Below are 72,089 nucleotides of genomic sequence, written 5' to 3' on the forward strand. Positions count from 1 at the left end.
TAAGGGTTCACGCCCTAGGAGCCCACGCCAAAAAAAATGAATTTAATTTTTATGTGAAGTCCGATTCACGACGTGAACCATTTCTGCAACTTCACGACCTAAGGGTTCACGCCCTAGGAGCCTGCGCCAAAAAAAAAAAGCGAATTTAATTTTTTCGTGAAGTTCGGTTCACGGCATAAGACCCTTCGTTCACGTGACCACAAAAAAAAATCGAATTTATTTTTTTCATGAAGCGGATCCGGTTCACAGCGTGAATCGTCAACTGTTCACGGTGTGAGACCCTTCGTTCACGCAGACAAAAAATTTGAATTTAATTTTTTCGTAAAGGCCGGTTCACGGTGTGAACTGTTAACGATTCACGGCATGAGACCCCTCGTTCACGCAAACCAAAAAAGAAATCAAATTTAACTTTTTCGTGAAGTTAAACGTTCACAGCATGAGACCCTTCGTTCACGAGACGACCAAAAAGTAATAATTATTATTATAAAATTCATCAATTCTGCTTCACGGCGTGAACTGCACCCTACTAGTTCACGACGTGAAAGGGATCCATCGCCCCCCAAAAAAAAAGACTCTGGAGGAAAACACCCATGTTTTGGAGACGCGTATCTCCTAAACCATATATCCGATGAAGGCACTCTAGGGCTCATCGGAAAGCTCACATCGAGTTCTTCAACTTTGGAACTAGTCATCCGAAGTCAAAATCGATCATTTTGGCCTTCGACCAGTAGCCTCAAAATTCGACCCGGAAATCAAGGCAAAAAAACAGCCCAAAAACCACAAAAAATCACAAAAAACAGCGCAAAAACGATGACGAGCCATATTCGGGCTACTTTTTGAGGGTCCAAATGACAAAACCACGGACGACTCAGGGAAACAAAGTTGTAGTACTCCAAAATTACTGCATCTCTCTCATACTGAGTTTTTCAAAATTCCTTTTGGAATACCCTCAAAAACCTCTACGAAAGAAGGAAAAAAATTTCAGAAATTTTTTGTCTTGATGAGAGGAATGGAAAATAGGTTTTAGGACCTTCTCTTCCATCTAGGAAGCTACTAGTATACGCTTTTCCGAAAAATTATCTCTAAGAAGTCGTTCACGTGCATATAGCACCTAAGCTATTTAGGGCGAACGGACACCTGTTTGACCCAACGAAGAGTACACTAGGCCTCTTAAGACTATAACGGGCTGTGAGAAAATATAAAAAGTAAAAAAAAAACACACGTGTGCTTGCTCATTAAGGAGTAATTACGAAATCAGACATGGCAATGATAGAGGGATCACCAGGGATCACACAAGGACTGAACCCAACGGCTGACACCTTCGAGCCATTGAGATCTATGCCACAAATGCACCTCCCAATGCCATTGTCCATGCCTATAATAAATGTGTCATCGAGTTTTACACCCCCGTTACTTCGATCCCACTGGGATTTGGTCCCTTACCTAACAACTCCAAAAGTCCTATAGGTGCCAACCCTTTCCTACATGCCCACACCTTGGACATACTGACTAGTCTAGGAAGGGGGGTAGCCCAAGGACTCAATGAGTCTCTCCCAATAAGAGCACTCACATACGACCTTAGTGACTCATACAAAAATATGGCCGTACAAATTTCAAAAATGATGAGCAAATACGACGGAACAACAAATCATGTTCAATTCATACAACTATTTGAACATCAATGTAAAGCCTTTGGAAATCCCAACTGTCCCACCAAGATACATACGTTGAACCTATGCTTAGAGGGAAAGCTAGTCGATGGTTCATCACATTGATGTTGCCTGTTGCAATCAAGACTAACTTCAGAATCTTAAAGTTAGCCTTTATCCATGGCTTTTCAAGACAAGGTGATCAGTGGAGTACAACAAAAGAACTCTATTCAATTGAGCGTTAACCAAATGAATCCATTACGATGTGAGTCATGGGAAAGATTAAACGATATTCAATTGAAGAGATGTTTCATGATGGGCTTAAAGAATAACAGCTTACACAACTTGATCATTGTATTCAATCCGGAAACATTCGATCAATGTTGTAACGAAGCAATACATTTAGATAACATGCTAGAAGATGATCATGCCATGAGGTGTTCCTTATCTAAACCAAGTGAAGCAATGGCAAAAGAAAGATTGATCTCGGAATTGTCATTCCCTAAATTCTATGCAGCCTTGCTGCTTAAAAGCTTACAACCAACATCTCTAAGAGAGGATGAGATCCTTCAAAACCAAACATCTACAAGTGAGGAACGAAATGTCTTGTGTTGAATGCAATCATTACGACCATCCCAATCTCCATTGTGCATACAAGGTACCTATTTTTCTATACTACATATATTGTAAAACCTTTGACCATGATACTAAAAAGTGTCCCATTTCATCCATAATTGACTCAAAACATCCATCTCCGGTGCACCAAATAGAAACAGTCCAAAGGGTAGAAACTGCTCAAGAAGCAGTTAATCAAACACTTCAGTGTTTGATTAACTGCTCAAGAAGCAGTTAATCAAACACTTCAGTGTTTCTATTGTCATGGACCTCACAAGGTAGCAAACTACACAGTTTGGAATACTTCCATGCCCATAGACACTGACACTTTGCGACCCATGTGTGAACGATGTGGCATTGATCACATGTTCCAAGATTTCCCAAGACGGGTTGCTTCAATGCAACTTGTCTCACAAAATATAACTCTTAACATCTTAAGTGTACAAAACGGGCAATTGCCCACAGTACCCTTGAACGTGCTTACACACATACAAGCCAAGGCACGAGAAACAGTCAAAAACAATACAAAAGACAATACCTCAACATGGGTAGAAGAACATGCTTTAAAACAGAACCCAAAATAGAAAACGAAACCTTCTAAACCCAAGAAATACAAGGGACTGTAAACTATTGAAACCAAGGCTGAATAAAAGACAGGGAAAAGAAGCCTTTGGAGGACATAGAACCAAAAGGGGACATAAACCCAAAAGAGCCAAAAGCTACACATGATGCAGAAACATCCATCGCAAAAGCTACCACACAAACCACAAAACCCATATGTGCGACACATGGTACAAAAACCCAAAAGAAAATTCGATCTCGTCGCATAGGCAAACATAATGAAAAACTGACAATCCAAAGAAAGTCAGAAAATGAAACAAGTTCTAGTACGTCACTAAGTGAGGATGAAACAAGTTTTAACTCTTCACTCAGCGCACCACATAGACCAATCAAGAAACTAGAACCCACCCAACCACCCAAAATTGATAATAATGATCATATGATATATGTAGAACACAAAAATCAAGCTCAGGAGAGCCAATTTCACAAAATTCCATCTCATGCAATTACCCTTCACGGAATTACCTCTCATGGAATTCTAGTTCACGGCCTACATTTTCACAAAATTCCATCTTACGGAATGATCTCTCACGGAATTCCTTTTCAAAGAATTACCTCTCACGGAATTCCAGTTCACGGTCTGCACTTTCACGGAATTCCATCTCACGAAATTACCTCTCACGAAATTACCTCTCACGAAATTCCAATTCACGGCCTGCACTTTCACACAAACACCATTTCATGGGATTAACTTTCACAAATTTAGGCCATTTCACGGAATATCCCTTCACGGGCCAAAAACCTGCAATCTCACGGGATTAGACCATTTCATGGAATATCCCTTCACGGCCAAAAACCTGCAATCTCACGAGATTAGACCATTTCACGGAATATCCCTTCATGGCCAAAAAACCTGCAATCTCACGAGTTCAGGTTTCTCACAAATTACAGTCTCACGGCTTAAGAACCTGCACTTTCACGATTTAATCCACATCACGAATTAAGCCATATCACGCACTAACACTTTCCCAACGATCTTCAATAGCCATTATATATTTGTTAAGCTTATTGTTTACTATTCTTATGACTAAATTAATGTAGCGGCTGCTCCATGAGTAAATATCCATACTCATGCACTGGAGAACATTTGCACCAAAACCTCACCATTGACAACTTCCAGGTACATCTCTGGATGGGGGGCCATGGTGGAAAAAAGCCTGGTCAATGGTACAAACCATCACTTGGAATTTTTCTTCAAATTACAAACCTCTCCAAACGACGCCACCATCTTCACAAATCAATGATCTTCAATCCTTAGTGAAGATATCTATTTAACCTCGCAAGTCGACGTAATTCTTTCAATCCTCACTAACAAGTGGCTACTTCAACACAGAGCAGTTCAATAAGAGTCTATATGACTCAATTCTTGTACTCCATGTATATCTGCTTCATAAGAGCACTTAAATATACATTAAAAAATAAAAATCACATGGGAAAAAGAAAGCAGGAACAGGTCCTACTTGACAATATTTGACAAGAATTCTACCACACAAAGGGACATCATCGAAGGCCGATTTCTTCAAATAATGAATGCCGCTTCAATGAATCAAATGAGGAATTGAGAATCACCATCTCGTTCCGATGATTAAGTCTATGTTCCTCCGGATCCTTCCCTCTCTTCTCTCCCATTATTAACATCTCTTAGCATCCACACACTAATACAAATAACATGTAGTATTGCTTATGATTGCCAAAAACAAAGTGAGCAAAAAGCAAAAAACAAAAAAAAACATGCTTACACAAATATGCAATCATTTACAAAAAACCCCACCCCCCACCCTGTTAGGAATTACCAATAAACCACTAACCTTTTCATTCATCAACTAGCTTTTCTTATTCCTTCTGAAGGGACAAAGACCATTGAGCGTTAATCAACTTCAAAGCCATCGACAAAGCTTGTCCATTCTCCCCACACAAAGGTCTTCAACGCGATCAACGAGGATGCGATTACCATTAGGAAGGGGGGATGTTACCAAATTCTAGGGTTAACAAGATCTACCACCATTATCTTACATCAAAGAGTCACGATAGATACACCAAAGGGTCATGCATTCAAGATCTGAAGCAATAGTGTCCAAAGCTACAACTTGAACATGCGTCCGTAATGGTGTGACGGAGTATTTATGGCGATTCTCGCTTCAAGTGCGTGTGGTAGCAAGTAAGGGTGAAGTACTAAGTAATGTACTTCATGGATATATTATGAGAGTAGTCATTGTAATAGCATTAGGCCTCTAGTACCCGGTCGGCCATAGTTTAAGTGAGTGTGAACACTTATGGCCATGTATATAAGTGAATATCACTCATAATACAACATACTCTCCCATTGTACAATTGACTCTTGCTCTTGCCAATCCTCTTGCTAATCTCTCTCCCTAATGTGTGCTAGTGACTATGTGTGAGTGAAGTGAGGTGAAAGGAGAGACAAGTACCCGTATTGCAACGCGGCGGTGTGACAATGCTTGCGGGAGGCAGTGGAATTGCTTCTCAAGGAGTTGTAGAGCTTGGAGACCTCAAGGGTTACAAGCTAAGCCATTGGAAAGATCCTCATGACAGTTCACCAGGTAATCTCTTTTTGGATGTGTTTCAAGGAGGGTTAGGGTGAGCCATAACACCTTCTCATGCTACACCTAAGGGTAAAGCACCAACCCATTCAAATCCTCCTAAGTCCAAAGAGGAGAAAATTGAAAAGAAAAAGAGATGCAACTATTGTCGGAAACCTGGTCATGTCATTGAGGAATGCAAACAAAATGAGCAGAAGAAGAAGCATCAAGATCTTGTTGCCCCCCACAGCTAATAATGCAGAGGAAGCAAATTTTGCACATGCTAGCTATGCTTTAACAATCCCATGCAGTGCTTTGCCTACTTCTTCTTTGTCATTATCAGATGTTGATTGGTACTCTGAATTAGGATTGTTAGTTGGTGCTATGCTTGACATTGATCCTAGTGATGATCCGTTATCAGCTAATTATGCTTTATAGCACTTGTCACCTGAGTTGTCTCTACGTGGCTGTTGTATTTGAGGGGAGACACATACTCTGTATTGCTATTGGTGATGTTCTGGCCACTTCAGCATTTGACCTCTTAATTGTGCTATGTCTTAGAGACATACATTTATGCAATGATGTTTACTTGCTAAGATGTATTACTTTCTTTCCTAGCTTTGTGTCCGAATTACCTCCCCCCTTTGCAACTCATTTACATGGATGCGAATGGAGTCAAACTATTGCATTGTCTTCAACTTGGTTGCCTTGTCTCTATGCATAATTCAGGAATTTCTTTACATCAATATGTCTAGGATTACACCTCTTTTATTTTGCCTTAGTGAGAGGTTGCCTTATACTCTCATAGTATTGGGTGGATGTATGCCTTGCTACCCCCACTTGACAGATTTGTTATATCAGCTCATATCCATTGTTGATTTTTACCTTGTTGGTTAGACATTTAGCTACATCTGTCAACTTAACCATTTAGCTACATCTGTCAACTTAACCATTGACTAAGGTTCCTTTACTAATGTATTGGCATTCATTGGCCATTGATAGATTATACCTTGTTGTTGGCATTTGCTCACATCCTCATACCATTAATTGGTACTACCGGTGTTGAATCTGTTGAGCCTCCTTTGGCTCCAAATCAATCTTTTGTTGCTTCTACATATTTAGTAGCCCCACTTTCCCATATTGCTCCAGATCAGCCAACCTTTGATCAGGATGCCATGGGTGATGCATTAATTGAAGAGGATGTAGTCATTGAAGTTCTCTGCATGTCAAATGATCGAACATGCGCTGCCTCTCAGACATGCATCTTATTTTGCTGAATTTTTCCTTATTGCTTCCACATTAAATGAGGACCCAATTTCTCCTTTTGAAACATTGGATGATAATTGGGTTACAGCCATGCGTTCAACCTTCTACTGCTGCTTAGAATCAGCAGATTCAATCAAAATTGGCCCTAATGATTTGCTTGTGATGTATAGCATGCATTTGATGTTACAGACATGGGGCTTTTATTTACATTACTATTTGGGTATCCAGTTTATACCACTTTTGAGGGGGGCATCATGCTATCTCAGAGAAGCTTTTGATGCTTCCCCTTATTAACAAAGTGTCGAATGCTTTTTATATCTATGCACTATCCATCTTGCTATTCAGTATGTAGTGTCATAGTTGAGCATATTTATACATTACCTTGGCACTCGGCATTGGCAAGCAGTGATGCAGCAATGCACTTTCTTTATGCTTGTCCGCCTATACTGATAGCCACTAGGAATGATGTTATGACACGGGTGTCGAACCAGTGGTGGTTACTATTTTCTTCTTAGCAGTTCCTACATCAGCAAGAAGTAGCCAAGAGTAGCCACTTATAATTGTGAGCCTGAGTACAGGGGAGCATTCATCACAGCTATACTGAGCAATGTGTATGGCTCCGCCATCTATTGGTAGATCTTGGTATTAGACAGCCGTCTTCTACCGCCATTTTTGCTGGAAATCACAAAAGGCATTAGTAGTTGTGCGGAATGAGTCATTTTTTCATGTGCAGACATAACACATTCAAGTGCATTAGCATTATGTCAGGAAGAGGCTCCATGCAGGAGAGATGCCCTTGACTTACGTGCCTACATAGGCCAATGTGACAGATGGGTTTATGAAGTTTTCCACAAAGCTTTAAATTTATTACCTCCTACACCCTGTACACATTCACACCATTCACTTCAGGGGGGTTTTTTAGCCTTAGAAGTCCCTAGTGTGAACAGCCCTACACACGAGCACTTTTTACCCTATGTTGGGGTTTTTTTACCTATGTGAACACGCTCTTGTGTGTTAGCCACATCAACCCTAGGGTATTAGAGGCTATCATGAAATGAGAATGTAACATTTTGACCTATCCTCCTTTCGTATACTTGCATTATCTCTATACACACTTACACTCCTCAAACATCTTCCTCTCTTCATCACTAGCTATGGAGGCTCCTATCGATAATCCCCCATAGCTCCACAAGAATTCTTGAGCAAGCTCTACCATGATTTATAACATGGTATCAGAGCTAGGGGCGTGCACTTTAGCACCACACCTCCACATTTGGCCACTTCTCTAGATCTAGTGTTGATAACTTTCCTCACAACCACCAACTAGAAAAAGGGTATGTTCTTGCATCACACAGAATATATTTCCAAACTACTTCTTCCCAACATCAAGGTGCCCCCAAATCAACCAGAGGAATCAGCCAGATTCAAGCTTTACAACATGGCATTACCCTCAAAGAAAATTGTGCCTCAAATTGGGGGAAAATGTTAATTCGTGGTCTGTGCACCATCAGCTCCTAATTCCTTTTAGAAGGAGGTCAATGTCATCAAGGCAAAGTGCCTTGTAAGTTTTTAGCCTTCAAGATCGTATATTCTATGTGTGTGACCATTAACAATCCAAAGACCGGCGCATATTTTGGAGCTCTTGTTGCTAGTGCTAAAGATCTACAAACAAGGCGTTTCACTTCCTATCGCTTGGTAAAAAGCATCTCCTCATTGAGTACATTGAGACCCTAGAAGGCTCAAGAAACCCCTATGGGAGCTGGTTATACTCAAGCCTCAAATTCAACAATCATTTAAGGTATTTTTCAAGTCTCACAAGTTCAAAATTTGAGGTGTTTATGATTTTTTGGTAAGGAAGGGGATTTCAAATCTCATATGTACTTGTGATAAAGGCTCTATGTACTCCCAACCTGTTCTATTTAGATCCAAGATTTCAATGCCTATGCTGCCCAAGTCAAAGCCCCTTGTACACATGTCAATGTATGTGAAGGAGCTTGTGTTTGTCAAGTTCAAAACACGTATCCATGCCAAACTAAGTAAAGCCCATTAATGTTATATTCAATTAAGCAAATGTCAAGAGATAGACACTACCCACCATGAGTTGGAATCCCATGTGATAAGACCTCTCAAAGTGATTACCAATTCGGAGGTGTCTATATGCATGGTATCTATGTGTGCCATAGAGTTTTATGCTACATATGATGCTCATGAGATTCAAAGTCTTCAATGTCATGCTGTTGTATTCATTTTCAATGTCTATAAAGTCTATGGAAGCTGCCTCAACAATGGTGATGTCATGAAGACCAATGAAGATGGAGACTACAATGATAATGAAGACCCAATGTTCTACACCAACAGATGATGTCCATCATTATGGTATGCTTACCTTATGGATGTTATGCCCCTCAATTTCATGCTATGTTCAATGGATGCTTTCCAATGAAGCCATCGATGAAGAGGCTATGCAATGCTTATATGGTTTAAAGATGATGGTTCCCTATGTTATGGAAGTAATGTATGCAATGCTCCAATGTATGTTTCCATGAAAGCCTATGTCAAGATGTAGGACATGTCTATGCCTATGTAGATGATGTTATGATGGTATTACCATGATATGGTAGTGTCACAAATGGATGTTAATGCCATGATGATACTATGATGGATGCCACCAATGTTTATGTCAATGTATGATCAACCTTGTGATTGGGAAACCCTTGGTCAATATGTGCCCATATGTATGTGGACGTGATGCTATCTATGTTCATGTCCATGATGTCATGTCATATTGATCTAATCACCTCTAGCCACACTGACGATGTAGGCTAAGTGATGTATGTGTGTCTCTCCATTAAGGGTGGGGGGAAAATGTCATGTATATGTATGTCACATCATGTAGATGTGTGAGGTCTATGTATGTGATGAAACATGGATGTGTGAGACCCATGTTATGTTTCCACCTCTGAGCACCAATAATGTAGCTCATGCGGAATGATGACCATGTATGAATGTATGTGAATGCTTTTGCCACTTATCCCCTAGTATGTATGGCCAACTTGGCACCAAGGGGGGGTGTTGGAATATGTGGTGCCCCTCATGTACCAATGTAGAAGAACCATGTGAATGGGTGCTATGATGGAGAAGATAAGGATAATTGTTATGTGGAAGATAAGGATGATGATGTGGCATATGGATTCACCAACCATAATGTAACCAAAACCACCTTTGGAAATCACTTTAGGGTCGCCTATTTGTCTCAGTAGATTATCATACCATTTGACAAGTTCTTGAAGCGGGCCCTTACCTCAACCTATCGGCCTCACAGCCTTTCACAACAAATCATCATGGGGCCTAGATCTCCCTCTCACCTTGCACATCATTGAGTCCTACCACAACACAAACAATTTAGGAAAGGTTAAGATGCCGACTAGGTCACATCCCAGATCCCTCTCATGAAGGATCTCGTTTAGAAGAGCCCTACACCCCCATCAAAACCACACAAGGCGAGAAGGGAGCCATGGCAGAGGTTCAGATGATCGCCAACAAAGACGTTCTCAATTCCAATGGGGCTCTAAATGTGAAGACATCACAGTCCTCGGGCCAAAAGGCTAGGGATCAGCACAATTGTGTGGCATCACCACTCACCATCCTTGCCAAGCTACTTGCCAAATTAGGTCAAAGCCTTTAGTAGTGAACTCCAAGGCTTACCTAAGGAAGGTACACACTGTATCCACATGCTTACAAAGATCCCTTGTCACGCCATTATAAAGATCTCCAACCCCCTGTGCCTTGCCTAGCCCTTTAACAGGTTATGAAGCAATGTCTCTTGACTACCCGAAGCCTCAACTTCTCCCGAAGAGGTAAAATCGGAGACAACCTCATGAAGCCCCTCGATTTCCTCACCAAGGCCAACCATGGAGGAACCTTCACCCATGCATCTCTTGCTAAAGAATAAGAGACCACAATAATCACCTTTAAAATACCCATTCCCCAATCCACTTAAGCAGGAAGATCATATCACCTTTGTAACCGATATTTTTAAGCCATAGGACTTTGCAGAGGACCCACATTAGGGAGGAGAGGTGCTTAGATCCCAAGATGATGAAGATGCGGCCATCAAGAAATTTACTAGGTAACCTACGAGAACACTCCCTCCACCCTCCAAAAACCTATCACCCACTCCCACATCATCCCAACCTCTATAGAATCCACTATGATCGGTCTTTCCCCATCGAGACCATCCCATACCCACCTTTGCAAAACTTTGAAGGATGCCATAGATTAGTCTCTCATGGACCATATTATCCCTCAAGACCCAACCCATAATGACCTTCTAGCTCTCCCAAGCACCTCAAAAGTTGACACTCACCGGTGGGTCGAGCTTATCAGCCATGTGGCCAAGAATTCTAAGTGTGGCACATCCTCCAAAAAAACATGAGCTCAAGTGATAGGAAGAGTATCAAAACCACCACTCCCACCAACAACTACTTCAGGATGCTGATGAAAAGAATGCCAAGCTAGAAGCTGAGATTAAGAAAGAAAAAATATAAATACATAGGCTTTAGAATGAGCTCGTTTTGTGAGGCCACCCAAGAGAAGATAGCCCTCACTCATAAGCATGACATGGATGCCCTCAACCTATAATACCAAGCACTAGAAACAGCCAAGATTGTTGTAGCTTAGTCACATGAAGCCCAAAGAGACCATCTCTTAGATGAGATCAAGCAAAGCTAAAGTTGAAGAAGCCCAAACCATCCTTTTGTGGATAACCAGTTTGTAGGAGTGTGAAGATACCCTTACATAGCAACCAAAGAGGCAACCAAAGCCCTCATTATTTTCCACGAGGAGTATAACCAAGCCATGGCTAAAGGGGAAACAAATCAAGAAGTAACCTACCAAGAACTCCTCCACTATAAAGAATCCCTCAACACCCAAGTAAATATTGAAATCGATAAGCTAATAACCATTTCCTTTGGATGATACCCCTTTGAAACACACGACCAAAAGAAGTTGGGCATGCTTCTCTCATGGGCTATGACCTCGACACCTTGCCAATCATGACTCACTCCGTTATGCATACCCTTACTCACATCAACCATACCCTAGTCCTTTACTGGCTTTAATCAATATCTTTTTATCAGACCCTATCTATTCAAATCGGTGTTGGTTTCTTCGATGACATTTTAATTCATAGCAAGAGTGAAGAAGACATGTGAAGCATGTGCATAGAATTTTTGAGGAATTGAGGGCCAATCAATTATATGCTAAAGAGAAAAATGCACATTTATGGGGCAGAAGAGGTGGAGTAGCTTGGGCATATTATTAGCAAGGATGGTATTAGGGTAGATCCTAAGAAAGTGGAGTGCATCAAGTATTGGCCAATACCATCTAACATCACACAAGTGAGAGGTTTCTAGGATCTCTCATCCTTCTATCAAAGATTTATTAAGAGGTATTCACAAACTATAGCCCCATTAATGGATAATTTAAAGAGGGAGTCATTCTTTTGGGATGAAATGGCTAACAAGAGTTGTTAAGAGCTCAAAAGAATGCTCTTCAACCCCTATTCTTGTATGCCTGAATTCTTCCAAGCCTTTTACCACATAAGGGTGGATGCATGTGGGGGAAGAGGGATCGGGGCTATTTTATATCAAGATCATGGGGTATTTACTTTTGAGAGCTAAAACCTAAGTGACAAGGACATGGAGATGCAGGTATATGATCAAGAAATGATAGTCATTCTGTATGCAATTAAAAAATGGCATCATCATTGTTATGGGAGTAAGGCCTATGTGTGATTCATCGACAGGTGCTCAAGTATTTCTTGTCACAACCCACAGTCTCAGCCAAGCAAAGGAGATATGGTTGGTTACGCTCCAAAGCTATGACTTTGAGATCACGTATACAAAGGGGCAAGACAATGTGGTTGCCAAATATTCAATATCAAGGATGTGGGCATTTTAGTTAGCAACAACCATATTAGAAGTGCATAAAGATTGGGTTAGGAATATACAAGAGGATTATTTTTTGGATATAAGATTGGATATACAAGAATTACGTACAAGATTGGATAAACAAGAAGAGTATTTTTTGGATGAAGATTCTATGCTCATATAATGCAAAAATTACAGCATGGCACATGTGAAGAATTTCCCCATTTTTATATGAGAAATGGTCTCGTTATACTTGAAGGACAAAGCCTATCTTGTTCCCACTTTGGTATTCAAATAAAAGGTGTTGGATGAAATATACTCTTCTTTGGGACTTTACAAAACATATGATGCCATGAGAAAAGAGTTTCCATTGGAAAGATGTGCACGCCTATGTGTCCAAGTGTTTACCATGAACAAAGCTCCTACTCATAAAGTGCGTGAATTTCTTATTCCAAAAGGCAAATAGGCACTATGGATTTCATCACCAGTGTTCCTATCACCAAGAAGGGATGGGATAGTACTTTGTGGTGTTGGATAGGTTGACAAAGGCAGCCCACTTTAAACATGGTATGAATCCAAATGAGATGAAGTGGAAAAGATGCAAGCCATACTCCAACAATGTAAGGAAAACCTCAAAAAGTCTTAAGAGAGAACAATGAAGATGCTCGTAAAAGGCCTTTATCTCAAAGAAAGGGATTTGGTGTTTTTGAGAATTGGTTCACTCAAAGAAACCACATGCAAACGAAGTTTGCCCATCGTTATATATGGACCATTCAAAGTGTTAAGGAAAGTTGAGGGTTGTTGCTTCCTCCTACCACTAGGATACATGATGTTTTCCATGTATCACATTTGAAGGCTTACTACTGGATATGCAAGTGGTGGATGAGCCACCTCTCCCATGGATGAGGAGAGCATGATTGAATATGTGCCAAAGAGTATAGTGGGCAAGCGAGAAACAATGCTTTCTCTAATGGAATACTATAGTGAAATGGAAAGGTTTACTCCTTTGAGGAGGCTTCATGGTAGCCCACTTCCATGTTGAAAGGGTTTGAAAGGCTTATGGATGCATGGGTGGTGGGTAATTAAGGCAAATGTGGATTATATGCTTGCTGGAATTTTTTGTAATTTAAGTTTTAGAGGCCTTATGAGTATCGGATTAAAGTTTTAGAGGCCTTGTGAGGCCTTATGCTTGCTGTAATTTTTTGTAATTTAAGTTTTGGAGGCCTTATGAGTATCGGATTTATATGATGGCATTGGGATTTATGGAAGGCTGATTTGAGAGCATTACATGCAATTTTAATCATATAGATGAGATTATGCTCTCATGGATAGATTTTATAGTCATATCATTTTGGTCATTTCATAACACACGGCTTACACGGTGTGGTGATGATGAATACCATCTCTTGAGCTGAATGCTAATGGTGTCGGGGACGAAACCTATCGGAAGGGAAGGTTTGTAACAATGGTGGGCCCATGGACATGAGAAGTGGCCATGTACATATTAATATGACTATCGACTATGGCCTATATGCTTGTAAACTTGGGCATGGACATAGTTAAATAAGTGTGAAAGGAAGGCCAAGTATATAAGATAATTATTGGACTTAATCCTACACCAATCAATGCTAATCATTTTTCACTAATACACTTTCTCAAAGAGCTCAACCTTCCATGGAAGCCTTGGCTATGTAAAAGTAGACTTTCTTCTATCTTGTGTCCATTCAAGCTCTAATGGGACCTCCCTTCCTTGTGGGATCCCACTTCTTCTCTCTTTTTTTCACTTTTAAAAAACTCCTCTATCTCTGGTTCATCTCTATTTTTTTTATATCTTTCTTTGTTTCTTTTTAAATTATTTATTTCCTCTCTCTCTCTCTCTCTCTCTCTCTCTCTCTCCCCTGAGCCCTCCCTTGATCGGTTTCGGATAAAGAGTGTGAGAATCGTAGACCTTTCATGACTCCCCTAAGGTCAAGGAAGTTTATCGTGATGGCCCAAGTGAAGAACTAAGCCAAAGACCTCACCCCAAAATAGAAAGAAAATTTGATAACTCTTCCCAAGAAGTATGAAACATTTTTTCCTAAAAATACAGACATGCTAGGAATTTCTCCGGAAGTAGTGAAACAACCATTACTATCATAGAAGGCACAAAATCCTCAAAGTACAAAGCTTACAATATGAATCCCAAGTGTAAACAATTGGTCAAAGATGAGATGGCCACGCTCGTCAACATGGGGGATTCGTGACTGAGTGGGTATCACCGATTGAGATCATTCCAAAACAAAACAGAAAGCTTAAGAGCTTGTTGTAACCTTAAAATGTAAATGCCACATCTTGCAATCACGACTTGCTCCCATACACTCACCATAGCTTACAACTTCTTGGATGGCTTCTTAAAGAGAATTGTCAGAGAAGAAACTTATAGCTTCTTGGATGACTTCTCAAGCTATAAGCAAGTCATGAATGATCCAACCAATCAACACAAGATTTGGTTTACTAAGGAATATGGAATCCGCACGTATTGAGGAATGCTATTCGGCTTCGCCAATGTCCCCACCACTTTCCAGTGCGTGATATGTAATACCTTCGAGGATCTCCTTTGAAAGATCATGGATATATTCATCAATGATCTTCATGTACACTTGAATTGAAAAGAGCATCTCACTTGTCTTTTTAAGGTACTTGAAAGATCACACTTCACCACATCTCATTGAATCCACTAAAATGCCAAATTTGGGTCCAAGCAATGTATTTCCCTTGGGAATGAAGCAAGAGATGCTCTAGTCATACTAGTCATAGCCATGTACCCAACAAGGAGGTATGTTGTTAGGCATAACACAAGTTGAAAGTAGAGAATCTCTCTCCAATTGCACTTCTTGGAGATGTCACAGTGTGACATGAGATTTTGACCCCATAAACCACTAACGGAATTTCAAAGTCCTTACCACTCTACTACACGAGGAGATTCAAAACGATTACCACGGGGATGCAATAGCAATGCTATTTTTGCAGAGGGGCAGCTTCTTAGTGGCACGTGTAAGGACTTGCAACTAGCAAATATCCATTCTACATTAACACCACCACCTAGAGCAGCACACACAAGGTTGAAGTGAGCCCATTAGTAACCACTAAACTTGCGGTATTGCACAGACTGCACTACAGTAGTTTACTCCTCTACTTTTAAACAATTGTTCTGCACAAGGCATACTAGTTCTGAATATAACAAAGTAATTGTTACCATAAATTTGAAGCCATTAGATCTCGAAATCTAAGATTAATTGGAAGAATTACTACTTCAAGTTTGAATCTTGCTCTTCTTTTTCATGAGATTTGTAAGCAGCTTTCTCTGGTTTAGGTCAATAACAGAAACTACTTCACAATAAGTGCATCCACATAGCTGCTATTCTAACGGTGGTGCACTGAGAACAGTCAAAAGGACAACCCTTCTTGCAATGTAAAAAGAAAGCATACCAAAGAATTTACAATATCACCTCTTTTTTCCAGAGAAGTGAAATTTGAAATATCTTTTCTTGAAGAGTGCAGTAAATTATACATATTCCCCACCTATCACTTTTAGTTGGAACACCTGATGTAGCTGATGAATGGGCAATTACCCCCATACAGAACCCATCCGTCCAAAATAAATAGGGTACATGTAATCCCTCAAGCACGAACCTCTCAAGGCCCAACCTTGTTTGTTGGAGCGGTCTGCATTCACTATGTATCTTCATGTTTTGTGACCAGTTAACTACAATGATTTTTTTGGTCTACATTTAATCCCAGTGGACCACAGCTACACCACGCACATCAGGTCGTCATCTTACATACTTTAATATGCATGTACTGCATTTAATTCAATATATATAAAAATGAGCATCCAAGACACTGGATGATGCATCTGCAACCTTGTATCAAGGCTAACAAGTAGTCACACTAGACCACCTTGAGATCTCAGATGAGGATGTGTCCTCAACAAGCTTGACATGATGATGATGTCACATACTCCACTGCTACAATTAGCGCTTCACAGGTACATCCATCCCAAGCTTCTGAGCTCGAGAAGCAAAAGAGCTTGAGGTTGTTAAGCACTCCGAAATGCCAGCACACTCAGCTGGTGGCAAAACACATTCCTTAACATCATCTGCATCATCAGCCTTGTCTTTAGGATCAATGGTGTGAGGAGAGAATAGATTTCCACGTGTTTGACAGGCAAGCATGGTTTTGCAATGCTCCCCTTCGTCTTCTCGAATGTTCACAAAAACATCGTACAAGTTGTCTGTTACATGCAAAAACAGATGTAAAGAGCGCCGCATGGAAGGTATTGTATCCAAATCCATGAAACCGTCAAAAATCCTTTTCTTAATAAGGTTGAAAATATACCAACTTTAGGCCTTCGGGACTCGGGAACGCGGTTTGTTTGGAATTCATCTGCCAAAAAAAGCAGAAAAACATAGGATCTCAAAAACATTGTGGTGAGCACTAGTATTTGCATGAACAAACTATCTCAAATAATAGAGTTTACAACAGAGGAGTTGTAAAAAAAACAGCCAATTACACCATATACTTACATACATACATTTATACCTACCTACCTCAATACATACATATTATATGTTTCAAAACTAAAATGGACTTACCAAACATGTAGAGATCACCTTCTGTGTAGTATTTTACAGCAACCTCTGGAGCCGGCAGTTTTTTCAATTCCTCTGAATAACATCAAGGCAATTACTATGAAGGCAAATACGATACAAGGCTTGCAATAAGGAATGGTTGAAATATGAAATAAGTCTACAGGTGTAGCCTCACCCCCATGCTGCATGATGAACTTATCATAAGTAGAATAAGCATGCCTTTCCACACATTCCGAAAAATGATCTACAAATCATAACAGCAGGTCAAGAGGTTAAGACCAATTCAACAGATCTACACAAACCTTCTAGAATGCTTATGAAAAAGATTGAAAACATTTTGAAGAGAGGAAGCTAGTATTGAGACTTTCCCTTAGCATCGAGCTAAATTCGCTATTTGTTCACTTTAATTTTCATGTGTGTGTGTGTACTTTGTATGTATGTTCGTATGTATGTACATATGTATGCATGTGTGTATGCCGTACGTACGTATGTATGTCTCTGTCAGTGTCTGTCTGTGCATGTGCATGCACGTGTGTTATGTGTATGTAAATGAGCACAAATTGAAACCCACACGAGCATTATAATGCCACAGTGTGTAAGCATTGGCTTACATTTCATTACAGAAATCACGCCACTCGACTACTTTAAAAACTTTAAAATACTGAATCTCTAGAAAAAGAGCCATAAAATATCAACATCAAAGAATCATATCAAAACATGGGTCACCTAATACTGACATGCCATACGGGGGCTGGGTGGCCAGCCCACAATCAAGGGCCATGCAAAAGGGACCAAAAGGACACCAGAAATGGGCAGAAACTGGGGATCAATGTGCTAACACCCCCTCTCAGCACCAGATGCTGAACATACTCCGAAAAGCCGAAGAAGTCGTCCTCTGTCAAAGACAAAAGAATGCAGCAGCAACAAGTACCACGAAAGCTCCACAAGCAATCTCCACAGCAACTCAACTACAAAAGCAAGAGAACAAGCTGCCAGGTACACTGCTCCTCTAGAAGAAAACAACCATGTAGGCTGCGTCGTGCTGCTCCAAATATCGGTGCCAAACCCAAATGTAAACACAGTGCCACAGAAATCCCTAGAAGCCTGTAGCTCCAAGAAGATAATGCCCTCAAAAGAAAGAGTCCATCTGCTCCAACTCTGTACCAAGAGTAGCCAAATGCTGTACAATAGCATCCTCCTCGAAGGTCGGCATCGCCAAATGTAAGAACTAAACTGCCCCCTCTGAAAATTGATGCCGGGACTCCACAAGCCCAACCAACTCCAAATCCCAATCCTTCAAGCCCTGGAAGTACCACTGTGCCCCAGGCACGATCACGGACACACCTAACCACAATCCAAAATCCTCACAGAGCAAGGAAAATAGGAACATTCACAGTAGTGGTAACTAAAGTAGCAGTAGCCTCCTCAATAGCATCACACAGCATAGAAGCAAGCTCCTCCATAGAAGGCAAAGGGACCAACAACCGCAGAGGTTAAGGGGCTGTAAATAGGGCTGAATCTGAGGCAGTAGAGGAAATCGCTGAACCGGGAGCAATGATACCATGAAAGAGTGCATAGAGTGGAAGCAAAGAGGCACGAGAGTGTGCTGAATAGAGAGTGCAAGAGAGAGAGAGATATGGAGCAACTTGTAGGCATATGCTCACTTATGGTAGTGCTATGTGTGAACAGGGCTTAACCAAGGGCACTTTTTCCCATGTGGTTTTTCCCCTTGGATATCAAGTGTGAAAGGACACTCTACATATAATATTTTGTACTTCTATATTATATGGATGTGACACACATGCAAGGGTTGACTTGCGTTTTGTGGCTACCACACTTTTGGCTCTCTCTGCGCCCCCGTATCCCCACCCGCCCCCTCTCTCTCTCTTCGCCTCTCTCTGCGCCCCCGTACACCACCCGCCCTCTCTCTCTCTCTCTCTCTCTCTCTCTCTCTCTGCGCCTCCCTGTCCCCACCCGCCCCCTCTCTCTCTCTTCGCCTCACTGTCCCACCCGCCCTTACTCACCTTCCCAAGGCAGCAACATAACTCTCCCTCTCTCTCTCTCTTTCCCGTTGCCCATCTCTCCTACTACTCACATGCGCACCTGTGCACCTATTGCCCACCTGCGCACCTTAGTTGTAGGGTAGGGTTGTAACCCACCTCCAAGCAGGTAAGGGCTTGCACCTCATGGGGGTGGGGTTCGTGAAGAGCAACCTCTCAAACAGTCCAGCAGTTTGACATGGCCAGCAAGAAAACCTTCTCCGAAACCCTTATCTCCCCTCCTACCAAACCTAATGAAAAACCATCACCATGGGAGCGGTACCTCCTGAGCATGATTCAACATCTTTAGCAAACAAATTCAGCCTTGCAAAATGAACTACATCAGACAAAACAACATCTTTCAACCCTGGAGAAACAGATTAAGGAACAACAACACGAAAAAGAAAACAGGAAGGAAATCACATAGGTAAATTTACTTGATCCACAGCCTAAAGAAATTCTCATTAAAGAAGTAATATCACAGATTAATGAAGAGAACGAGCAGCAATGGATTGCAAAAGAAATTAGGGTGGGTGGTTTGTCAGAGGGTTGGGAACAGGTGGAGGTATTGGAGGACGAGGAGATTGCGAATGATACTTATGTCCCGGAATGCGAGATTCTACAAAGAAAGCTGTGCAGAGCTATCCCTTTCATCGACATTGGAGATCCCTCAGTGGCAATCAAAGGAAAACATGTGGTTTTGAGGTACGTAGATATGAAAGACAATTAAAGTCATGAAGAAAACAAGGTCACTTAAGGGAACGAAGGTGTGGATGGCGGATGAACTCACAGCCACACAACTAAAAAACAGGAAACAAGAACTCAATAAAGTATACGAAGCAAGGAAACAAGGAAAATGGGCAGTCTACCGTAGAGGTAGAGCTGTTATTGCAGATTTCAGGACAACCAAACATGGTAGTAATGAAGAGTAGCTGTAGGGAATTTGAACTATTTTTAGTTTTATCTCTATTTTCATTTTGTTGCCCTCGAAGTGGAATGTAATCACATGGATGTATCTGATTAGTCCTATAGGTCAGATGTGGCCTCTAAAGGACAATAATATAGTTCTCTCTCTCTCTCTCTCTCTCTCTCTCTCTCTCTTCTGTGTGAGCTTCTCCATCCTGCACCTAACCCTAATGTGCAAGTTTGTGTGTGTGTGAGTGTGTGAGTCCAACACCAACAATTGGTATCAGAGCTGGGGCAACTGCATCTGGATTTCCGTCAACAGCAAACAGTCTGTCCGTCGCCTGCGACATTCCGTCAACGTAGTCCGTCCGTCGATCGCCTGCCAAATTCCGTTGGCACACCACGTGCTTTAGACAATGATATGTCTTGCATTGCATCTGACAGACAAGATGTATCATGGTATTTTGATAGTGGTGCTTCAAGCCACATCACTTCATGCAAAGATGTATTTCAGCACTTGGTTTATGCTTCAAATGGCCGCACTGTATCATGTGCAGATCATACCACATATCCAGTAAAGGGAATTGGCAATGTCATACTTATTGCAGCCAATGGTGCCAATATATGTAGGAAAAATGTATTGTATGTTCCAGGCATAAAGAAAAATCTGCTCTCCGTCTCAGCCATAAACGACCAAGGTTTAAAGGTTGAATTTGAAGATGGGAAGTGTTTGGTGAAAGACCCATCAAAGGGTTATGAAATAGTCACTTCTGGAACACGATACAAAGGCTTGTATAATCTGGACAGCTATGACAAGCGTACTTATGATGAAAATACAGTGGCTGCCCACACTCCTGCTATGCATGATGCAGAGCTATAGCATGCTCGTTTTGAGCATGTAAATTTTCGGAGTTTGATGCTTTTGCAAAAGCATCATATGGTTGATAATACGCCGCCTCTTGAGTCTCCACCAAGACATGTATGTGAGGGGTGTATTTTGGGAAAGATGCAACGAAAACCATTCCCCAAAGATGGAGCTGTTAGAGCTGAAAGTAAATTACAGCTCATACATAGTGATGTATGTGGTCCAATGTGGACACCATCCATAGAGGGGCATCTTTACTTCATCACATTCATTGATGACTACTCCAGGTTTGCTTGGGTTTACCCTTTGAAAGCGAAAGCAAAGGTGTTTGCATGCTTTCAACACTTTGTAGCAATGGCTGAAAATACTTGTGGATGTAAAGTCCAAACACTCCGCTCAGATAGAGGTGCAGAATACATGTCAAATGCATTCAAGGATTATATGCTTCAAAAGGGCATCAAACACCAATGTACTGTGCCTTATACACCGCAACAGAATGGTGTAACTGAAAGGAAAAATAGATCTCTCATGGAGATGGCAAGATGCATGGTGAAAGCACAAAAGTTGCCTCACAATTTTTGGATGGAAGCTATAATGTGTGCAACTCATGTGTTGAACAGGTGTCCAACAAAAGCTTTGAAAACCATAACACCATTTGAGGCTTGGTATAGCCGAAAGCCAACAGTGGATTATATGCGTACATTTGGGTGTTTGGCATATGCACATGTGCCAGAACAACTCCGAACAAAGCTAGATGACAAAGCAATGAAATGCATTTTTGTGGGCTACAACAATGAGAGCAAAGGATACCGTCTTTATAATCCAACAACACGAAGGATTTTTGTCAGTAGAGATGTGGTATTTGCTGAAAATTCAGAACATCCCATGTACAACATGTATAAAAGTAATGATACAGGCATACATGACATGTTTGATGGACTATAACCCATTGCAATTAAGGGGGATCAGCCAGCCCCTACACAAGAAAATCCTCATGTAGAACATGTAGAACAGCCAGCCATTCAGGCCCCTTCTATGGAAGACCCCTTCTATGGAAGAAATGGAAGATCTTGTCAGGGAAGAGCAAAACAACCATAGACACAGCCAAGTCAGTGCCAAGATGGTTGCTGAAAACTTTGCAAGAAAGCAAACTTGCAACTCCACTCACAGGTAGAACAAGGGCTAGTTCCAGCCATGCATTGAATATACATCGTGGGGAGTCTGCATTAGCCATAGGTGGTCTCTTTGATTTAGAAGAGCCTTCTTCTTATGAAGAAGCCCATGAGAATGAGCATTGGGTGCAAGCTATGCAAGCTAAAATCTCTTCTATCATGAAGAACAATACTTGGGATCTTGTGGAATTGCCTAAAGGCAAGCATGTCATTGGAACAAAGTGGGTGTACAAAGTCAAAAGGAAGTCTGATGGTACTATTGACAAGTACAAAGCAAGACTTGTTGCTAAAGGCTACTCCCAGAAAAAGGGAAGATTATGAGGAGACTTTTGCTCCTACTTCAAGAATGACCACAATAAGATCAGTGATTGCATTGGCTGCACATAAAGGATGGAAAGTGCATCAATTGGACATCAAAACTGCATTCTTAAATGGGGATTTACAAGAGGAAGTATATGTAAATCAACCCATTGGTTTTGTAGTTCCTAGTGAGGAACATAAAGTATGCAGGTTACACAAAGCATTGTATGGGTTAAAGCAAGCTCCAGCTTGATATGATAAAATACATGCTCATCTAACCAACCAAGGTTATTTGAATAGTCCAGCTGAAGAAAACCGGTGCCGATATTCTCATAGTCATCTTGTATGTAGATGATATGCTCATTACAGATACTAGCAAAGCACAAGTTTGAGATTTCAAAGCTGATTTGAAAGCTGAATTTGATATGTCAGATTTGGGACCTTTACACTACTATCTCGGCATACAGTTTATGCATTCAGATGATGGCATTGTTATGCAACAAACTAAGTACATAAAAAGTTTGCTAAAAAGGTTTCACATGGATGAATGTAAGGGGGAGGGCGTGCAGGCAGTAGCGCGAGCAGGGGGGGGGGGGGGGGGAGCGGAAGCTTCAGCGAGCGACTCTCGGTGACATGGTTCAGAAGCATGAATCTTTCCCTCTCTCTCTATATCTTTCTCTCTTGGACACATGGTTGAATGTGTCACAGCATGCCCTACTGGGCTTACATGGGTCCTCTTCCCACCTCTACAACGCTTGAAAAAAAAAACCCTACTTAGCCTTCACATATCTCCACCGGTTGTCACCATTTGGTCCCTTCACCAGTCTTGACCACTGTTTCACACACTGATTGGAGCCAAGGTGTGAACGGGGATATTCCTCATAAGAAAGCTGAAGCATTTACCGGCAAAGTTTGGCTTGAAAGATGGCTTCCAAGAAAAAGTAGCATGGAATTTTATTCATTAAAGTGGCTTACAGGGTTTATAAGTCACTAAGTTCACACATCATTAAAGACAGGCAGGACATATTACCATTTTCAGCATGGACAGGTGGACAAAAGGAGGCGCCTACATGAAACTTGGGAAGCAAGCTTGGGAAAAGCATGAAGTTGATATTTTTGGGCAAGTTCACCTATTTTGGGCAAAAAGGGAAAAGCACTTCATATACAACTAGTCGACTTCATTAAAAAAGGGGTGGGGCTTCTCTTTTGAGACATGAGCTCCCATCCTGAAGGAAGGCAATCTCCCTCCCTCTCTTTTGCGCAGCCGTACAGTCGCTCTCTCTCTCTCTCTCTCTCTCTCTCTCTCTCTCTTGCCCAGCCATACAGTCTCTCTCCTTGCACTGGCCGTACAGATGCTGAGGGTGGCTGTGTGCAGGCTGTACAGCAGATTGGTGGTGTTTTCTTGTGCTGTCCGTACAAACAGCAGGTACAGCAGTTGGGCTGCCTTATGCTGGCTGTACAGAGCTTCAGTACAGCAGCGTTTGACTTCAGCAGACACACGACAGTTGTCCAGACATACAGGCCCACACGTGTTGTGTCAAAAGACCTCTTTTCTCTTGCAGATCTGGCTGATCTTGGGGCTGAAATTGGGGCTTGTTTGTGGACTGTTTTGGAGCAATCTGGGACAGTTTTGAGAGCTCTTCTGGGGCTGATTTGAGGCTCCGTTTTGGGGCAGTTTTGGCACAGAGTTCGGGGCTGTTTTTGGCTCCATACCGGGCTGTTTCATGCACTGTTTATGAGCTGATTCTGTTGACATTATTCATCTCCTGGTAGTATGCCCAAGTTGTGTATCAGAGGTGCCCAGATTTATCCCGGGCGGCACCATATTTTTCCCTCATATTCAGGGCCCTTGGTTGTAGGGTTGGCCACCCATTTTCCACATGTTTATTTTTAGCTAGTCGTGAGTCTCTTTAAGAGCAAGTCAGCCAGCTCCTGTAGGGGCTATATAAAGCCAGGCTCTTATTCATTTGTACTCACCTTGGCAGGGGCTTCCAGGCCCGGGTCCTCCCTTATGGGAGTAGTTGTTCATCATGCCCTCACCTACAAGGACCACCCCTTGCACAGGGCTGTTTGTATCGTTGCTTCTTCATCATTATGCAGATTCTTTTCTTTCTCTCTCTCTGCCTATGTCTCACGCTTTCCGCTGCGCGCTCTGACATGGTATCAGAGCACCAGGTTGAGGCTCTTCTACAGAAGGTGTTTTGGCGTTTTATCTGAGAGAGAAGGATTTCTGCGTTTTTTTTTTTGATACTGCTGGCTGCAGAGGAGGGAGCGTTTTGGCCTTGTCTGGGGCAGCATGGCTGCGTTTCTTTCCTGAAGGAGGTGCTGGGCAGCATGGCTGCGTTTTTCTCCAAAGGAGGTGCTGAAGGTGCTGTGTTTTCCTCTTCCCTCTCTTCTTCTTGGTACACGTGCTGCCAGCTGGTTATAGTAGCGTTTTTTTGCATTATCTCATCTGCGTTTATGGAGGCAATGGAGGTAGTGTTCTTTTCAAGAATGGTGCCTTCCCACATGGCCTTGAGCCCTTGCTCGGCTAATCTTTGCTTTGTCAGAGTTTTCAGACTCATGGGTGCACACTTGGATTCACATCCTCGAGGTGTGTGTGGAAGACAGTTAGTCCTTTCTCGATAGCAGAGGGGGTCTATGAGTTTGTGCCAGTTCAACATAGTTTTGCTGGTGTACAGGTGTTTCCTTCAGGTTTTCAGGGTGTTCACCTTGAGAGGGGGATGTGGTTACTTGGCAAGATGAGCCACTCCTACTCCCCAGGCAGATGGCCTTCTGGATTACAAGGTACAAGCACAAGAGTCTTCATCCCTAGGATGAGCATTGATTTGGGAGCTTGGTGTACATGTTGATATCGGCATTCATGCAGAGGCAAGCTAGGTCATTTGGTGACGAGAGTTGTTGTCGAGGTTCACAGGTACTTGCTCAGTTGTAGGATGAGAACAGGATGCCTGGCAGGTGTATAGGTTCAGTGGAGCAGCAGTTTGGAGCAGATGATTGACATCAGATTGTGCTTTGGGATGATGAGATGTGGATGGCTGGTTCCACATGGACACGTGACTAGTTGGTTGGGAGCTTGCCAGCTGGGGGTGTCAGGTTTTGGCAAGAGAGCTTTCTTGAGCTCAATGCCATAGTTAACACCAAAGAGCTTAGGGGGTGTTGCCATGTGACTGGGTGACTCATAGGGGGGTGTGAGTAATAGTGCCATCACGCGACGGCGAGTTATGGATACAGGTTTTAAAGGTCAAGTGCCAACAGGATTGTCAGCTACAGTGCTGGAGGTATGTTTCTTCCACTTGGAGTGTTAGCAAGACAGAGAGGCATTCTTGGACCGAGAGATACATGGAGATCCGGAAACCTAGTAACTGGTGATTGGTGCTCAACAAGCTCAGAGTTGGAGGCTTGAGTACCAGGGCTGATGTAGACATTGTGGGCCTCTGGGGTGTCTAGAGGGGGTGCCAACAGGGAGACAGTTTGACAGTGTTCTCTAAGGAGCAGATTTTTTCTTGGAGGTAGAGGGTCAGACGACATCCTTTCTTCGGCTGAAGGGGGAGCACATTGTGTGGACTGGTGTGATACAAATTGGGTTGGAGATATGGACATCTAGTGGTTCATTTTTTGGATTTTGCTTGACTTCTGGATCGGGAGCAGTTTCTTGGAGTAAGTGGCAAAGACAGGGGCAGATCGACTTCTCGACTTGCTTTGGAGGTTTCCTTTTCCAGCTCCTTGGACCAGTTTCCCTCCCAAGATCTGAGAAGGGGTGTTAGCATTATTCATCTCCTGGTAGTGTGCCCAAGTTGTGTATCAAGGGTGCCCAGATTTATCCCGGGCAGCACCATATTTTTCCCTCATGTTCAGGGCCCTTGGTTGTAGGGTTGGCCACCCATTTTCCACATGTTTATTTTTAGCTAGTCGTGAGTCTCTTTAAGAGCAAGTCGGCCAACTCCTGTAGGGGCTATATAAAGCCAAGCTCTTATTCATTTGTAATCACCTTGACAGGGGCTTCCAGGCCCGGGTCCTCCCTTATGGGAGTAGTTGTTCATCATGCCCTCACCTACGGGGACCACCCCTTGCTCTATCTGGTATTTGAAGTGTTGGTCTATTATTGTTCCGGGTCCCCTATTTGTGACACCGGCCCCTCGTACATGAGGAAAAAAGCTAACCTTGCCCCGATTCTCCCTTGCTTGAAGAGAAAACAAATTTGCTTCCTTGAAGAAAAACAGAGATTTTCTCCCCAAAAAGACAGAAAAAACTGGGGTAGGATGTTGAATAACTTGGGTAGGTTCCTAGGTTGGCACCAACGACAAGAAGCATCACAGCATGTTTTCATTGTGGTCACCACTTGAGCCAAAGTCACAGGCTGTTTTGGGGTCTATGATGATGAAGATGCTTCCACCAATGTAGTCTATTCCATCACCTCCTAGTGCTAGTGGGAGGCTCTACAGTCTTTCTAAAAAGTCTTTCGAGAGCGCAATAAAACCATCCATTGAAGAAATAGTGTGCACTCCCAGTCTCCTTGTCATCGCAAAGCGCTCAATACACCATCCACTCTTTTTTGTTTTAATATGGCTCTTCTATGCACTACTTCAACCACCTAAAGCTCGGATACCTATGTGGCATGCGGGCAGAAGCTAATCGTGTGCTATACACATATAGAGAGTAACACTATTCAATTCTGCACATACACAATAGACAAGGCTGAAGTGACCTATACTACTATATATTGCCAGAACATGATTATATATAATGATCTCACAAATCTATACTTTATTCAGAGTCATGTATGATGTGCAACCCTAGCTACACTTAATTGGGAGTCATACATGATGTGAGACCCTAGCTACATGCATACAAAAGGTTTTTGAGGTTGGTTCCACTGTTCTTCACGTGAGCATCCACTAACGCTCATGAGAGTTGTCTTTTGGAGGTGGCCAATGTTGATGTCTTCATATGCTCCTTGATGGGGAGAAACCTGAATTAGGGTTTAGAGTTCATTGATGGGAGACATACACAGAGAAGCAAGGGAGAGAGAGAGAGAGAGTTGTGGGGATAAGTCAACTCATGAAAAGCATGAGTGTGTGACTCCCCTATCACACATGTATATTGCACTAGTACACATAGTGCACTTAGTACATTAAAAGTACTAAGTGTACTATGTACTATAACTTATGGGCTTGTACACACTATAAGGGTGGGCATAACGCCTTTACCCCAACAACCTCCCACTTAAAGGCAAAGTGCCCTTAAGTAAAGGAAAAGAAAAATCAGCATGTACATGATAATATACAAGGCCATATCAAGGCTGAAAATGGCCTCATCCAATGCCCATCAAGTGTCTGCAATGAGCAAACCGCTCCGAAGGCAAACTCTTTGTCAACAGATCAGCCGGGTTGTCATCCGTGTGAATTTTAACAAGCTGAATTTGCTTGTTCTCTATCACCTCTCTGATGAAGTGATACTTCACATCCACATGCTTCGTCTTTGCATGGAAAACAGGGTTCTTTGCCAACTGAATGGCACTCTGACTGTCACAATGCAACAATGGAATATCACCTGTATAGCCCAAATCAACCACTAACCGAGATAGCCATAATGCCTCCTTGCAAGCCTCTGTGGCTGCAATATACTCGGCCTCTGTAGTAGATAAGGCTGTGCACTTCTGCATCCTGGATATCCATGACACAGCACCTCCTGTGAATGTAAATACATAACCGGTAGTAGACTTCCGGTTATCTGGATGACCGGCATAATCCGAATCCGTGTAACCATGCACTAATGCATCCTGTTTGCCAAAGCAAATGCACAAATCCTGTGTGCCCTTCAGGTATCTCATGACACCTTTCACTGCTTCCCAATGCTTCTTGCCAGGGTTGGCCATGTATCTAGAAACCACTCCCACTGCAAATGCAATGTCCGGCCTAGTAGCAACCATGGCATACATGAGACTGCCACAAGCTGAAGCATACGGAATCTTGGCCATATCAGCCCTGTCACTATCCGACTGTGGGCTGTCCATAGCACTGAGTTTCACATATGGAGGCAAAGGAGTACTAGCTTTCTTCCCCCCGTCCATATTTTTCCTCTGCAAAACTTTGCCAATGTATTCCTTCTGAGACAAATACAACACATGCTGATTTCTGTCCCGAAGTATCCGCATACCCAAGATGTGATTAGCATCACCCAAATCCTTCATATCAAAGGTTTGATGCAGCCTCTGCTTCAAAGCATCCATCTCTTTACGAGATTTCCCGGCAATCAACATATCATCAACATACAAAATGAGAATCAATAGACTGCCATCCAAAGCTTTCTTGGTGTACAAGCAGTGATCTATGTCACTTCTCCTGAATTTCTGAGATTTCATGAATGTATCAAATTTATGATACCATTCTCTTGGTGCCTGTTTGAGCCCATAAAGACTCTTTTTCAGCTTGCATACAAGCTTCTCCTTTCCACTCACTGCATAACCCTCTGGCTGCTGCATATATATCTCCTCATGGAGATCACCGTGAAGAAAAGCAGTCTTCACATCCATCTGAATCAAGTCCAGATCATCATGCGCAACCAAAGCCAACACAGCTCTAAGTGTGGTCATTTTGACCACTGGAGAGAAGATCTCATCAAAGTCCACACCATATTCCTGCTTAAAGCCCTTAGCCACTAACCTGGCTTTGTATCTTGGCTTTGCATCTGGTGCAACTTTGAGCCTGTATACCCACTTGCATGGTAAAACCTTCTTGCCTGCAGGCAAAGGCACCAACTTCCAAGTTCCATTTTTATGCAGAGAATCCATCTCTGACTTCATGGCACGCTCCCAAAGAGCCTTGTCTGCCCTCTGTAAAGCCTCTTTATAACATGAGGGCTCCCCACAGTCAGTAAGCATCAAGTAGTCAACCCCTGGAACAAACCTGTCAGGGGCTCTGGAGGGTCTAGTGGACCTCCGTACCCAATGACCATCATTTGCAGGTTGCTGTCCAGCCTGCATATCACCCATTGGTGGCTCCTGTTCCATGCCATAAGGCTGAAAAATCATGCCCGGTATATCCTCTAACTGTGGTATATCCATAGGGATATCTTCTGCCATCTCTGGCTGTCCATTTGGACCATTTTCAGCACCATTTAAGAGCTGGTTTTCCTGCTGTAATGGCTGATTTACAGCCCTTTGTTGTTGTCCATGATGTCCATCATCATCAAAGATGACTCTGCCAGGCTCCTGTTGCCTTGCAGGCTCCTTATACATGCATGTTTCATCAAAAATGACATCATTGCTGCGTATGATCTTTCTATTCATGGGATCCCAAAGTCTATACCCCATTTCACCTCTGTCACCATATCCTAGGAATATGCATTTGTGAGACTTAGGATCAAGTTTGGTGCGCATTTCCCTGCGTATGTGCACGTACGCAACGCAACCAAACACTCTCAAGTGCTTGTATGACGGAGGCTTCCCTGTCCATACTTCTTCTGGCACTTTCCCACCAAGCCTCGTGTTAGGTGACCTGTTTATAAGGTGAACGGCTGTCATAACAGCTTCAGCCCAAAAACCATGAGGTAATGCAGCATGTGACAACATAGAACGGACCTTCTCCTGTATGGTCCTGTTCATCCTCTCTGCTGTCCCGTTTTGTGGAGGATCATAAGGAGTAGAGAGCTCCCTCTTGATGCCTTTAGCATCACAAAAGTCCTGAAACTGTTTGGACATATACTCTCCACCATTGTCGGAACGCAAAGCCTTCAGTGTTTTGCCAGTTTGATTCTCAACATGAGCAACAAACTTCTGGAACACTGAGAATGTATCACTCTTCAAACGAAGAGGATAAACCCACACCTTGCGTGTGGCATCATCTATAAAAGACACAAAATATTTTGCCCCTCCCAAAGAAAGCTGAGGCATCTCACATACATTTGTATGCACAAGCTCTAACTGAGCATCTTTCTGACCAAGAGCTTTCTTGTGGGGGCACTGTAGTTGCCTACCATAAATACAATGCTCACAAAACTGAAAACTTGAAAACTTTAAAGAAGGCAAGTAACCCAAACGAGACAATTGCTCCATTCCCTTGACACTCATGTGTCCCAACCGGCTATGCCACATAGAAATTTCCGGCAGCTCGGTTGCATTTACATTAGCATGGTGACAAACACCTGCATGCATGAAGTAAAGAGTGTCCACCTTAGAGCCTCTGGCAACAACCAGTGAGCCCTTACTAATCTTCCACTTTCCACTACCAAATGTGGTAACATAATCAGCATCATCAAGCTGTCCAGTAGAAAGTAGATTCTTCTTGATCTCAGGCACATGCCTGACATCATGGAGCATAAGCTGTGAGCCATCTGAAAATACAAGCCTTACATCACCTCTGCCAAGAATTTTGCATGCATGGTTATCACCCAAATAAACCACTCCTTCATTGCCAGCAGTATACCTGACAAACAAGTCTCTGCAACCTGTGACATGAAAGGAGGCACCTGAATCAATGATCCATGAGTGCATACCATGACCACCTGTAAGAAGTGAATGGGCATCAAGTGAAGACGTAAAGAGGACCTCATCCTCACTGCCACCTGCATGTGACACATTGATTTCTTCGATCTTGACTCCACTTTTGCCCTTTGGCTTTACATCTTTGGCTTCATCCTTCTCTTTGTCTTTGCCTTTTCCCTTTTCTTTTTGATCATTTTTCCATTTGTAGCATTGCTTTTTAATGTGTCCCTTCTTGCCACAATAATGGCATTCCAAATCCTTTTTGGAGCGAGACTTGCTCCTTCCCCTTTCTTGGCTTTTTCCCCTTTGTTGGGATCTCCCACGTGCATTCATTGCATTGGACTTTCCAACAGAGTTGTTTTTCCTGTTCATCTCTTCTTGAAGAAGAGCACCCTCAACATCTGCATATGACAGCATAGCATTCGAATTGCTAGTGGCTGTCCTGAATGTGTCCCAACTCTCTGGCAAAGTGCATAACAAAAAAGTGGCTTTGAACTCATCGTCCATTGCCAACTTTTGATTTATGACCTGGCTGACAATACCATTAAACTCATTTAGATGGGCTGTCATAGAAGCCCCTTCTTTCATCTGAAGACCTATGAGTTTCTTCAACCAATACACTTTGCTTGAGGCACTTTGTTGGGCATACAAGTCCTGCAATCTCTGCCACATTCCCCAAGCTGTCTTCTCTTCACGAATGCTGAAAAGTAATGAGTCTGACACAGACAACATGATAGTAGATCTTGCCAGCTCATCCATATCTTCCCACTCTTCAGCTGTAAGAGAAGCGGGCATCACACCCCTTTCTTTGATAGGCTTGTGCTGCTTTTTCTGGAGCAACACATTGTAGCACTGGGTTTGCCAAATATCATAGTTATGCGAGCCTTCAAGCTTCTTGATGTGAAGCAATGAAGAGCTCTCACCTGTGGTTGCCATAGCAAAATGCAACCTGTAATGCCTGACTCCCTGCAAATGTGCAAACACTGCACCCAAGATGTGCAAACACTGCACTCAAAGCACACAAAGTGCTCACAGTTTATCTCCCAAGCTTTATCTCCCACTGCGGAAGCAAGAATGCAACTTTTCTCCCACTTTTTGTGATGAAAACACCAAAATCTGGTTGCTGCAGATTTTGGACAGCACCTTAAATGTGCTCTTTTGCCCTTCCAAAGTACTGTACAGCAATACTAAGCGCTCACCAATGATGTACCAAACCTGTACCGGCAATTTCAGCAGCTGAATTTGAACCTTTTGATCACTCAAAACAGTGTACAGCCATGCCAAAACATGCACAAAGCTGTGCCAAATCTGTACCAACAGGTACAATAGCAATAAATGCTCTCGTGGCTGTCCAAATGAGTGAAAATCAGACTTTTACAGTCACGAACACTGCATACAACAGTCCCGAACAGAAATTGGGCAAAAGCCCCTTGACTGCAAGCTGATTTTTGAGGATTCAAGGCATAAATGGCTTGCCTGCTGCTTTGCCAAGCTCAACAAGCATACAAACTTGAAAAGCCCCTTGATTTGAGATCAATTTATGATCATGCATGGTACATTGGCGCACATGAAGGCATCCAGAGTGTTCACGATGCTTCCCCCTGGCCACATATACATCAAATACATGAAAGCCCCTTGATTTACAGGCACATTGAGTGCTTGTAAGGCATCAGCACATTATCCACAGCATCAAATGCGATTGCCTGCATGCAAATCAACTCAATCGGTACAAAAGCCCCTTGATTTGCACTGCAATTTGCTGCGATTTTGCCTAAATGTGCGATTTTTCACATCATACAGCATGTATGAGTGCTTAATTGCACAATTACATCAAAAGCCCCAAATTTCGACATCCAATTTCCTGCAAATTGATCCTGATTTGACCAATTTCCTGCAAATTGATCCTGATTGTGACCAATGTCACCCAATTTTGCCAATTTTGCTCAAAATTGAGCAATTTGGGCACCTGTACCTGCTCAATTGCTTGAATTGATAAGAAATTCGCAAAATTGAAGCAAAAATACCTCTGAAATTTCTGATTTTTCTTGCAGGAACCACGTAGCCTTCGCTTAGTAGCGCTACGGTGACCAGCGGTTATTGGCTACGCTCATCGCTCATCGCTCATCCGCCCAGCGCTACGGCTACACACAAATTGGGTAGTGATGTTGCTTCGCCTGCGCCGTGTATTCGCCTAGAGCCTTCTACACGTTTGAGGTCGACATGCTGCTTGCTTTGGACTGGGAAGAGAAAGGCGACCAGAATTCAGCACGACCAGTTGATGTAGGCGCCTCACCACATTCACACGAGCAAGCCTGCTTGCACAGAGATTCGACGGGCACCGGCTCTGATACCAGTTGATGGGGAGAAACCTGAATTAGGGTTTAGAGTTCATTGATGGGAGACATACACAGAGAAGCAAGGGAGAGAGAGAGAGAGAGTTGTGGGGATAAGTCAACTCATGAAAAGCATGAGTGTGTGACTCCCCTATCACACATGTATATTGCACTAGTACACATAGTGCACTTAGTACATTAAAAGTACTAAGTGTACTATGTACTATAACTTATGGGCTTGTACACACTATAAGGGTGGGCATAACGCCTTTACCCCAACACTCCTCTGCCATGAATGACCCTCGACCAGCCCTTAATACATACTGGATATCACAGGAGATCACACATGGAGCTATGGAGGATGAAATATCATCATCATGGTGGAGTGTGTAGAAGAGAGAGAGGGAGAGAGAGAGAGAGAGAAGCAGTAGGGCTATGTTAGCAGTCATTTCCTTTCTGTACCATATTACTCAGTGAGGGCCTCTGTTGTGGGTGTGCCCGCCCAGAAGTTCTCTCCATTTTTTCCCTCATTTTCCATGTTCTTCCCTATTTTTTCTGGTCGTGGGGCTGTCTATTTCTGGCCGACTTGTCCTGTGATGCTGGCCGACTTATTTAGGAGCTGGCCGACTGATATATTGCTGGCCGACTGGTATTTTTCAGTCGTGGGCACATCTGGGGCTGTCGGCCCAGTTTGCTACTGGCCGACTGCCTTCCCCAGATAGTATATATGCTTGGCTGCCCCCCACACCAGGTTTTGTACCGGATCTTGTGTATATAGCAGAGTTTATACAGCTTCTCTCTCTCTCCACTTCTGCATTTTCTTTCTCACAGCAGTTGTCTCATTTTCCGCTGTGCATTCTGACATGGTATCAGAGCCCAAGGTGGCTTGAAGCTTGGAGACAATGAGAGCTTGAGGGTTTGATGTTTTTTGGTGCTGATTAGAGTATTTCTGGGCTGTTTGGGACGAAGCAAGTAGAAGGAGGCCATCATTGCTGGACAGCCACCTTGCGTAGTGTTTGCAGCCTCTTCTTCATTTTTTTTCCCACCCACCCTCCCTTCACAAGACCTTGTGAACCCGTGAGATGCCAGATTTGCTTGAGATGGCTAAGAAGCATGTGAAGATCCCCACCCTCTCAACATTCCCGGTGGACCAAGTGGATAGGACCAATTATGGCATATGGAAGGTAATACTGGAGTCTGTCCTAGAGTCTTATGATTTGTGGCTGATTTAATTGGAGTTGGATGTCATGTGCATCACAGATGCCATGGACATTTCTAGGGCTAGATCCAGAAGAGGCAAGCAGATAAAGACTAGGAACCAGATAGAGTCAGACTGTGGAGCACAAGATGCAGTAGTGGACAGGTTGGACTTGGAGAAGCACCAAGGAGCTGTCGGCTGAACCAGGAAGCAAGGCGCATGAAGGCCAGACAAGAATAACCAGTCGGCTGATATAAATGGCATTTAATTCATTTATAACTGGCCGACCAGCAGTCGGCCAGTTTCCAGCAGTCCTAGAAGTCCAAGAGCAAGTATAAAAGGCCAAGGGTGCTCCTCATTTTAGTCATTCCACCCACTAGGGGTGTGGGTCACTTAGAGGTCCCATAGGGGACAGAATTTAGGGTTAGGAACCTTTTTATGAAGGCAGCCCATGGCTGCAAAGATCTGTACCTTTTTTGTACATAGTATATACTGAAATTCCAGCACTTCTCACTCTCTCTCTCTACTCTCTCTCTACCTGCGTTTTTGCATCATGGTGCGTTTTTGCATCAGAAGGTCTTCAAGAGTGTTTAGGGCTGAAAGAAGACTACCCAGAGCTTCCGCGCGTTACATTGGTATCAGAGCATCAGGCTCAGCAAAGCTAAACACTGATTCAGTCCCAGATGATGGTGTACAGGTCCAAGGTACAGAAAAGTACACAGATTCGAAGCCCAAGGCGGGAACACAGATCGGGAAGAACTCCCAGGAGGTTTGTTGGTGGTGTTCCACAGTGCCAGATGGGGATGTCAGTTCCGTGAGCCAGATGGGTTCTAAGGGAACGGTCCCAAGGGAGGTTGATCCTCCAAGGGTGATGTGAGAGTGCCAGACTCAGTTCCAGGAACGAAGACCAAGACGGTGTTCAGAGTCAGGGCAGGAATGGATTGTGGACTAGAGGAAGACCAGATGCATAGATCTTCATCAGAGACAGAGTGGTTGGGAGAACAGACCGGATTTTCAGAGAAAAAGGTTTGCCAGGGATGGATGATGACAGAGGGACTTCGGAACAGGATTGGGATGATGACAGTCATCCAAGAGCAGGTTGGATTCCCGTCATCAAGTTTAGCAGAGGGGGATGTCATGTGCATCACAGATGCCATGGACATTTCTAGGGCTAGATCCAGAAGAGGCAAGCAGATAAAGACTAGGAACCAGATAGAGTCAGACTGTGGAGCACAAGATGCAGTAGTGGACAGGTTGGACTTGGAGAAGCACCAAGGAGCTGTCGGCTGAACCAGGAAGCAAGGCGCATGAAGGCCAGACAAGAATAACCAGTCGGCTGATATAAATGGCATTTAATTCATTTATAACTGGCCGACCAGCAGTCGGCCAGTTTCCAGCAGTCCTAGAAGTCCAAGAGCAAGTATAAAAGGCCAAGGGTGCTCCTCATTTTAGTCATTCCACCCACTAGGGGTGTGGGTCACTTAGAGGTCCCATAGGGGACAAAATTTAGGGTTAGGAACCTTTTTATGAAGGCAGCCCATGGCTGCAAAGATCTGTACCTTTTTTGTACATAGTATATACTGAAATTCCAGCACTTCTCACTCTCTCTCTCTACTCTCTCTCTACCTGCGTTTTTGCATCATGGTGCGTTTTTGCATCAGAAGGTCTTCAAGAGTGTTTAGGGCTGAAAGAAGACTACCCAGAGCTTCCGCGCGTTACATTGGAGTTCCACAGCCAGAGTTGGAGGTGGGTGAGCTTTTACCTTCTACTAGGAAAGAGCGGGAGGCTCAGGCATAGTTGTGGGATCATGTCAATGCCCCTATGTGTTCTTTCATTTTCCTTAATTGCACACCCCAAGTGATCAATCACATCAAACACATGACGCTGGCCCCAGGGATTTGGCAGCACTCGGCTTCTTTGTATAACAAGGTATCACCCATGAAGCGGATTTCCTTGGAAGTGCAGATGCGAGTGATAAATCCTACAAAGTCTTCGACGATACGGGAGCACATCAACAAACTCCAAGCTCTTCAGTAGGAGGTTCTTTAGGCTGGGAAGGAGATATCTTCAGAGGACATGGCCATCACTTTGCTATCTCATCTAACTTCTCAGTATTCAGCTTTCTATTCTTCTTTAATCACCAATGGGAGGCTCAACACCATGACATGGGAGAAGCCTGTGCCGATGGTTTTGGAGTAGGAAGAGCTGTTTACGAACCCTCCACAGGGCGAAGGTTCTGAGGCTCTAACTAGCCAGCGATCGAAAGGCCACAACAACAACAACAATAAGGGCAAAGGGAACTCTTCACCAACGAAGTCTTCTGAGAAGAAGCCCAACTCAAAGCGTGAAACTTTTATAGGCCGAGCGGACCTGTAACCATTGTGACCAGAAGGGTCACTATTGGATGAACTATCCTCATCGGAGTACCGAGTAGAGTGTTGATTCTTCAATTGCAGCTACAAAGACTCCACCTTTTGTGCCCCCTTGGTTTACATCTTTTGTCAATGCATGAGGTTTGCAGCATACAAGTGGAGTTTGAAGAACATTTTCTTGCTCTCCGAGACAAAGCAACAAGCCAAGTTGTTTGGGAAGGCAGAGTGGAGAATGACCAGGTTGTTTGGGCGGAGTGGAGAATGGATCTACAAACTCTCAGCACTCTCTTCTCTGACAGGTACTCAGCTCGGTGATTTGTGGCATTTTTGTTTTGGCCACTTGAATGTGGATGCGCTGCGACGGGCTTTCCGAGACCAGATGGTGGATGGCTTCCCAGATGTTGGCAGACGCATGGACACTGTAGTTCTTGCATTGTGGTAAGAAACACAGGGAGTCTTTTCCAAAGCAGGCTACTAGGCGGGCTTCGAAACCTTTGGAGTTGGTACACAATGGACCTATGGAGACCCCATCTTTCGGAGGTTCCTTGTACGTCATGCTGCTTGTGGATGATCGTTAGCAGGTTTACATGGGTTTATTTTCTTTCCCAGAAGGACCAAGCCTTTGCTCGGTTCAAGAAGTGGCATGTTATGGCGGAGAAGGAGTCTTGATTGCAGGTGAAGACTCTTCTGGCTGACAAAGGAGGGGAGTTTTCTTCTAATGCTTTTGTGCGGTTTTATGCGGAGCATGGCATCAAGCGAAAGCTAGCCAATACAGGATCGCCTTCAGAGAATGGAGTAGTTGAGCATAAGAACCGGACTGTGGTGGAGATGGCGAGGACGATGTTGGAGTATCGTGATCTTCCTCGTTCACTTTGGGGAGAGGTTGTGGCTACGGCTATCTATACCCTCAACCGATCTTCGACAACTTCAATACCTAAGATGACTCCATATGAGGCTTATTTTGGCAGGAAACCAGATATCTCCCATTTCCGTGTTTTTGGGAGTGATGCCTATGTTCACATTCCAAAGAAGCAAAGGGGAAAGCTCGACTCAAAGTCCCAAAAGCTTGTATTTGTGGTATATAACTCTCTTTCCAAAGGCTACAAGTTATATGACCCAGAGCAGAACGAGATTATTGTCAGCAAGGATGTTGTCTTTGATGAGCATATTCCAACCTCCACTATTGATGGGCCACCACTTCTTGGAGAACCAAATGAGTATAAGGATGATTCCGAGGCTATCGTTCCAGCTAGCTAGCCTCAGTCAATTGTAGAGGTTGAGCTCGATCTTGGAGATGAGCCCCAACAACAACAGGAGACTCCATATTCTGTTCAAGTACCAAAGTGGTGGTTGGACACCATTCGGGAGTCAGGTGTTACGGAGTATCCCTCTAAGTGGACCACAGAGGATGGATCTCGAAGATCGCACAGAGTTTGTGATAAAAGTCAATCAGAGGAGCTGTTACAAGTGAACTATGCTTTGATGTCTCGTATCATTCGAGACAAAGAGCCCACTTCTGTTAAGGAAGTTCTTTCCTAGGAGACTTGGAGGAAAGCCGTGCAAGTGGAACTTGAAAAGCCATTGAGAAGAATAACACTTGGGAATTGGTTTTGAGGCCGTCAAAACGTTCATTCATTGGTGTCAAGTGGGTCTATAAGACCAAGTATACGTCTGATGAGTCGGTGGACAAGCACAAGGCCAGACTTGTGGCTAAGGGCTATGCTCAACGGCCTGGCATTGAGGATACCTTTGCACCGACAACGAGGATGACCACGATTCGGACAGTTCTTGCCCTTGCCTCTTCTCAGCGATGACCGGTGTATCAGATGGATGTAAAATCTGTGTTCCTTAATGGTGACTTGTAGGAGGAGGTGTATGTTGAGCAACCTCCAAGCTTTGAGGTTCCAGGATCAAAGGGGATAGTTTTCAGGTTACGGAAGGCCTTGTATGGTCTTAAGCAGGCTCCCAAGGCTTGGAATCGGAAGATTAATTCCTTCTTTCTACGGAAAGGTTTTCAGAGATCAGTTGCAGATCCCAACTTGTATCTCTTTCGGGAACGTGGTATGGTCACTTTGATTATCCTTATGTGGATGATCTTATTCTCACTGGCTGTCATGTGGAGCACATAGCTATGACGAAGGCTGCCTTGTCAAAGGAGTTTGAGATGACCGACTTAGGCGTACTCCATTTCTTTTTGGGATTGGAGATTTGGCAGACCCAGAGGAGGTTCTTTGCTTCACAGCACCGAAATGTTCATGAGTTGCTAGAGACCTTTGGGATGGAGAACTGCAAGCCTATTTCTTCACCAATGGACCCGTATACCAAACTTACAGTTAATGAGCAAGTTGATGCCTCCTTTTATCGGAAGCTTGTTGGTTCATTAATTTGGTTACTGAACACCAGATTGGCCTTGAGCTTTCTAGTGGGGATGTTGAGCTCATTCATGCAGACACCTTTGAAGACTTATTGGGACGTAGGATTGCGGATCTTGCGGTATCTACAGGGTACGAAGGATCTTGGACTCTTCTATGTTACTCGAGGGGAAACGAAGGACCGAGTCTGACTCTGTGTGTGGTTAGAGTGACCCAGATTGGGGAGGAGATCCAGAGATGCCTTATCTTGTACAGAGGCAGAGTATCGGGCTGCTTATGGTGCTTCTTGCGAGGTTGTGTGGCTATGGAGGTTACTTGGCGAGATTGGGTTTCCACAAAAGGACCCCACCGACATCCAGTGCGATAACCAAAGCTGTATAGCTATTGCTCAGAACCCGGTCTTCCATGCTCGGACCAAGCACATAGAGATACAATATCACTTTGTTCGTGAAAAGATTTTGGCTGGTGACATCTTGCTTGTTTATTGTTCAACGGAGGACAATGCGGCGGACCTCTTCACGAAGTCTCTACCTCATGCGATGCTTTGTCAACACTCCAACTCACTGGGGTTGGTTCCACATCCAAGAGCTGAGAGGGGGTTTAGCAATCATCTCCTGTCGTACAATATTACTTAGTGAGGGCCTTTGTTGTGGGTGTGCCTGCCAAGGAGTTCTCTCAAATTTTTTCCTCATTTTTCATGTTCTTCCCTGTTTTTTCTGGTCGTGGGGGCTTTCTATTTCTGGCCAACTTGTCGTGTGATGCTGGCCAACTTATTCAGTAGTAGCTAGCCGACTCATATATTGCTGGCCGACTCATATTTTTCAATCGTGGGCACATCTAGGGCTGTCGGCCCAGTTTGCTACTGGCCAACTGCCTCCCCAGATAGTATATATGCTTGGCTGCCCCCCACACCAGGTTTTGTACCGGATCTTGTGTATATAGCAGAGTTTATGCAACTTCTCTCTCTCTCCACTTCTGCATTTTCTTTCTCACAGCAGTTCTCTCATTTTCCGCTGTGCATTCCGACAAGCTCAAGTACGAGAAAGATTGCACACCTTGAATGGTACTCATAACGAGTCAGAATGAAGGACCCACGTACATGCTTTTATAGGCACCAAGGCCTATCTTTTGACCCTAAATAAGAGAGTGCTCACACCTAGTGTGTTCACATCACTAAGGACAATTGACCAGACTCCAGACTAACTCTGAAATACCCAACAAACCCCCCTCCAGAGTGATGGTGAAGTTGCATGCATAACCTTCAATAGTCCCGTACACCAACACAAGCAAAGAAACAAACCATGGTCCCCACTTCAAACTCAGAGGCTAGTAAGCATGGCTCAGAGACCAGTGACCATGGCTCAAAATGCTCAGAGGCTCAACAAGCATGGCTCAAAGGCTTAACACGCACAGTCTTTACAAAAGACTCAGAGGTCGAGTCCTCCCAGGGACAAAAACAGCCTACATCGGCATACCAAAACAAGCCCCCTCACCTAAAGCAGGAATGATGGAGAGGAGCCTTTAATAGAAACAAGGCATTACAAAATCCAAAAGGATCCAAATATATAATTCAGATTTTAGCGAGGCGGAATTTTCCTCAATCTTTAGTTTTTTATGTTTGAGTCTTGGGCACGATGGTGACCATGGTAGAGAACCCGAGGGAAGAAAGAGTTCTTCCATGATACTTTATGTCAAAAAGCTAATGATACGAGCACTAAATACCTTATGACATATGCGATCTGTTGCAGAGGACAGTGGAATCAACGAGCACAAAGGAGTCCTCGGACTGATGTAGAAGGAAGACCACTAGAGGATGCAGACTTTGGAAGATCACTCAGGATAGCCCAAAGGAGGCGGCCTGGTCGCAGCAGATCACAGAGCGGAAGAGGCTGATCGGTAGAGAAACATTGCAGGCTGGGGCTGAGGAGTAAAACATGCAGCGATGGTTGATTTTAAAAAAATGCAAGGCTGGACTGAGGGCAGCCAGCACTAAGTGGTGTTCTCATGCGTTTTCCTTCACATGGACAGCCTGAACAGGTCACCAACTTTCAGCCTTGTGAACATTGCTTCTCAAACTTGTGGGGCATCAACACACTAAAATGCAAAGCTTCAGCATGAGAAACAAAACACGAAAATGTCAAAACGTGAAGGAGAGGGTGATGGTGATATTCATGTGGGCGATGTAAAAAACACAGATTGGCATGATGAGCAAAAAAATGCTGGACTGAATGGATGAACACTGGGCTCTGATGAGGGAAAAAAAATGCAGAAACCCTAAAAACACAGAAACCCTAAAGGTGCAAAAACCTAAAAATGCAGAAACCCTAAAAACGCAGAGATGCCAACATAAGGAGGAGAAAGATACATGGATTGCCTGAGCTCTAATAACACATTGGATATCACAAGAGATCACACATGGAGCTACGGAGGATGAAATTTCATCATCATGGTGGAGTGTGTTGAGAGAGAGAGAGAGAGAGTAGAGCTCAAGTATGAGAGAGAGATTGCACAACTTGAATGGTACTCATAATGTGTCAAAATGAAGAACCAAGTATATGCTTTTATAGACACCAAGGCCTTATCTTTTGACCCTAAATAAGAGGGTGTTCACACCTATCACTAAGGACACTTGACCAGAACTCTAGACTAATTCCGAAATACCCAACAATACAGTGGCTAGAGGGCTGGTCAGCCAACTGTGTCAACTATTCACGACTGCATGCAATCATCAATATGTTGAAAGCTGTCGACACTGGACCCAGCCATGGGCACCAAGCTGCTCACTGTCCAACTACCCAAAATCCCCGTCCATGAGCTCAAATGTGGCCTCTAAATAGGTGGCTGCAGTAGAAGACAATGCCCATGTGCATCTTGATTAACTTGTACACGGAGCTCTCTCTTTAAACGTCGTGCCAATCTTTTTGAGATCCACATTAAGGCTTTCATTTATGAACTCTTCTTTCTGGGCAATTATTTATGGTTCAAGATCTGATATCTTGCCTTTACACATTAAACAGACGCTTGTCTATGTGGATTTTCTCAAATGAGACGTCGTGTCTGATTCTAGATCTATGGGAGATCTAGAATCAGATTTTCTCAAATGAGACGTTGTGTCTGATTCTAGATCTATGGGAGATCTAGTGACTGGGTGAGCGCTATGATTGGCTAAGTTGACTTTAATCATTTGCTCGTTCTTTCTCATATAAATGTTGTTGGTTCCCCAATCATGGATCATCAACAACTGTCTGATGAATGGCCTACCCAAGATAACATCATAGTTGGTTGGCTTGTGGAAATCCATGATAACAAAGGTGTGTTCAAAAGTTATTCCACATGTGTCCATGTGCATCTTGCTGACTTTTCCAAACGGTCATTCAAGAGAACCGTCAGCCATTTGACAGACTCCTATGGGTTCGAGAGCAGGTTTTCCCCACTTCAACCAACAAGCTTTAGTAGCAATACTCACTCCCGCTCTACCATCAAGGATGGCCAAAATTTGATATCCCTTGTAAGAGATGGGAATGGTTGCACTCATATCCTCACCTTCATAGTACTGATATTCCCCAAGCTTGTTAATTGGAACTTCAGAAACACTCTTATCACTTTCAGTTTCAGAGTCTTCACCTTCATCCTCATCAGACTCTTCGTATTTGGCCTTGAGCCGATTTCCTAACCAATCTTTTACATCGTTCCACATCACAAGCTTGCCCTGTAATAGCTGTCCCAAGAGAATGGTGATGATTGAAGTAGCCAAAATCCTCAGCAACTCTCCTTGGACGGTGCACCTTCATCTGGGACACCGTCAATGCTTAGGATTGATGAACCTAAAGCTCTAATACCAACGTCACATGTGCGGAAGCTCTGTGTCTTCTTTCAACCCTAAAGGAACATCTTGATACAAAACGCAACGAAGAGATGGAAAGATGTCATGTGCAAGACATGCACTAGCTGAACTCAAAGCTAATCCTGAGGAGAGCAACCAAATAAAGACAGATCAGCAAACAGATTTTAGGAGCATGTGTTGCTCATTTGGCAAGGATTTGACTAATGATGGACATAGAGGGGCTGTCGGCCCAGCAAATACAGGTTGATGTCCAGTCGGCTACAGCAAAAGTCGGATGTTTGTCCAAGTAGCTAGCCGACCAGCACTCGGCCAGTTTATGGTGTCATGTCCAGCCTATGAAAGGCAGTTTTGCACAACAATTTGATTCATTCAGCCCTTGTGTCACCAGCCTGGACATTTCCCAGTGTGAAAGGGGTCTGGTGCACTCCAGGATGTTAAAATATTTGGAAAGTACAAGCTTTGGGAATGGGGGATTATCCTAGAATACAAAGGACCACACTCCTAAAATTTAGGAGAGTTGCTATTTTTTGCCCGACTCCGATGGAAATTCTGTTCCCGTCATTACATCTGAAATTGAGCAGATACCAAGAGTTGACAAAGTGCCTATGACAGAATGTCTACCAGTTGGGATATTTTTAGAGGTAAAGACTATGGAAGGACCCATCTCTTAGATTGGGACATGTGGCAAGAAAGTGGATCAAAGTGAGACAAGTGGCCTCACACTTGTCAAAAAGTGGATCAAAGTGAGACAAGTGGCCTCACACTTGTCACTCCAGCTATGTAACATGAGAGTGATGGTGACCGTAGTAAACACAACCTTAGTCTACACTTAACTGCACTTAATGATGTTTAAGAGACAAATAGATAAACAAAGAGATAGACAGGTATGTGTCAATGCAGTGCAGCTATATTAAATGAATGAATGCGGTTACAATGAGATCCAAATGGATCTGTACTGCTGAATATGCTGACTATGTGCTGAGAATGCGGGCTGAACTGCTGTCCACTCTTTCCCTTGTCTCCTGGGAAGGAAACACTGAAGGGAGGCTTTGGAACAGAAGCTGAATGCTAACCTGATGATGAAACGCAGCACTGATGGGCTGGACTGAACTGAATGGGGCTGCGTTTGCTGCAGATGAATGCTGATGAAGATGCGTTACTGATGAAGATGCTGATGGAGATGCGTTAACTGATCTGCTACTGATGATGATGCTGCTACTGTATGCTGATGAAGACAGGCTGAAAACGCATGATGGTAATGATGCGCTTCACTGCTGAGCCTGTGATGACTGAATGGATGAGGTTCTGCTATTTATATGGATGAAAGGCTGCTGGTCGGCCAGATGCATAACTCCCATAAAATACCATAATACCATAAATGGTAGTCGGCTGCCCCAATAATGCATAAAAATGCCTGAATAAATGCTGGTAAAATGCCTGATGAATCTGATGATGCTAATGATGCCATAATGATGCCATGTCACTGTATACCTGACTGGTGTGCACGTGACATTCCCCGCTGCTAAACTGTTGCTGGGTGGATACCTGGCAACCTTCGACTCATCTGCGATCCTTCTCCTCCGAACCACTGCCCCCTTCTGTCTTCTGCTGGGACCGAGGCCGTCTGCAGGAGTTAAATCCTTGAGCCAAGACGCTATGTACTGCGGGAACTGAATGGCAAATACCTGAGTCACCCCTGACCTGTTCCTGGAAACCTTTCACCTACCATCTCCGTCGTACCTGAAACTCTGAACCTCCTGAGGCGATGTTGGAGCAAACTTCCGTCTTCTGTGGAAGAGAAACCCCCTGCTGCTGCCAGTTGAAGTCCAAAACTTATGTGCTCCTTTGATGATGGATGTCCTTCTTCCCTGAGAGTTCATGGGTAACATGTATGCAGGACTGACTGCTAGGATGACTGCTAAGATGACTGCTTTGATAACTGCTATGCAAGCCATGTGCAACCCTAAATGCTGTGCAAGAATGCAGATGGATGGGTTACTAATGCAGACCTAAGGGAAAATCCCTAAGGGTGGCTTGCAAAATTTTCAGAACTGGGTTTAACTGTGCGGAAGCGATAAAAATGATGACTGACTGAATGACTGATGAACTGAACATGCTCTAAGGCTGGTTACCCTGTGACGCTCTGATACCAATGTAACATGAGAGTGATGGTGACCGTAGTAAACACAACCTTAGTCTACACTTAACTGCACTTAATGATGTTTAAGAGACAAACAGATAAACAAAGAGATAGACAGGTATGTGTCAATGCAGTGCAGCTATATTAAATGAATGAATGCGGTTACAATGAGATCCAAATGGATCTGTACTGCTGAATATGCTGACTATGTGCTGAGAATGCGGGCTGAACTGCTGTCCACTCTTTCCCTTGTCTCCTGGGAAGGAAACACTGAAGGGAGGCTTTGGAACAGAAGCTGAATGCTAACCTGATGATGAAACGCAGCACTGATGGGCTGGACTGAACTGAATGGCGCTGCGTTTGCTGCAGATGAATGCTGATGAAGATGCGTTACTGATGAAGATGCTGATGGAGATGCGTTAACTGATCTGCTACTGATGATGATGCTGCTACTATATGCTGATGAAGACAGGCTGAAAACGCATGATGGTAATGATGCGCTTCACTGCTGAGCCTGTGATGACTGAATGGATGAGGTTCTGCTATTTATATGGATGAAAGGCTGCTGGTCGGCCAGATGCTGTAGTCGGCCAGATGCATAACTCCCATAAAATACCATAATACCATAAATAAATGGTAGTCGGCTGCCCCAATAATGCATAAAAATGCCTGAATAAATGCTGGTAAAATGCCTGATGAATCTGATGATGCTAATGATGCCATAATGATGCCATGTCACTGTATACCTGACTGGTGTGCACGTGACAAGCTATTGTGTGGCTCTCCACTTGTCATCGTAGCCTTCTCTTGCCATTTTAGCTCATGGGAGGCCCAAATCTATAAATTGGAGCCCTCTCTCTTCATTAATAGAGGCTCTCTTGCTGCACACTAGCCTCTATCACCGTTACAGGCTGCCCTAATGATGGCTACTCTCTTTCTCTCTCACTTGAAGGCTGCCCATGAAGAATACCGGCTGTTGGGGACTGTTTTGGAGGCTTCCATCGCGAAGAAATACTAAAGGCAAGGGTATTCAATCATTTATTATGATTTCTAGCCATTGTACTTGTTGTACCAACATTTGTACTTGCTGTACCTGCTGTGCCAGCCACCGTACCGGCTGTACCAACCACTGACTTACTATACCAACATTTGTACTTGCTGTACCTGCTGTACCAGCCATCGTACCTGTTGTACCAGCCACCGTACCCGCTGTACCAACCGCTGTACCCACTGTACCCACTGTACCAGCCATTGTACCTACTGTACCGGCTGAATGGAGAGTTGTACTTGCTATACCCTTTCTATTGCATGAAGACCCGTGGTTTTTGGGGAAGAATCAGTACCCACACGGAGGTATATGGATTATATTGTTGGCTCGACATTTCTACAGCCTATGTTCCGGCTTGGTAGCCTCATGTTGGGCTGTGTCATGGCATTTGTATATGGATAATCCGGCATCTCCCGTGGGGAGAGTAAGGCCCTCAAAGCTTGTACATGATATTATTCTCCTTGGGTAATAAAATATTCCAAGGGGGGGCATTCCGGCCTCTATGCGGTGTCACACGTGCAAGCTCCATTTTCAGCATTTGTGGATGTTTTGTCCAGCTTTATGTTTTATGCAAAGTGATGATGGATATGTGTTAAGGCTGTGGCCATGTTTAAATGTTTTAATATGCATTGATGGTATCAACAAGTGTGTCAAAGGCCCTAGTTCCCCGGACACTCACCGCCGCGAGTTTCATTGGTATCAGAGCATAGGCTTTCTTGGAAGCAGAGGCTTCCTTCTATCAATAAGGAAGAGAAAAGATCTCAAGTGGGGACCACACTTACCATCATTGCTGTTAAGCATGGCCAGCTGTTTCATAGCTTATGAAGCAAGAGTATGAGCAGTAGACAGCTTGTTGATCTAAGGATTTATGAATTCACAGAATTTTATCGTGTAAGTGTGAAGTTGGCTTTATGTGCACACGTTTAGCACTCTTTCCATATGGATATTGTGGATTATATTATCAAGCCTACAGGCAAGCTATATGGAGATATATCTCAGGATATCTTAAGGATATGGTGACGAGATATTTCTTTTGGCTTCATGACCAACCTGGCAAAGAAAAGCTAAGTATATTTTGAGTTTGCAAAGTTGGTGCTTTGGCTATTTACTATGAAGTGTTTTTGATGTTCACTTACCCTTGTATAGCTATGCAAGGAGAAAGGTGTTGTTGTTTGCCTTGAGATGGTTTCAGGGAAACATTGTTTATGGCTCCCTTTAATGGGATGAATTCTTTTCATTGGGATGGATTATATCCATGGAGATTTCTTTCTTGGATGAGATTTATATAGATATTGGGCTTCACAAGCAATTTCTATGGACGAATCTGTCCGAGTTTTTAGAGAAGAAATCTTTGGATATCTCATGGATATGATGCTTTTATGGATAAAGTCCACCTCTACTCCAAGGTGTGTGGATAGCACGGAGTATGTGGTAAGGGTTATGATATACAAGGATTATGGTATACAGGTCTATGGATTCCTGGACTTCTTTTCTAGGGATTTGGATCCATCCTCAGGTTTATGGATTATGTTTATGGCTCTCTTTTACTGGGATGGATTATTCTTTTTGGCTCCCTTTCTTTGGGATGCATTGGACTTATGAAACTCATGATTCACATACCCTGTGTAGTGTTCTCTTGTCCTACGTACTCTCTTGAAGATTGTTTCTACCATGTGAGGGTGGAACAATAGAGAGCAGATGGAAGGGAACATGGGCACTTCAAAGGGTAGTGACAAGCACAACATACCCCGTGTAGTGTTCTCTTGTCCTACGTGCTCTCTTGAAGATTGTTTCTACCATGTGAGGGTGGAACAATAGAGAGCAGATGGAAGGGAACACGGGCACTTCAAAGGGTAGTGACAAGCACAACATACCCTGTGTAGTGTTCTCTTGTCCTACGTGCTCTCTTGAAGATTGTTTCTACCATGTGTGGGTGGAACAATAGAGAGCAGATGGAAGGGAACATGGGCACTTGAGAGGGTAGAGTGAGTTGGTGGCCGAAATGCCTACAAACTATTGGTGGCCGAAATGCCTATAAACTATGTGTAGCAGAAATGCTTATGGAACACCAGGTTATCTAAGTGATTGTTTTATCTTGTTACTTGAGCCCACCTCTCATCCAAGGTGTGTGGTCAGAGTACCAACACGGAGTGCAAGTGGTAAAGTGGACATGACGGGACTTATGTCTATGCCAAGGGTCATGTGGACCGATGTCTTGCTGGCAGGAGACTTATTTTGTCTCGCCCATTTACTTGGGACATGGATTATGATATCTGGACTTATGGGACTGTTTTGTCTCGCCCATTTACTTGGGACATGGATTATGATATCTGGACTTATGGGACTGATTTGTCTCGCCCATTTATCTTAGGACATGGATTATGATATCTGGACTTATGGGACTGATTTGTCTCGCCCATTTACTTGGGACATGATTATGATATCTGGACTTTTTAGAGGTAAAGATTATGGAAGGACCCATCTCTTAGATTGGGACGTGGCAAGAAAGTGGATCAAAGTGAGACAAGTGGCCTCACACTTGTCACTCCAGCTATTGTGTGGCTCTCCACTTGTCATCGTAGCCTTCTCTTGCCTTTTAGCTCATGGGAGGCCCAAATCTATAAATAGGAGCCCTCTCTCTTCATTAATAGAGGCTCTCTTGCTGCACACTAGCCTCTACCACCGTTACAGGCTGCCCTAATGATGGCTACTCTCTTTCTCTCTCACTTGAAGGCTGCCCATGAAGAATACCGGCTGTTGGGGACTGTTTTGGAGGCTTCCATCACAAAGAAATACTGAAGGCAAGGGTATTCAATCATTTATTATGATTTCTAGCCATTGTACTTATTGTACCAACATTTGTACTTGCTATACCTACTATACCAGCCACCATACCGGCTGTACCAACCACTGTACTTCTTGTACCAACCACTATACTTGCTGTACCAGCATTTGTACTTGCTATACCTGCTGTACCCGCTGTACCAGCCACCGTACCCGCTGTACCAGCCACTGCACCCGCTGTACCAGCCACTATACCGGCTGTACCAACCATTGTACCTACTGTACCCGCTGAATGGAGAGTTGTATTTGCTGTACCCTTTCTATTGCATGAAGACCCGTGGTTTTTGGGGAAGAATCAGTACCCACACGGAGGTATATGGATTATATTGTTGGCTCGGCATTTCTACAGCCTATGTTCCGGCTTGGTAGCCTCGTGTTGGGCTGTGTCATGGCATTTGTATATGGATAATCCGGCATCTCCCGTGGGGAGAGTAAGGCCCTCAAAGCTTGTACATGATATTATTCTCCTTGGGTAATAAAATATTCCAAGGGGGGGGGGGGGTCGGCCCATTCCGGCCTCTATGCGGTGTCACACGTGCAAGCTCCATTTTCAGCATTTGTGGATGTTTTGTCCAGCTTTATGTTTTATGCAAAGTGATGATGGATATGTGTTAAGTTGTGGCCATGTTTAAATGTTTTAATATGCATTGATGGTATCAACAAGTGTGTCAAAGGCCCTAGTCCCCCGGGCACCCGCCGCGAGTTTCACCTTGCTTGGCTGAGTGATAGATCTAGGCTTAGAGTTAGGGTTTTACACCTTTTCATGGAAGGCAACCAAGGGCTGCAAGACTGATGTACCTTTTTGTACTATGTAAAAAACTGAATACTCTGCTATCTCTCTCTCTCTTCTGCTTGCATTTTGCATCAGCATGTTCCCATATGGTGTTTAGGGCTGAAAGGAGACCCCAGAGCATCCGCATGCAACAAAAGAAGAGAAAGAGATAGCTGTATTTTCAATATATTCATATAATACAAAAAGGGTACATAGTTCTAGCAACCCTAGGCATGCCCCAATAGAGGTGGAAAACATATCCTACCTAAGCTACTATGACCCAACACTCTCAAGCTGTCAGATGCCTGAAAAGGTGGCAAAGCCTTAAATAGGCCCCATGAGAAATCCCGACCTTCTGTCGGCCAGCTAAAAAGACAGAAATATCCATATGTTGCTGACCAACCATGTAGCCCCTCAAGTACCTTGCTGATCTGCTCCTACATCCATAAGATGCCTTCTGGGATACTCCTGTGCCCTCCCTACTCATGCCCTAGGTCTACTATTTATCTGCTACCTTTCAAAGATTAGCCTTGGGATTAGCATGTCTGTGTGCGCATATGCACATGACACATTGGACATCCTATGTGGGTCTCTAGGGATCGAGCAAAGTAAGCATGTCGTTAGTCATATAACTACATGGGCATATGCTTCTCTTATCTTTAAGCCTTGCCTGTAACCTAACACTAACTAGGAATGCCATCTTATAGAATTTGAAGAGGAGTATCATTTATGCCCATGATCGAGACCAATTCATGCAAGATGTGGCCACAAGACTGGAGCAACAGAGATTTGCAATATCATGATGGGGAATAAATGGGCGTCTTACTCCCATTTTGCAAGCATTGGCACTCCGAGTTCTCTCCCAAGAGTGTACTAGTGGTGCAACCCGCACATATAGAGTATATGCACTGATATACATACTAAGAAAAGAAACAGGTAATCCCACTTTACATCATCATTTGATGTATAATGCCTAATATGTATTATATAGTCTAGTTGTATCACATGTGATGTTTGTTATTTCTTCTAAATATCTATATAACTAGCTAACAATTAGAATTTGTTCAAGGTTGAGCACAGCACAACTTGATAGGTTGGTCTATGTAAATGCCAACCTTCGTCTCTTAGAAAAACTGAAAGGCACAAATGTCACTCCCAACATTGAGAGAGAGGATGTGACCAACATTGAGGGTGGGGATGTGTTGCATAGTGGAAGGTGAAAGAGATTGATCCGCAGGTTCTTAAAAAGTTGGAGCATGGCCTAGATCAAGGGAATTATCTTTTATCCATAGACGAACAAGTAAGGATATGGTGTATGATTTTCTTCGAGAGGATGGAACGTGCTTTCGACGCGTCACACGTGTGCAATCAAGAGTTGTTGCACATGCATCCACTAGTACACCCTTCATTTAACATGTTGGAACTTCATCTTATTCACGTTTTTATAATAGACAACGATGTCAGTCATCCAAGATCAATAGATTCTCGTCATCAAGCTTAGCAAGAGGAGATGTCACATGCACAACATGTGGACATGCTAATCCCCAATTTTAGGCTCTGTTTAGGCGTCAACCACCAAGATTAATGTTACGTATTTTACCCAAGGCAATAAGAAGAATCTGAAAAACATTTACTAGCAATTTGGTATCTATTACTTTTTTTGCATTTTATTTGTCCAAGAACCTGGCTGATAATTATTGCACTGGCCGACTGCAGCATAGGGGTGATTAGGAACTATATAGGCAAGTTCAGTCCCTTTAGTAACCATTTGATCCCACGCTTTGTGGGACAGGTCATAGGCCTTTTGGGAGACATGTTGGCTAGAATCTTTGTACATCTTGATACATACATACAAAAAACATTGATTCAGCGACTCGTCTCTCTCTTCTCTCTATTCATCTTTGTGTTTTGCACAATTTCGAATACAAACACTTCTTCAATAGGTAACATCACATGTGCAATGATGAGTAGAGAGAAGGAGAAGAGAGACTCTTTACCTAACCTACTCCTAATGTATATTGGGAAACGAATGAGTAATTAAGATGACAGCAGATCACAAAATGCTATGCATAAACAAAAAGCTTATTGTCCTCCTCTCGGCATTAGTGGAAAACACTGATGTGGAGGTGCACTTGGCTGATCCAGATGTTGTGGCTACATGCCATTGGTCTTGGCTCTCTTGCCCTTGGTCTTGGCTCTGCAACCTATCTTTGAACGCCTACAAATGACCCATGACTTGCCTTTTTGCAGGGATCTTAATAGCAAGACATATTCAAGTCAGTTTGCCTTTTTGACGAACATAATAATGTCCAAAATGTCATATTTAGCCTCCAAACTATACCCAAAAGGTGTCCTAACTGAAGGTCCATGTCCTAAGCACCTCCGGCACCATTTAGGCTCCCAAAGCTGCTCCAAATTGTCCATATATGGCCTCTAACTTTGCCCTTTATGCGGCTGCAAGAAATAATCATGTTTACATGGCACCATCGGAAGGTATGCACGTGACACCTTGATTCTAGATTTTTACATTTTTTGTGTCAGGTTGCCCAAACCATATATTAAAGGTAATCAAACATCTTCTTTTCTTGGCCATTGAAATGTGTCTTTTTTTCCATGTAGCAATTGTGTAAAAGGAACCCTTGCAAAGCCTCTCACTGCCTCTCTCGTCTGTCTGGCGATGGCAGTCTGAGGATGCTCTCTCTCTCTCTCTCTCTCTCTCTCTCTCTCTCTCTCTCTCTCTCCGGATCTTTCCCAAATCATCCATGCCATGGCTATGGTATAATGGAGTAAATTCCTGGACTAGGAAGTCCATCTGCATATCTAAATGACAAGTTTGTTTCTCTAATGAGCCATAATGCTCTTTACTAGATGATGAACTTCTGACATGGCTATATACGACCCTGCTGGGTTCCTCACAATAGAGACAAATCTGATGTATTCTTTTCACTATTAAATGCCTCTATGCCATCGTCTTCTGTCAATGAAAACGAACTTGCCACCATCAGATCAACCTCTCTTCCTCCAATGAAGATGCAGAAGATGCGTGCACATCAGCGACGCCATAACCTATTCTTGCAATCCTGATCTGTCAGAAAACAGCTTGGTGACCTCAGAATACGTTGATAGCAGTGCTGACATCACCACTGGCATATGACGTCAAGGAATGGGCACATATAGCAGTAAGGCATAAGGTCTTGTATGAGCAACATGGTATCGAGCATTGCACATGGAACACAGAACCCCTTTCATATCAAAACCCAAGGTAGAAAGAGCATATGTTAAGCAAAAGCAGTGGCACTTACTGTGAGGAGGACATTAAATGATTGCTCAGCCTTGATGACCCATTTTCCCCAGCCACCAGCAGACTCGGTTGAAACTTCTTTTTGCCTTTCACTCTCCTCCATATCTCCAGCTAGAACAGATCTTATCTTCACCTGTTTTCTGCAAACAAAACCCCAAAAAAACATTAAAAATGGTTGATCATGGTTAATAATTTATTTGTACTATTCAGATATTGTCTTTTACCTGTGGAGAGGGGGCCTTTGGAGGTTGAGAAAGCGCGACATTTTGCGAGAGTGGAGCTTAGAAAAATGAAGCACATGAGGATGGGCATTTCTCGCTAAAGCTAGTCTAAGGTCTACAGAGGCAATGGTTTGTCCAATATGAGAAGTAGAATTGAAGAGGTGAGAAGCCATAGCCAGAGCGCGGGAGAGAGATATCTATATATTACGCATTAGATATTTTCTTCCTATTACATAGGCTAGATTCCTTTTTGCCAATTTTTGTTGCTATCCGTGCATACCCAATAGAATGGAGGGGCTTCACACGTATGACTTAGGAACTCTCCAATAGAGGCCAAAGAGGATCCTTGCGTGTGAATCATAGACCACGGAGGGAAGGCCTCTCAAACTCGCCTACACGGACACACGAACTAGACAACAAAAGAGGGCCCAATCAAAACCACAACCCCACCTCGTGGCCAAAGGAGGTGGGGCTAATTCAAAATAACCACTCCTGCAAGCGTGAGGAGGAGCCAAATCTCACATCTTCCAATGCAATTTTGAATTTGAATCTAAGAAGATCTCATCTCACATCTTTCAATAAAATCTTTGTATACATGCTTACATACCTATAGATACACACACGTATATATATTATGTATGTATGTGTATCTATATAGGTATGTAAGCATGTATATATAAATAGATTTATATGTATGTCGACGCACACACATGTATGTTCATGCACAGACACACACACACAACACACAGACACCAGCACATGATACATGCACACACGCATACAAACACATATACACACTCGCACACATGGACACACGTGCAACATATAGAGATATGCACACTTGCACATACTCAAGCTTGCACATACACACACAAATATATATATTATGTGCATGTGTAAGAGAGAGAATATACATACACACACGTATATATATTATGTATGTATGTGTATCTATAGGTATGTAAGCATGTATATATAAATAGATTTATATGTATATCGACGCACACACATGTATGTTCAATATTATGTATGTGTATCTATAGGTATGTAAGCATGTATATATAAATAGATTTATATGTATATTGACGCACACACATATATGTTCATGCATACACACACACACACATAACACATAGACACAAGCACATGATACGTGCACACATAGACACAAGCACATGATACGTGCACACATAACACACAGACACAAGCACATGATACGTGCACACACACATACAAACACACATAGACACACTCGCACACATGGACACACATGCAACATATAGAGATATACACACTTGCACACATACTCAAGCTTGCACATACACACATGTGTATACATGCACACAAGCACATAAATACACGCACATACACAAGTACATGTGCACACATATGGACATGCACACACTCACACACACACATATACACCTACACGTGCGCACACATAGATGTACACACGAGTATATTCACATGCTCACACACACGTACATGCAGACACTCGCTATGGATACACATATATAAAAACACACACCATATACACACACTTTTTTTTTTGTGGAACACACCATGTACACACACACACACACAACAAATACACACTAACACATACACACAATCAAGACACTTGCACAACACATGCACGCGCGAAGACATTATACAATCACACATACGTGTGTATGTGCACACATAATCACATATATATGTATACAAAAGAGAAGACAAAAGACATTGTATATAAGATACACTTATTTAAGAGTGAATATACACCTCATCATGCATCCCCACTTGTTAAAATTTAATATTAATTAAAAATATATGTGTATGTGTTTATTTATTTTATAAATGCACATGTATATATAGGTATACATCTCTAAATATAATAAAACATAATATTATAGATAATATATATTTACATGTGGGTGGGTGGGTGTGTATGAGAGAGAGAGAGAGAGAGAGAGAGAGAGAGAGTGTGTGTGTGTGTGTGCATGAGAAAGAAGTGTGTGTGTGTGTGCATGAATGTATTTGTGTGTGTGTGTGTGTGTGTGTGTGAGAGAGAGAGAGAGAGAGAGAGTTTCTATAGGTGGGAGAGTGTGTGTGAGAAGAGAGATAGCGTGTGTGTGTGTGTGTGTGTGTGTGTGGAGGGGGAAGAGAGAGAGAGAGAAACACAGAGAGAGACAGAAACAGAGACATGGAAGTCTATGTGTGAGAGTGTGTAGGGGGAAAGAGTGTGTGTTTGCATTAGTACATGTGCATGTGTGTACATGTGTGTGTGTGTGTGTGTAAGAGAGAGAGAGAGTTTCGACATTTGAGAGTGTGTGCCTGTGTATGTGAGAGAAAGAGGGTGTGCATGTGTGTGTGTGTGTGTGTGTGTGTGTGTGTGTGAGAGAGAGAGAGAGAGAGAGAGAGAGAGAGATTACATGTAAGATGCATTGATTTGAGAGTGAGCACACCTCACCACTCATCCCTACCATTAAAATTTAATTAATTAAAATTATATATATGTGTGTAAATCTATTTAATGTGTGTGTGTGTGTGTGAGAGAGAGAGAGAGAGAGAGAGAGAGAGAGTAGCATTTGTGAGACTTAGGATCAAGTTTGGTGCGCATTTCCCTGCGTATGTGCACGTACGCAACGCAACCAAACACTCTCAAGTGCTTGTATGACGGAGGCTTCCCTGTCCATACTTCTTCTGGCACTTTCCCACCAAGCCTCGTATTAGGTGACCTGTTTATAAGGTGAACAGCTGTCATAACAGCTTAAGCTGTAGATAAGAGATTATAAACCTTTATCGTCGTCGCAATGCTTGTCAGCTTTATCGTCACCTTCGCCTTCTGCAAAAGTAATTCTTTGTTTGCTAAAAAGCGTCAGATGATCAGCAAAGAAAACAATTTGGCTTGCATCAGCTTCGTTTAGTAAACAATTATAGGAGATGAAGAGCTTGATTAATAGCTTAAGCTGTAAGTTTCTATGTGAGAGAGAGTGTGTGTGTGTGCATGAGAGAGAGAGAGAGAGAGAGAGAGAGAGAGAGAGAGAGAGCCTGAGAATTTCTATGTAGGAGATAGTGTGTGTTTTCATTAGTGTATGTGTGTGAGAGTGTGTAGGGGGAAAGAGTGTGTTTGCATTAGTACATGTGCATGTGTGTACATGTGTGTGTGTGTGTGTGTGTGTGTGTGTGTGTGTGAGTGGAGGGGAGAGAGAGAGAGACACACACACACACAGAGACAGAGACATGGAAGTCCATGTGTGAGAGTGTGTAGGGGGAAAGAGTGTGTGTTTGCATTAGTACATGTGCATGTGTGTACATGTGTGTGTGTGTGTGTGTGAGAGAGAGAGACAGAGAGAGAGAGATTCGACATTTGAGAGTGTGTGCATGTGTATGTGAGAGAGAGGGTGTGCATGTGTGTGTGTGTGTGTGTGTGAGAGAGAGAGAGAGAGAGAGAGAGATTACATGTAAGATGCATTTATTTGAGAGTGAGCACACCTCACCACTCATCCCTACCATTAAAATTAATTAAAATTATATATGTGTGTGTACGTCTATTTAAGTGTGTGTGTGTGTGAGAGAGAGAGAGAGAGAGAGAGAGAGAGAGAGAGAGAGAGAGAGTTTCTATGTGAGATAGTGTGCGTGAAGAAAGAGAGAGTGTGTGTGTGTGTGCATGAGAGAGAGAGAGAGAGAGAGAGAGGTTGAGAATTTCTATGTAGGAGATAGTTTGTGTGGGAGGAGATAGTGTGTCTTTTCATTAGTGTATGTGCGGTGTGTACATGTGTGTGTGTGTGTGTGTGTGTGTGTGTACGTGAGAGAGAGAGAGAGAGAGAGAGAGAGAGAGAGGCAGATAATTTCTATGTAGGAGATAGTTTGTGTGGGAGGAGAGAGTGTGCGTTTAGATCAGTGTATGTGTGGTGTGTACGTGTGTGTGTGTGTGTGTGTGTGTGAGAGAGAGAGAGAGAGAGAGAGAGAGAGAGTATATGCATGCATGTGCGTACATCTGCATCTATGTGTAGAATGTGCTTGAGAGAGAGTGAGATGGGGCAGACCTAGAGAGAGAGATGTAATGAGGGAGGGTGAAAAGAGAGAGAAAGAGAGTGAGAGATAGAGAATAAAAAGTAGCTTTTAATAAAATATAAATTAAATAGAAAACATATATGTATATGTGTGTATACATGTGTGTGTGTGTGTGTGTTTTTATTTACATTTATATATACATACATACATATATATGTATGTATGTATATGTGTGTGTGTGTGTCTATATATATATATGTTTGTGTGTGTGTGTGTGTGTGTTTAGATGTGTGTATGATATATCTATCTATATATTTAAAAGTGACCACAACTTATCACCCATCTCCGCACATTAAAATTTAATCAAAATTATTTAAATTATGTCGATGTTTGTATTTATATTTTTAAATACATGTATACATGTATAAGTATATGTGTCTATGTATAGGTTTATGTATCTAAAACATAATATTGTATATACTATATATTTACATGTGTATGTGTGCGTGTGTGTGTGTGTGTGAGAGAGAGAGAGAGAGAGAGAGAGAGAGAGAGAGAGATTGAAAGAGAGGGAGAGAGAGAGAGAGAGAGAGAGAGAGAGCGCTTCTATGTGTGGGAGAGTGTAAGAAGAGAGAGGGAGTGTGTGCATGTATGTGTGTGTGTGTGTGTGTGTGTGTGAGAGAGAGAGAGAGAGAGAGAGAGAGAGAGAGAGCAGGTGTGTATATGTGTGTGCATGTGAGAGAGAGAGAGAGAGAGAGAGAGAGAGAGAGAGTTTCAACATTTGAGAGTGTGTGTACGTGACAGAGAGAGGGAGAGGGTCATGTGCATGTGCATGTGTGTGTGTGTGTGAGAGAGAGAGAGAGAGAGAGAGAGAGAGAGAGAGATGGTTGTAGAGAGGTAAAAGTTCTTTTCTGGAACCTTGGTCGGCGCAGCAATGCGCGGGTGCAATACTAGTCTATATATTACGCATTAGATAATTTCTTCCCATTACATAGGCTAGATTCCTTTTTGCCAATTTTTGTTGCTATCCGTGCATACCCATTAGATGCCAATAGAATGGATGGGCTTCACACATATGACTTAGGAACTCTCCAATAGAGGCCAAAGAGGATCCTTGCATCCGTGGGTGTGTGAATCATAGACCACGGAGGGAAGGCCTCTCAAACTCGCCTACACGGACACACGATAACTCGCCCCTACACGGACACACGAACTAGACAACAAAAGAGGGCCCAATCAAAATCTTTTTTTGCAACTTTCACAAATATTGAACTGGGGATCCCCAATGCCTACCAATGAGAGGTCTCTTATAACCATTGGGCCCCACTTACTTTGATGAGTTTGTGAAGACAAGACCGAAAAACCTTTTTGTTCGTGGGGGAAGCCCACCCTGACACCCACCCACCCACCATGGTGGGCCAAAGAGTGTGAAGCCCCCCCTAAGGTCCCGGCGCATAGAGTTCTTAGCTCTACCGGCCACTGGGCTATTGTCGCCACCCCAGACCTAAGACCTTTCTCCACACTTGTCAATGGAAACAAAAGTTGCAAATCTCCCTTTGTAATTATGTCATGCTTTGTGAATAGTAAAGTTTTAATAAGTTTCATGTCTATTAAGTAAAGTGTTAAATGGTCACTCCAATATATTGAGATTGTGGCAATTAGTGTTGTTTTGTTATAGTTTATCCATAGGTGATCTATTTGTATGTGTGTTTTTGTTGTATTTGGATGTACAGGTATTTGCTTGTAATGTTAAGAATGAATTAGCTTGGTATCATAAATTATGTTGAGCTCTCCTACAAACATTATGTTGTTTGTAGAGGTCAATAAATTTGTTGATTAATTTGAAAAAGTGAGTGATGTGATTGTGAGGGTCTATATGCTCCTATTCTTGTCAAAACTAATAATTGTATTGAATAAGTTTGTTGTTATTATATATATTTCTTGTTATGTATCATAACTCTTTAATAATATATTTTTAGATATTCCATGGTATTAATGTACTTAATGTATTAATATTATATTTTTAGATGCTATTAATGTACTTGATGCATTAATATTATATTTTTAGATGTTCCACGGTATTCGTATATTTATAGTGTTTCTATAAGTGTTTTTACATTGTTTGCGCATGTTTTATCCACTATTAAAATATTAGATACCAAGAGGTAATTTGTAGGTTTTATTTCTTGGTGGTGTTTTCAAGAATCATGTATTTAGGCAGTGAATTACTCTCTAAATCGGGGTTTTTTTTTTTCATTAGCTTTTATAAATAGCCATTTTGGCTTCAACACTGTTATTAACTTGGAAATTTATAATTTATAATTTATAATTTTTCTGGTTGTTTCACTCTAAAAAATGAGTAGGGCCATGTCCTACTACATTTTGTCACATGCACCCATTCACTTGAGAAGAATGCAAGGGAGAAGATGACCTTAAGCTCCTTGGCAAGCAAACACATACACACACAAGAGTAGACAAGCACACAAGAGAGATGGATGGCTGAATTTTATTCTATTCTCGTCTTTTCTCTACTACCATAACATAAAGAGATAAGATTACATACTATGAAGGAAAGTACTCTCCTACTATAATATACAAAGGTCGGTCCATAGTGTGAACCTAACAACATGAGTGTTGAATATACAAGTGAATGGGTGTGTGCGGGAACAAGCCCTTAGCGAGAGGCTGTAAAAAAGAGAGTCTGTAAATGAGCGGGTAGCAAGGAAAAGGTGAGTGAAATCTACTGGGAGAGAATAAAGGGTAGCATGAGAAGATCTAGGATGTGTGGAGATATTATGGGAAAAGTGAAGAGGTGGAGAGAATCAAGCAAAAGGTGTCCCCCCAGATGTAGGGGAGGTGGCACAAATCAAGGAGAGATTAGTGGGATTAGATGCTTGGCATCTTGTGGATGTAAACACTATAAATTGAGGCATTGGCCTAATGAGTATTTGCTAGTTTTTGAGTATCCATGCCTGCATTAAGCTATCAGTTAATTGCTCACTAATCTCGTCCTAATCATCATCTAATCACTCACTAATGATGTTGGTTCTTGCATTTGATCCACCATAGCTCATCACATTGCTGCAAAATTAACTTGGTATGAAGGGTAATTGCGTGAGATGGAATTCTGTGAAATTGCAAGTTTTGACCCCGTTAAGTTGCAGGTTTTGACCTCGATGGTTTGTTGATTTTAATTGATTTTATGGGTTAGCTAGGTCATGACTTACGAGCAACAGGTTCTTGTGCACTTATTTCTCACATCAAGAGGGGTGACAATAGCATTGTTATTTTGTCCTTGATGCGCTCATAAGTCTCCATTGCAAATGTGGGTATTGATTCTTGAATTTGTTGCTCAAATGTTGTCGAGGTAGTAGGTAAGACTGCTGGTTGTTTGCTGGAGCACACAAGCTCTTGTGTAGGTACTGAATGCACGAGAGTGGTTGAGTGATTTGCTTGTTGTTTGGGCCTCGATTCTTGTGGAACCTTAGGTGAAGCTGTTGAGGTTGAAGTCGATGGTGAGGCTTTCTTCACATTGTTATATTTTGGCAACCATATGATGGGATTACCATCACAGTATCCTTGTTGTTGAAGCACATGCACAGGCACCCATCTTTGATGAACATAGGTGGTGTATGTGCTTGGTGGTACTGAGGATTCTTTCTTTGTGCAAGCTTAGGGGACTTTGTGATGCGCTTGGGAATCTAAGCTTCGATAGTATCCTTGTGCTTGCAATAGTGTTTTTGGTACCCACACTTGTTGACTTGGTGTTGCATAGGCTTTTTTGGATGGTGTTGTGGAGTATTTTTCTTTTTCTTTGGCCTTTGAGTACTACGTTGAGGAAGAGGCTTTGACTGTCGAGGTACCCAAATTTGATTTTGGCACCTTCGTAGTAGCCTTGAGCTACAAGTTACAAGTAGCTGCTTCTCCACCCACATCTTGATACTATTAAGATACCTTGATTGTGGTTGTCTTGGTGGAGTTTTCTTTTAGGTTGATGTGGAAGGTTTGGGGCCCTCCTTGACTTTGGTTGGCGCGGAGGCTATAGATTTAAGACTCATGGGCATGATGATGATGCTAGAGTCTCTTGTGGATGAGGCCTTCGAGCATGTGGCTGTCTCCTTTGGTGAGGTTTGTCGATGAAGAGGCATAGGCTCGGGGGCTTTTCCTTTGAGTTTCTTGTTAGAGATAGATGGTTGTGTGGGAGGAACTTCTTCATGAATGGCCGTTGATTGTGAGGTTTTGGCATTGAACTTGGTAAGGATGGGGTTGAAGGAGTAGATATTTTATCGAGGTCGATCGTTGATGCAGATGGGATGCCATTGTGTAGAGGGGCTTTTGTGGAAGAGGCTTGTAACTTTTTGCATTCAGCATCATAGAAATCCATTAAAGTTGGATCCTCTTTCTTGTAGTATGGTAATGTCAACTTTTTATCATTGACCATCATGATCACTCTTCGCTAGCAAAGCACAATGGTGCTTGGGCAGCAATAGTCCATTTATGCCCCAAGATCAAGCACATACTCAACCACAAAAAACTTATAAGTAAGGGGGTTAGTTTCAATATACATTGTATGTTCAAAGTACCCCAAACATGGCATGTTCAAGTCTTGTGTAAAGAAAAATCTTTCAGGATATGCTGTGAGTGTTGGTTGACCTAACAAATCCCATAGCTCGAGAGTCATGAGATTGTGTGCTCATGTTGGATAAAGCTGTGCTTGAGCTATGGTGATTTTATTTGAAATTTTCAATCTAACCAGAATCTTTAGGGATCTTTTCAGTAAGATATGTTGGAAGTTCCAAGTCCTCCAAGGTCTCTTCCTCCCGTAATAGCAATTGTACATTGCCTGCAATAGTGTTCAAGGTGACTGTTTGCATGGATTCATCTATTGAATACAATGATTCACCTATCCAAGTTCCACCAAGGATGGTATCATACTCAAGGGAATCTAGGGTAACATGGAATGTAAATTCCATATCCATCGATTGTTTGAGTAGTGTAGTTAAAGTAACCGGGAACTTCAATGTTTTGTCCATTGGCTCCTCTTGCAAGACTATTATATGTAGGGATGAGTTTAGGTTGTCCCAGTGACACCCAAGTATTTATTATCTTGATGTTATGACTAACGTGAGGGCTAATCAATACGCGTTTGCGCTTAACATCATTGCCTGTAGGAAAATCCAACCATACCATGATAGAATCTTCCAAAGGAACCATAGATGTTTTAGTTTTTGTTTCAGCTTCACATCTCGTTTCTGTTTCATATTCCCATTCACTTTCATCCTCTTTTTGGCTCTCAGCTTTTTCAAGAGTACTCAATGTGTACACTAACACACTTTGTCCTCTAGCAGTTCTTAATGAGGTTTGTTTGGAAACTTGCGAATCCTCACACTCTTGTTCTATGGAGTTCTTTATGTCTCGGTATAACTCATGTTGGGCCCTTAAAGGTATAAGTGCTGATGTTATGCTGGCTTCATCATGAGAGAAGAGCATTCCTCGAAATGAGGTTTTGAGAGACCGATTTAATTTTGTAAGGGAATTATCGAACTCACGTGCTTTCTCAAGCGCATAATTCGTGCAATCTGTCTCAAATGACTCTTCTATAGAGAGTATATCTTCCTCTTGAAAAAAAGGGGAAGCGGTACTCCTCTCTGGGCTTTGTATTTTGGTTGCTTTTTTAAGATTGGCATTATGAGGCTCAATCACAACTGGTGATCCTGTGAGACACTCAACCAAGCTAAGCATGCTCTCCTGAGCTTGATTTTTATGTTCTGCATATGTCATGTGATCATTATTATCAATTTTGGGTGGTTGGGTGGGTTCTAGTTTCTTGATTGGTCTATGTGGTGCGCTGAGTGAAGAGTCAAAACTTGTTGCATCCTCACTTAGTGACGTACTAGAACTTGTTTCATTTTCTGACTTTCTTTGAATTGTCAGTTTTTCATTATGTTTGCCCATGTGACGAGATCGAATTTTCTTTTGGGCTTTTGTACAATGTGTCGCACATATGGGTTTTGTGGTTTGTGTGGTGGCTTTTACGGTGGATACTTCTGCATCATGTGTAGCTTTTGGCTCTAATGGGTTTATGTCCCCTAGTTCTATGTCCTCCTCCTTTTCCCTGTCTTTTATTCAGCCTCGGTTTCAATAGTTTGCAGTCCCTTGTATTTCTTGGGTTTAGAAGGTTTTGTTTTTCGTTTTGGGTTCTGTTTTAAAGCATGTTCTTCTACCCATGTTGATGTATTGTCTTTTGTATTATTTTTTACTGTTTCTCATGCCTTGGCTTGTAAGCGTGTAAGCACATTCAAGGGTATTGTGAAAAATTGCCTATTTTGTACACTTAAGATGTTAAGAGTTTATTTTGTGAGACAAGTTGCATTGAAGCAACCCGTCTTGGGCAATCTTGGAACATGTGATCAATGCCACATCGTTCACACATGGGTTGCAAAGTGTCAGTGGCTATGGGTATGGAAGTATTCCAAACTGTGCAGTCTACTACCTTGTGAGGTCCTTGACAATAGAAACATTGAAGTGTTTGATTAACTGCTTCTTAAGCAGTTTCTACCCTTTGGACTGTTTCTGTTTAGTGCACGGGAGATGGGTATTTTGAGTCAATTATGGATGAAGTGGGACACTTTTTAGTATCATGGTCAAAGGTTTTACTATATGTAGTATAGAAAAATAGGTGCCTTGTATGCACAATGGGGATTGGGATGGTCGTAATGATTGCATTCAACACAAGGCATTTCGTTCCTCACTTGTAGAGGCATAAGGATGTTTGGTTTTGAAGGATCTCATCCTCTCTTAGAGATGTTGGTTGTAAGCTTTTAATAAGCAGCAAGGCTGCATAGAATTTAGGGAATGACAATTCCAAGATCAATCTTTCTTTTGCCATTGCTTCACTTGGTTTAGATAAGGAACACCTCGTGGCATGATCATCTTCTAGCATGTTGTCATCTAAACGTATTGCTTCGTTACACATTGATCGAATGTTTCTTGATCAAGTTGTGTAAGCTATTATTCTTTAAGCCCATCATGAAACATCTCTTCAATTGAATATCATTTAATTTTTCCCATGACTCACATCGTGAGTCTGAGTTTTATCCGAAGGATAAAATCTCTAATGGATTCATTTGGTTAACGCTCAATTGAATAGAGTTCTTTTGCTATACTCCACCGATCACCTTGTTTGAAAAGCCATGGATAAAGGCTAACTTTAAGATTCTAAAGTTGGTCTTGATCGCAGAGCATGCATCAATGTGTGAACCATCGACTAGCTTTTTCCTCTAAGCATAGGTTCAACGCATGTACCTTGGTGGGACAGTTGAGATTTCCAAAGGCTTCACAAGTGAGAAGCTGGATAAGAATAACTTCCATGCTTGGAAGTTCAAAATGACTAATTTCCTAATGGGTAAAGGATTTTGGGATTATGTAGAAGGAGGCAATGAGGAAACTCCAGAGTTATCTGAGGAGAATGCCACTCTTGTAGATATAAAGGCATTCAAGGATTGGAATCAGGGTGCAAGAAAAGTCATGTACTGGCTTTCAATTAGTGTCACAAACACTATGATAGGACACATACAGGATGCAAACACTCCAGCAGAGTTGCATGGCAAAATCTAGTTTAGATGTTCCTACAGACTAACACAAAGGCAAGGAAGTTGCAGTTAAAGCAAGAGTTGCATACTGTGGAAAAGAAAAGCATGTCCATCAATGAATATGCCTTAAAGATTAAGGGCATTCTTGAATCCCTTAGGTCTATCAATGTATTAGTGGAGGATGATGATTTGGTGAGTGTCTATCTCAATGGGCTTGGCAAAGAGTACAAGCCATTCAAGACCTCCATTGTAGTTAGGGAGAATATTCCCAACTTTTGGGACTTAATATCGATGCTAATCATAGAAGAAAAGGCTTTAGGTGAGGATTCTTTTTCACAAAGCAAGAACACATCAAAACAGGCCTTCTAATCTAATTCAGGTAGAGGCAGAGGTAGAGGCCGTGGTCGAGGCAGGGTGGTGGCCGACAAGGAAATTAGAATTATGGACAACAACAGTCTAATGATGCAGCAATCATACACAGGTGGAAGAAGCTAGTCTAGAGGCAAGGGGAGCCAACGAGGCCGAGGTGGTTTGGTAAAGAAATCAAAATGCAAATAGCATAGAGTGCTATTACTATGGCAAACCAGGACACATGGCAAAGGACTGCTACAAAAAGCAGAATGACAGTAAAAGTGGGAAGTTGCAGCAAGGCAACTATGCATCATCTAGCAAACATGGAGGTGATGACAGAAGTGAGCAGTTGTTTGTGATGCAGCACATGCTTAGTTCCATAAGAAGGGATGTGTTAAGATCTCAAGATATATGGTATGTGGATTCTAGCACCTCTAACCACATGATCAGTCATGTTGAGTGGTTTAGAGATATGCAAAAAATGAAAAAACCAGGTTATGTAGAAACAGTACAACGCAACCCATTGCGCATGTTGGTAAAGTGCCATTGTCTATGCAGAATGGAAAAATGAAGTACTTGGCTGATGTGCTTCATGTTCGTAATATTACAAAGAACCTGGTTTCTATTGGACAGATGGTTGAGCAGGGTCTGCAAGTGAGGTTTAATCCTCAAGGATGTTTTGTGGAAGACTTCAAAAATAAGTGTCGCTTGGTTGCAAAGGATAACAGAAATGGCAGGATGTTTACTTTGGATGTGAACATACATGAGATAAAGGCAGCCGCCATGTTTGTGAATGGAACATGTGTCATTACATATATTGACATATGGCACAAGCTCATTGGTCATGTGAATGTACAGTGACTGAAGTCTATGCAGGCTCAAAATATTGTTGCAGGTTTGCTAAAGTTTAAGGTTGACGGTATGCATCAGGTATGTGAAGCATGCCAACTTTGGTAAGCAGGCCAAACATGCTTTCCCACATGAAAAGCATGTCAGTGCAAGCCCATTGGATGTCATACATTTAGATGTATGGGGACCAACCAAGACTGCAACAATTGCCGGTTGTTGGCAGGTACTATGTTACATTCATTGATGACCACACTAGGAAAGTATGGGTTTATTTCATGAAGGAGAAAAGTAAGGTGTTTGCTCACTTTCAGAGATTTAAAGCCTTGGTCAAGAAGGAAAAAGGCATGCAAATAAAATGCCTAAGATCAGATGGTGGGGGAGAATATTTCTCCAATGAGTTACGCGATTTTCTGAGAAAGTAGGGAATCAAGAGGCAGTTTACATGCAGGTACACTCCGCAACAGAATGGTGTTGCAGAAAGGAAAAACGTGCACATTGCAGAAGTGGCACGTGCCTTGATGGCTAAAAAGAATATGCCACATTACTTTTGGGCATAAGCAGTAGCAACTACTGTGTATATTATGAAGACGACACCCACTGCAGTTGTTCATGGTATGACTCCTGAATAGAAGTTTACATGCATAAGCCCGGATGTGTCTCACTTGAAAGTGTTTGGGTGTATTGCATAAAAAATTGGATCCAAAGGCAGAGAAATGCATCTTCATTGGCTATGTTATGGAGAAAAAAGGTTATAGATGCTATAACCCTACCACTCGGGAGATGCGTGTAAGCAGAGATGTTGTCTTCGATGAGATGAGTAGCTGGTATGCACCAGTAGTGAAGGCAATAGAAGATGCAGATGTAAGAAGTGTTGATGCTACACCACATGTAGAGTAGCAGTCACACAGGTGCTGAGTGGACCTGGGGAGTCCTCGAGCAGTGGATCCAATGTTAGCCCATGGTCAGTAGCCCATGGTCAGGTAGGTTGAGGAATGATGCAGGTACACATGTATCACGGAAAGGGAAGGAAAAGGTAGATCAACCTTTTGTGCATGATCTATCAGCACGTCACTCATGTGGATGGTGATTTTAGTGGCTCTGAGCAGAGCCTTGATGAGGAGCTTGGCATTCCGTTTGTGGGTTACTCCTGGTGTAAGGAGAATCAAGGCTATTTTGAGGACACTTGGTAGTGATCTAGGTGTACGCAGGTCTACGAGGGTTAGGTACCATGTTGACAGGTTGAGATATGATGGATATACAGCCCATCATTATGCTTACATGGTAAAAGCAATACAGGAGGTTGAGCCCACTTGCTTTGAGCAGGCAATTGGAAATAAGAATGGGAAGATTCCATGGATGAGGAGATCGCAGCATTGGATGCAAATGCAACATGGGAGTTAGTGCCTTTGCCTAAGGAAAAGAAGGCAATTGGATGTAAGTGGGTGTATAAAGTTAAGCACAATGCTGATGGTTCAGTGAGTAGGTACAAGGCAAGATTGGTTGCCAAGGGCTATTCATAGACTTATGGCATAGACTATGATGAGACATTCAGTTCGGTTGCAAGAATGGATGAGGAGATGGCAGCATTGGATGCAAATGCAACATGGGAGTTAGTGCCTTTGCCTAAGGAAAAGAAGGCAATCGGATGTAAGTGGGTGTATAAAGTTAAGCACAAAGTTGATGGTTCAGTGAGTAGGTACAAGGCAAGATTGGTTGCCAAGGACTATTCATAGACTTATGGCAAGATTGGTTGCCAAGGACTATTCATAGACTTATGGCATATACTATGATGAGACATTCAGCCCGGTTGTTGCAAGAATGGATGAGGAGATGGCAGCATTGGATGCAAATGCAACATGGGAGTTAGTGCCTTTGCCTAAGGAAAAGAAGGCAATCGGATGTAAGTGGGTGTATAAAGTTAAGCACAATGCTGATGGTTCAGTGAGTAGGTACAAGGCAAGATTGGTTGCCAAGGGCTATTCATAGACTTATGGCATAGACTATGATGAGACATTCAGCCCGGTTGCAAGCTTCTTGCATGGTGATTTGCAAGAAGAAGTGTACATGATGCAGCCACCAGGTTATGAGAGTAATGCACATCCAGATTTTGTGTGCAAGTTACGTAAAGCCTTGTATGGCTTGAAGCAGGCACCCAGAGCATGGTCAAACAAGATTGGGGAGTATCTTGTTACCATTGGATTTCAGATATCCAATGCAAATTTTTCACTATATGTGAAAAAGACAAATAGAGGGATCATGCTATTGGTCATCTATGTGGGGATGACTTGATTATCACTGGTGATAGTGATGCAGATATACATGATGTCATGCTTTTGAAGCAAAAGTTTGAGATGAAGGATTTGGGTGAGCTACAGTATTTCTTGGGCATAGAGGTGGTGAGATCACCTCATGGCATTTTGCTATGCACAGGCAGTATGGTTTGGACATGTTGTCCAAGTATGGTATGACAGGTTGTAAGGCTATTTCATTGCCTTTAGAGCAGAACACAAAGCTTTCTGCAGATACAGGTGAGCTTTTGGAGGGCCCCACTACATACAGGCGCATAGTGTGTAGTTTGATCTACATGACCATTGTTTGCGAGGCCAGACTTGAGCTATGTTGTTGGACTTGTGAGTCAGTTTATGCAAGCCCCTAGGAAGCCACACTTGGATGCGGCTAGACGGATTCTTAGGTACATAAAGTCCACAGTTGATTATGGACTTTACTATGAGGCTGGTACAGAGATACAGTTGCATGGGTACATAGATGCTGATTGGGCGGTACAGAGATACAGTTGCATGGGTACACAGATGCTGATTGGGCGGTAGTATTGCAGAGACATGAGATCTACCAGTGGTTTTATGTTCTCATTTGGGAGTGCTGTTGGTGAGTTGGAGCAGTAATAAGAAGCAGCCAATAGTTGCCTTGAGTACAGAGGCAGAGTACAGGGGTGCTACTATGGTAGCTTGTGAGGTATCTTGGTTTCAGAAGCTACTTGATGACATGGGAGAGCCCGTGGATAGGGCAGTTGTCATATATTGTGACAACATGAGCAGCATACAGTTGGCTAGTAACCCAGTATATCATGCTAGAACGAAGCACATTGAGGTGCATTATCACTTTGTGAGGGAGAAGGTTCTAGTAGCAAGAGATGTAGATCTGGTATATGCCAGCACAGAGGATCACATGGCTGACATCTTCACGAAGGCATTGGGCACAAAGAAGCTCCACAAGTTTAGGAGCTTACTTGGAGAGCAGTGTGTGGAGTTGAGCTTGAGGGGGAGTGTTGAGATATTGAGCTCAACTAGTGCTACGGCGGACATTGATGACCCGCGTGGGTGTGTGATAGCTTCCGCATCTACACCACTGGCATGGTTGGTGAGATTATGGGTGATATGCGGCCAGTGGGATGACATGCTATGTGGTGATGACAACCATTTTGGATTACTAGAGACTGGCATAGTTATAACGCTAGCTCATTTAGTTGGGTTCACATTATGGACCGACCCTTATATGTTGTAGTAGTTGAGTACTAATAAATATAGTGTGTACTTTTATCTTTATGTTATGTTGGTTGAGTAGAGAACAAGAAGATAGAAGAAAATTCAGCCATCCATCTCTCTCTTGTGTCTTTATCTCTCGTGTGTGTGTGTGTTTGCTTGCGAGGGTTTGAAGCTCTCCCTCTCCCCCACATTCTCTTTAGTTGTGGTTCCTCATTTTCTTTTAACAAGAACTTCAAAGCTGGTACTTCTACCTCGATAGGCAACATTCTTTCATAACCATAAAGAAGATGGAAAGGAGAGAAGCGAGTAGCCTCCTTCACTGCAATTTTGTAAGCCCAGAGTGCACAAGGGAGCTCCAAGTCCTTTCATGAGACTATGTCATTTTGCTAATGGTATTATATCAGAGAGGATCTCTAATGGTATTATGAAATGGTAGAAAATCCCTTGATACACAAACTTGGATACCTCTTTTGCATTGTCTGCTCTTGTAGCTTTGGCTTCTGCCCATGGTGATAGGTAATCTATGGTCATGAAGTATGTAACATTTTCCACGTGTAGTCATGGGGGGCAATTGTCCACTTGCATCAATCCCCCACTTATCAAAGAGTTTAAAAGAAAGAATGGCATTTATGGGTTCAAATTTCAGCACTCTTCTTCCCATCCTCTGGCATCCGAAACATGACTTGCACCGGTTATGTACATCCCTTTGAGTACTCAACTTTGCGATAGTACATCTTACCATCCATGGCTAGACTGAGAGAGTCAAACAATTAATTGAAGACATTCTTGGAGCATATTGTGGGTGGGAGCCAAGAAGATGGATTCAATACCTTTCTCTATTAGAATTTGCCTATAGTACATCTTATCCCGAGAGCATAGGGATGTTACCATTTAAGGCACTCTATGGGCAGGAATCCTTATCTCCTCTAAATTTCTCTGATCCAACCTTAAGAGTCAAAGCCTCTAGAAAAATGCTTGAGGAGATGGCAGAGCATACTAAGGCTATCCAAAAAGGTGCTACATTTTCTATAGCAACAAGGGCATTGGAAACAGTTTCCTCAATTGTACGTTCTGTATCATAACCTTGGAATGATAGCGCTTTGGTAAGATCATGGTCCATCAAAATCAATCTGTACACCTGCAGTCTGTTGCTAAGGTGTGTCTTGTTTGCAGAAACCAGACCCAATTGCTAATATGCTTAGGGCCTCATCCTCCCCCCTTAACCCCAAGGATTTACAAATGTCATCAAGGAAAAGAATTTCCTTGTTATCCATGATGATGGGATTCAAAGTGGTTACATCCAACTCAGGGATCTCTTCCACAATTTCATCCCCCTTGAGGTCACGATGAGGCTCTTCATCCTCAGTTGACCCTTGTTGGAGAAGCACCAAAGCCATGGACGCTTCAGCTTCATCTGAGAAAACCTCTTCCACCTCGCCTTTGGATTCCTTCACATGGATTCCTTCACAAGAGCTACTTCTTTACTCATTGCCTTTCCCTTCTTTTTTTCTGCATCCCTGGCTTCTTGCAGAAGCAGTGCTAACGTCATATCCCATGAAAGGAAGGTGGTGCCTACATTACCAACCTGCAATTCATAAACGGTGTCATCATCTTTGACCCTGTAATTGCTAGATGTAAGCCCTTTCAAAAATCGGTTGAGCCTGAATCGGAACGACTTGTCACCATGGTACATATGCCTAATTAAGTCCACTGGAACCCATTTAGTGGTGGACTCAGGCAATTGCACGACATATTGTGCCACTACATCATTCATGTACTGGACCTGCTCTTGAAAAGCCTCTGTGTGAAGGTCTATAGTTCTCTGCATATCAATCACCCCCTCAAAAATGGGGATGTTCTGACCTGCACACCTGCTGAGAGCCCAATTTTCTCAAGCTTTGCACGTAGCGAGTTAGAGCTTGAAGCCATGGCGGGATATTGAAGCGAAATCGAAATTGTGAGATCTTAAGAATGAAATGAGCTTTAGAAACCAAAACTTTTTCTTATAAAGCATTCCATTTAAACATTTAATAAATTTTAAAATTAACAAAATTAAAATCCAAATTGGAGTGAAAAACAGAGGACATTGGGGCTATGGTGCAATTAAAATTTTTGTATTCAAAAGTACACCACTACAAATTATCGCCAAAAATCACTCAAAATGTTACCTGAGTCTACAACTTAATAGTCTTTCAAGCTAAGGACCCTAGGGGGCTTCAATGACACACAGAGTGTATGTTTCTCTGACCTGTGACGCATAGGTCGATTAGAAACAACAAACTTGAATTGGTTCCTTACATTAAAGGACATGACAATACGCTCTCTCAACTG

At 42.7% G+C, this 72,089-nt stretch overlaps 1 protein-coding gene across 2 annotated transcripts; it reads right to left on the reverse strand.

Annotated features, from left to right (window-relative positions):
- Window positions 1–16,045: 16,045 nt before the first annotated feature.
- Window positions 16,046–53,371, reverse strand: LOC147617107 (ubiquinol oxidase 4, chloroplastic/chromoplastic-like). 2 transcript variants are annotated; one of them, XM_086776714.1, is made up of 5 exons: window positions 53,245–53,371; window positions 17,428–17,496; window positions 17,256–17,327; window positions 16,999–17,046; window positions 16,046–16,894 (listed from the first exon to the last, which is right to left on the reverse strand). In XM_086776714.1, exons 2-5 carry the CDS (start codon window positions 17,438–17,440, stop codon window positions 16,635–16,637), a joined length of 393 nt encoding a protein of 130 aa, XP_086632840.1. In that variant the 5' UTR covers window positions 17,441–17,496; window positions 53,245–53,371; the 3' UTR covers window positions 16,046–16,634. The 2 variants fall into 2 exon arrangements, with proteins under 2 accessions (XP_086632840.1, XP_086632839.1); XM_086776713.1 differs by lacking the exon at window positions 53,245–53,371 and adding an exon at window positions 17,990–18,000.
- Between the last annotated feature and the right edge of the window lie 18,718 nt (window positions 53,372–72,089).

The sequence above is a fragment of the Cibotium barometz genome, chromosome 37 (assembly GCF_041138505.1).
Source record: "Cibotium barometz isolate CiBa-2024 chromosome 37, ASM4113850v1, whole genome shotgun sequence".
Lineage (NCBI taxonomy): Eukaryota > Viridiplantae > Streptophyta > Polypodiopsida > Cyatheales > Cibotiaceae > Cibotium > Cibotium barometz.

Excerpts from the sequence above, each read along its gene's own strand:
- LOC147617107 (XM_086776713.1), bottom strand. Across the intron at positions 17,328-17,427 it reads GTTCATCATGCAGCATGGGG|AGGAATTGAAAAAACTGCCG; the intron begins GTGAGGCTACAC and ends GATGTTATTCAG. Across the intron at positions 16,895-16,998 it reads GTCCCGAAGGCCTAAAGTTG|ACAACTTGTACGATGTTTTT; the intron begins GTATATTTTCAA and ends TGCATGTAACAG.